The sequence below is a fragment of the Pristiophorus japonicus genome, chromosome 9 (assembly GCF_044704955.1).
Source record: "Pristiophorus japonicus isolate sPriJap1 chromosome 9, sPriJap1.hap1, whole genome shotgun sequence".
In the NCBI taxonomy this organism is placed as follows: domain Eukaryota; kingdom Metazoa; phylum Chordata; class Chondrichthyes; family Pristiophoridae; genus Pristiophorus; species Pristiophorus japonicus.
The window spans coordinates 162602602-162659428 of record NC_091985.1 but is presented as its reverse complement, the minus strand read 5'-3'; the positions used below and the strand labels follow the sequence as shown (position 1 = coordinate 162659428).

The 56827-nt window shown below is 45.4% G+C and overlaps 1 protein-coding gene and 1 long non-coding RNA gene across 2 annotated transcripts; both read right to left on the bottom strand.

Moving 5' to 3' along the window:
* Positions 1 to 20238: 20238 nt before the first annotated feature.
* LOC139272740 (uncharacterized) lies at positions 20239 to 31873 on the bottom strand. The gene is made up of 3 exons (XR_011594953.1): positions 31770 to 31873; positions 23626 to 23725; positions 20239 to 21169 (listed from the first exon to the last, which is right to left on the bottom strand). It is a non-coding gene; the product is annotated as an uncharacterized lncRNA (long non-coding RNA).
* An 8053-nt stretch (positions 31874 to 39926) lies between these two features.
* On the bottom strand, positions 39927 to 40310 carry LOC139273948 (histone H2A type 2-C-like). Its single transcript, XM_070891022.1, has one exon. It carries the CDS (start codon positions 40308 to 40310, stop codon positions 39927 to 39929), a length of 384 nt encoding a protein of 127 aa, XP_070747123.1.
* Between the last annotated feature and the right edge of the window lie 16517 nt (positions 40311 to 56827).

The window sequence follows — 56827 nt, the reverse complement described above, 5'->3', positions numbered from 1 at the left end:
GGGTCTGGCCAGGCTGCCGCAGAACGCTCCGAGCAGTTGGACCATGCCTCAGCACCTGTCCTTCGTGGAAAAGCTTTTCAAGAAAAACACTTTTGATCACAAGGCCATAAAGCAGTGGACGGCACGCAAGGTCCTCGACGGCCTACAAAAGAAGGCGATGATGGATCCTGTTGAACGGTTCCCCGAGCAGACTGTCAAAGTCATTTGGCAGAATGTCTCATTACCAGAACTTTCACACAAGCACCATGATGTAGCTTGGTTGGCGGTGAGGAGGGCCCTACCCGTCAGATCCTTCATGGACAGTCGGGGTTTCAGAGACACGGCACTCTGCCCCCGAGTTGGCTGTGGTGCGGACGAGACTGTCATCCATCTCCTTTGGGACTGCCCCTTTGCAAGGCAGGTCTGGAAGGAGATGCAGTGGTTGCTGTCGAGGTTCATCCCAAGCAGCTCCGTAACACAGGACTCTGTGCTCTACGGGCTGTTTCCAGGGACACACACCAAGACAGACATCATCTGCTGCTGGAGGGCCATCAACTCGGTGAAAGACACACTTTGGTCTTGTCAAAATTTGCTGGTCTTCCAGAGCAAGGAGATATCCACGTCTGCGTTTTGCAGACTGGCGCAATCCAAGATCCAGGAGTACGTGCTGAGGGACGCACTAAAAATTGGTGCAGTCGCCGCAAAGGCACGGTGGGGAAGAGCCACAGTTTAAGGCCCTTTCGCCACGGTAAACCCAGGGGCTGGAATCAGTATAAAACTCCCCTCGGGCATTACTTGTAAACCTTTTGTATACATAGAGCACTGTGATCTGAAAACACCTATATAGTGCCATGTATAATGCAAGTTCAGCAACTGTTTAGTAATGTATATTGTAAAGAAATGTAACTGTATCCTCACACGTTCTGTGTATTGTATAGTGCCACATGTAACATAATTTGATGCCTGTATTACAATGTATCCTGGATTGTACTGAATTGTACCCTGAAATGTAAAGCAAGCAAATGTATTGAACGGAACTGCCGTCAGCATCCAAATGTATTGTATGGAATTGCTGACCGCATCCAAATGTACTGAACTGCCTTCCAATGTATCGTGCAAATTTTTAGATGAATAAAGTATATATTTTGAAATTTAAAAAAGACAAAAAACCAACTGCCAAGAAAGGGGCCAAGAAAAGCATTAAGAAAACACCACCGAAGGGCACCAAGACGCGCAGAAAGTCGAGGAAGGAGAATTACTCCATCTACATCTTCAAACATTAACGATTTGGATGCAGGAATAGAGTGTAATATCTCCAAGTTTGCAGTTGATACTAAACTGGGTGGCGGTGTGAGCTGTGAGGAGGACACGAAGAGGTTGCAGGGTGACTTGGACAGGTTAGGTGAGTGGGCAAATGCATGGCAGATGCAGTATAATGTGGATAAATGTGAAGTTATTCATTTTGGGGGCAAAAACACGAAGGCAGATTATCTGAATGGCGGTAGACTAGGAAAAGGGGAGGTGCAACGAGATCTGGGTGTCATGGTTCATCAGTCATTGAAAGTTGGCATGTAGGTACAACAGGCAGTAAAGAAGGCAATGGTATGTTGGCCTTCATAGCTAGGGAATTTGAATATAGAAGCAGGGAGGTCTTACTGCAGTTGTACAGGGCCTTAGTGAGGCCTCGCCTGGAATATTATGTTCAGTTTTGGTCTCCTAGTCTGAGGAAGGATGTTCTTGCTATTGAGGGAGTGCAGCGAAGGTTCACCAAACTGATTCCAGGGCTGGCTGGGCTGTCATATGAGGAGTGACTGGATCAACTGGGCCTTTATTCACTGGATTTTAGAGGGATGAGAGGGGATCTCATAGAAACATATAAAATTCTGAATAGGTTAGATACAGGAATAATGTTCCCGATGTTGGGGAAGTCCAGAACCAGGGGACACAGTCTAAGGATAAGGGGTAAGCCATTTAGGACTGAGATGAGGAGAAACTTCTTCACTCAGGGAGTTGTTAACCTGTGGAATTCTCTACCGCAGAGAGTTGTTGATGCCAGTTCGTTGGATGTATTCAAGAGGGAGTTAGATAAGGCCCTTATGGCTAAAGGGATCAAGGGGTATGGAGAGAAAGCAGGAAAGGGGTACTGAGGTGAATGATCAGCCATGATCTTATTGAATGGTGGTAGAGGCTCGAAGGGCCGAATGGCCTACACCTATTTTCTATGTTTCTGTTTCTTGTAAAATTCTCTTTTGAAAGCCACGATTGAATCTGCCTCCATCACCCTTTCTGGCAGTGCAGTCCAGATCCTAACCATTCGCTGTGTTACCAAGTGTTTCCTCATGTTGCCTTTGGTTCTTTTACCAATCACCTGAAATCTGTGTCCTCTGGTTCTCGACCCTTCTGCCAATTGGAACAGTTTGGAGAAAAAGCAGGAAAGGGGTACTGAAGTGCATGATCAGCCATGATCATATTAAATGGTGCTGCAGGCTCGAAGGGCTGAATGGCCTACTCCTGCAGCTATTTTCTATGTTTCTATGTTTCGCTCTACTTTGTATAGACCCCTCATGATTTTGAATACCACTCTCAAATCTCCCCTCAACCCTCTGACCTCTAAGGAGAAAGGAGAACAACACCAGCTTCACATGTCTATCCACCTAACTGAACTCCCTCATCCCTGCTATCATAGGAATAGAAGATGGCAATTCTGTCCCTCGAGCCTGTTACATAGGTACAGGAGGAGGGCATTATCCTCTACGGGCTTGTTACACATGGATAGGAGGAAATCCCTCAGCCCCTTATGCATGTTAAATTAGGAAAACGAAGAGGCCATTGAGGGCCTCGGGAAATTTACATAGAAACAGGAGAAGGCCATTCAGCCCCTCGACCCTGTGTTGTAAGAACAGAAGCTGCCCATTCATCCACTCGAGCTTGTTACAAATGTTACATCACTTTGTAACACAGCGAGTGATTAGGATCTGGCTTGCATCCTATGGTCTTAAGGGAAGTAGTGGCAAGGATTGTGGATGCATTGGTTGTAATTTACCAAAATTCCCTGGGTTCCGGGGAGGTCCCAGCAGATTGGAAAACTGCAAATGTAATGTACCTACTTAAAAAAGGAGGCAGACAAAAAGCAGAAAACTATGGACCAGTTAGCCTAACATCTGTGGTTGGGAAAATGTCCATTATTAAACAAACAGTAGCAGGACATTTGGAAAAGCAAAATTCAGTCAGGCACAGTCAACGTGGATTTATGAAGGGGAAGTCATGTTTGTCAAATTTGCTGGAATTCTCTGAGGATGTAATGAACAGGGTGGATAAAGGGGGACCAGTAGATGTGGTGTATTTGGACTTCCAGAAGGCATTTGACAAGTTGCCACATAAAAGGTTACTGCACAAGATAAAAGTTCACGGGGTTGGGGTTAATATATTAGCATGGCTAGAGGATTGGCTAACTAACAGAAAACAGAGAGTCGGGATAAATGGTTCATTCTCTGGTTGGTAATCAGTAAGTAGTGGGGTGCCACAGGGATCAGTGCTGGGATCTCAACTATTTACAATCTATATTAATGACTTGGAAGAAGGGACCAAGTGTAACGTAGCCAAGTTTGCTGATGATACAAAGATGGGAGGAAAAGCATTGTGTGAGGAGGACACAAAAAAATCTGCAAAAGGACATAGACAGGCTAAGTGAGTGGGCAAAAATTTGGCAGATGGAGTATAATGTTGGAAAGCGTGAGGTCATGCACTTTGGCAGAAGATAAATCGAAGAGCAAGTTATTATTTAAATGGAGAAAAATTGCATAGTGAAAAATTGCATAGTGCTGCAGTACAGCATGACCTGGGGGTCCTGGTGCATGAAACACAAAAGATTAGTATGCAGGTACAGCAAGTGATCAGGATGTCCAATGGAATCTTGACCTTTATTGCAAAGGGGATGGAGTATAAAAGTGAGGAAGTCTTGCTACAGTTATACAGGGTATTGATGAGGCCACACCTGGAGTACTGGCGTACAGTTTTGGTTTCCAAATTTATGAAATGATATACTTGCTTTGGAGGCAGTTCAGAGAAGGTTCACTAGATTGATTCCAGCAATGAGGGGCTTGATTTATGAGGAAAGGTTGAGAAGGTTGGGCCTCTACTCATTGGAATTCAAAAGAATGAGAGGTGATCTTATCGAAATGTATGAGGTTATGAGGAGGCTTGACAAGGTGGATGCAAAGAGGATGTTTCCACTTATGGGGAAAACAGAACAAGGGGGCATGATTTTAGAATAAGGGGCCGCCTATTTAAAACTGACATGAGGAGAAATTTCTTCTCTCAGAGGGTTGAAAATCTGTGGAATTCGCTGCCGCAGGGAGTTGCGGAAGCTGGGACATTGAATAAATTTAAAACTGAAATAGACAGTTTTTTACACGATAAGGGGATAAGGGGTTATGGGGAGCGGGCAGGAAATTGGACCCGAGTCCATGATCGGATCAGCCATGATCGTATTAAATGGCGGAGCAGGCTCGAGCAGCCGTATGGCCTACTCCTGCTCCTAAGTCTTATGTTCTTATGAACATGATCAGGTCATTCTGCCTCTGGAGCCTGTTACACTAGAACAGGAGGAAGCCTTTCAGCCCATCGAGTCTTTATCATTAGGGACCACAGGAGGCCATCCAACCATGTTGAACTTGTTTCATAGGAAAAGGTTGTGGCCATTGTGCCCAACGCATCTATTACACAACAACAGGAGGAGGCCAATCAGCTCCTCCATCCGGGCACAGAGAAAGAGGAGGAGCTCATTCAGCCTCTTGTGACTGTTACATTAGGACCGGAAGAAGGGCAGTCAGCCCATACAGCATCTTGCCTAAGAACAAGAGGAGAACATTCAGTCCCGTGAGGTTGTTATATAGGAACTGGAGAAGACCATTCACCCCCTGGAGCCTGTTACATGGGAACAGGAGAAGGCCATTCATCCCCTGGAGCCTGTTACATGGGAACAGGAGAAGGCCATTCATCCCCTGGAGCCTGTTACATGGTGACAGGAGAAGGCCATTCATCCCCTGGAGCCTGTTACATGGTGACAGGAGAAGGCCATTCATCCCCTGGAGCTTGTTACATGCGAACAGGAGAAGGCCATTCATCCCCTGGAGCTTGTTACATGCGAACAGGAGAAGACCTTCATCCCCTGTAGCCTGTTACATGGGAACAGAAGGCCATTCATCCCCTGGAGCATGTTCTTTTCGAGGCTAAGAGAGTGGGCAAGAATTTGGCAGATGGAGTATAATGTTGGAAAGTGTGAGGTCATGCACTTTGGCAGAAAAAAATCAAAGAGCAAGTTAGTATTTAAATGGAGAAAGACTGCAAAGTGCCGCAGTAGTGGGACCCGGGGGTACATGTGCATGAAACACAAAAGGATAGTATGCAGGTACAGCAAATGATCAGGAAGGTCATTGGTATCTTGGCCTTTATAGCAAAGGGGATGGAATATAAAAGCAGGGAAGTCTTGCTACAGCTATACAAGTTCTAGGTGAGGCTACACCTGGAATACTGCGTGCAGTCTTTGGTTTCCATATTTACGAAAGGATATAACTGCTTTGGAGGCAGAACAAAGGTGGTTCACTTGGTTGGTTCCAGGGATGAGGGGGTTGACTTATGAGGAAAGGTTAAGTAGGTTGGGCCTCTACTTATTGGAATTCAGAAGAATGAGAGGTGATCTTATCAAAACATATAAGATTATGCGGGGACTTGACAAGGTGGATGCAGATCGGATGTTTCCACTGATGGGGGAGACTAGAACTAGAGGGAATGATCTCAGAATAAGGGGCCGCCCATTTAAAACCGAGATGAGGAGAAATTTCTTCTCTGAGGATTGTAAATCTGTGGATTTCGCTGCCTCAGAAAGCTGTGGAAGCCAGGACATTGAATAAATTTAAGACAGAGACAGTTTCTTAAACAATATGGGAATAAGGGGTTATGGTGAGCGGGCAGAGAAGTGGAGCTGGGTCCATGATCAATTGAATGGCAGAGCAGGCACGAGGGGCTGTATGGCCTACTCCTGTTCTTATCTAGAAGGCCATTCATCCCCTGGAGCATGTTGTCTAGGAACAGAATGTGGCTATTTTTCCCATTGAGCTTGTTACATTTGAACAGAAGGCATTCAGCCCCAGAGCCTTTACCATTAGGAACATGTGGTGTCCATTCAGCCCCTCGAGCTAGTTACACAGGAACAGTCCGAAGCCATTCAGCCCCTCGAGCCTGTTGCATTATCAACTGGTGGGTGCTGTTCAGCCACTGCAGCCTGTTACAAAGGAACAGAAGGCCATGCACACCCTTGAGTCCTCCATTAGGAACAGGATGAGGCCATTCACACCCTCAAGCCTGTTACAAAAGGAACAGGAGGTCATTGCAGGAGCAGGAGGAGGCAATTCATCCCCTCGAGCTACTTATATTATCAGGGGTCAGAGTCCCATTAACTGGGGTCATGGTCTGATTAACGGGGATCATGATCCCATGATCCAGGATGGCTGTTCCATTAACCGGGATCAGGGTCCCATTGACACAGGTCAGGGTCCCTTTAACCGGGTTCACAGTCCCATTAACCAGGCTCACGGTCGCATTAATTGCGATCATGGCCCCATTAACCAGAGTCAAGGCCCGTTTAACTATGTTCACTGTCCCATTAACCGGGGCAAGGGTGCCATTAACTGGGGTCAGGGTGCCATTAACCAGTGTCAGGTGTGCCACTAACCAGGGCAAGGATACCATTAACCGGGGTCAGGGACCCATTAACAAGAGTCAGGGTTCAATTAACCGGCACCGGGGGAGGAGCGTCCGCTTAGGCCGCCCTCAGTGGCCCAGTCCCCGGCCCGTAATCCAGGCTGCTCCCGGGGCCGGCCCTCTCCCGGCCATCATCTGCCCGTCGCAAAAGGCAACGCGTCCTGCTCCCCACAACACGCATGCGCTGCTCCCTGCGCCCTCACCGTCGCTCTATGACGTCAACGCGCACAAGCCGAGCGACGTCGCCGCGCATCACGTGACGGTGTGAACAGCCCTGGGAGGGAAGGAGGGAGCTGTCAATCAAAGGAGCAACAGCCGGCCAGCAGCACGCACAGGGTGGTTGCTTAAAAAAATACAAATTCTGCACAAATCTAATTAACAATTTTCTAAGCATAAAGGGGATACAAACTGCAAATGCCTGTGTGCAGAGGCAGGTAGGATTAACCTTTCAGGTCGAAAGAAGGTTCAATGTCCCTGAACCGTTAATCCGAGCTTTCCTTCTCCACAAAACCTGCTCAGTCCTTTCCAGCATTTTATTCTATTCTTTCTGTATCATAGAAAGTTACAGCACTGAAGGAGGCCATTTCGGCCCATCGTGTCCTCGCCGGCCGACCAAGAGCTATCCAGCCTAATCACACTTTCCAGCTCGTGATCCATAACCCTGTAGGTTGCAGCACTTCAAGTGCACTTCCATGTATTTTTAAAATGTGGTGAGCATTTCTGCCTCTACCACCCTTTCATGCAGTGAGTTCCAGACCCTCACCACCCTCTGGGTGAAGAAATTTCCTCTCATATCTCTACTAAACCTCCCCCCAATGACTTTAAATCTATGCCCCGGTTGTTGACCCCCTCTGGCAAGAGAAGCAGGTCCTTCCTTATCAACTCTATCCAGGCCCCTCATAATCTTATACATCTCAATCATGTCTCCCATCCGCCTCCTCTGTTCCAAAGAAAATGTCCCCCTTTCTCTTTTGATTTTTTCCTGTGAAACTTTATATTTATTTGCAGAATCATAGAAACTTACAGCACAGAAGGAGGCCATTCGGCCCTTTGTGTCTGTGCTGGCTCTTTGCCAGAGCTGTCGTGCTAAATCCCACATCGCCCGGTCTTCTGTCCCTAACCCTGTAGGTTGCTCATCCTCAAGTAACTGTCCAACGCCCTTTTAAAATGACTGATGGAATCAGCTTCCACCACCTTTTTGGGTAGTGTGTTCCAGATCCCGATAACTCTCAGTCTGCCCTTGAGATCTTTTTATGATAATATTCAAACCATGAATCTGGTTTCTAGTACGTGAGTGTGCTGCTTATTCTGTACCTGTCATTCTCCCATATGGGAGTGTGTATTTTATTCTGTATCTGTCAGTATCTAGTATATGAGTGTGCTTTTAATCTGTACCTGTCAGTTTCTGGTCTATGTGTGTGTATTTCATTCTGTACCTGTCAATCTCTGATATATGAGTGTGGGTTTAATCTGTACCCGTCAGTTACTGGTATATGAGTGTAGGTTTTATTCTGTCTGTTATGTATGCAATAAAGGTTCAAACTGAGTACTGTTTAACTAAGCAAGGTACAACCTTGGCTCTGCTTTTTTTAGGCCAAAAATGTCTGACTCACAAAATGGTTGGTCTTTTGTAACAGAGCAGCACCATGTGCATGCTGCTCAGTCGCCTCCAACAATGGCACCATTTGGTGGCTATAAACAGCATGTACATACATGACAATACCCTCCACTGAGGTCTTATCACAATCTTTCACAGGTTGAGATGGTCCAGTGCTTTATGCTCCTGGGTTGACCGTATCAGTTCGATTCCGGCCTTGGGTGAATGTGCGGAGTCTGTTGTGGCTGGATGACTGACTTGTCAGGGGTGGCAGTGGCCATGTCAGGGATTGCAAGTCCATTTTTATTGAACAAGTCTGTGATGGCAATTCCAGGTTCACTGATGACCCTCGAGTCCACTGAAGGCTGCTGGTAGGTTGGTTGGTCATCAACAGTTTCTTCGTCCGACTGCTCTGGCTCATCTGTATGCCTCAGCTTTGTTTGATCCATGTGTTTCCTGAAAGTTTGCCCATTCTTGAGCTTAATAACAAATACTCTGTTGCCCTCCTTGGCCATGACTGTACCAGTGATCCATTTGGGACCCTGACCCTAATTCAACACATATACAGGATCATTAACAGAAATCTTGTGTGACACAGTTGTGTGATCGTGGTATCCTTGTTGACTCTGTCTTCTGTATTCAACATGATTAAATCCAGCTGTACAAGAGATAACTTGGACTTAAGACTTCTTTTCATCATGAGTTCGGCAGGCGAGACCCCTGTGAGTGTGGGGTCTTGTCCTGTAACTCAGCAGTATGCAAGACAAGCGGGTCTGCAGTGACCATTGGGTACTCTCCTCATGCTTTTCTTGATAATTTGTACTGCACATTCTGCTTGCCCATTGGACGCAGGCTTGAACAGTGCTGACCTTACATGTTTTATGCCGTTAAATTTTATAAACTCCTGAAACTCCTGACTGGTGAAGCACGGCCCATTGTTGCTTACCACTACATCAGGCAGATCATGTGTCGCGAACATGACATTGAGATTCTCTATGGTTGCCGTGGACATACTGGATGACATGATTATGCATTCTATCCACTTCAAATAAGCATCCACCACCACTAAAAACATCTTGCCCAGGAAGGGACCTGCACAATCTACATGGATCCTGGACCAAGGTTTGGATGGCCATGACCACAGACTCAGCGACGATTCCGCTGGTGCTTTGCTGAGCTGCATGCAGGTGTTGCAGTGATGCATGCATGCTTCCAGCTCAGAAACAATCCCTGGCCACCATACGTGGGACCTGTTGACGGCATTTATCAACACTATACCAGGATGTGTGCTATGTAATTCACGCACAAACTTCTTTCTCCCTTTCTTAGGCATTACAACTCGATTGCCCCACAATATGCAATCTACTTGAATAGACAATTCGTCCTTGCGACGAATATATGGTTTGGCCTCCTCGCAGATTTGCTTAGGTATGGCAGACCAATCCCCTTTGAGGATGCAATCCTTTACCACCGATAATATCGGATCCTGGCTGGTCCAGGTCTTAACTTGTTGAGCCGTGACAGGGGTACCTTCACTCTCAAAAGCATGCATGATAAACATTAAATCTGCCGGTTGTGGCATTTCCGGTGTGGGCAACGGCAACCTGCTCAAAGCATCGGCACAATTCTCTGTGCCAGGTCTGTGGCGAATGACATAATCATAGGCAGATAATGTCAGCGCCCACCTTTGGATGCAGGATGAAGCATTTGTATTGATACCTTTGGTCTCGGAAAACAACAAAATGAACGGCTTGTGATCGGTCTCTAATTCGAACCTCAGACCGAATAGGAATTGATGCATCTTTTTAATACCGTACACACACGCTAAAGCTGCTTTTTCTACCATACTATAGGCTGTTCTGCTTTAGACAAACTTTTAGATGCATACGCGATAGGTTGAAGTTTCCCCGACTCATTGGCTTGTTGTAACACGCAACAATTCCATTTGACAATGCGTCTCAGGCCAAAACTAAACGTTTACATGGGTCATGATGTATCAGCAGCTTGTTCGAGCAAAGCAGATTGGTGGCTTTCTCGAAAGCTCTGTCTTGCAATGCATCCCACACCCAGTTGTTGCCTTTTCTCAATAGCATGTGCAGTGGTTCAAGTTAATGTGCTCAATTTAGGTAGGAAGTTACCAAAGTAGTTGAGTAGACCCAGGAACGAGCGCAACTTTATCACGTTCTGAGGCTTGGGTGCATTCTTGATGGCTTTAGTTTTCACGTCAGTAGGTCTGATGCCATCAGCGGCGATTTTCCTCCCGAGGAATTCGATCTCCGGTGCCATGAAGATGAACTTCAGTGTTTAAATCTGAGTCCAACTCTGTCCAAATGCAATAGAACCATTTCCAGGTTGTTCAGATGTTTCTTGGAGTCACGACTGGTGATCATGATGTCATCTTGGAACACAACAGTTCTGGGAATGGACTTCAGTAGACTTTCTATATTCCTCTGGAATATTGCTGCAGCCGAGTGAATTCCAAACGGGTACCTGTGGTAAATAAACTGTCCTTTGTGCGTATTAATGCACGTAAGTCTCTTTGATGTCTCGACCAAATCCTGCGTCATATAGGCCAATGTCAAGTCCAGTTTTGTGAATGACTTCCCTCCGGTTAGCGTCGCAAACAAGTCATCAGCCTTCGGTAACAGGTACTGATCTTGTTTCCCTGTTGATCGTAGCCTTGTAGTCTCCACAGATTCTGACTGTGCCATCACTTTCCAGCACAGGAACAATGGGGCTGGCCCATTCATTAAATTTGACTGGTGATATGATCCCTTCACGCTGGAGTCTGTCCAGTTCAATTTTGACCTTCTCCCTCATCATATACGGCACTGCCCAAGCTTTATGATGAACAGGTCTTGCATCTTAGTCCACGTGGATCTGCACCTTGGCTCCCGTGAAGTTGCCGATACCAGGTTCGAACAGCGAGGGGAACTTGCTCAATACTTGGGTACATGTATCTTCCTCCAACGACAATGCCTTTATGTCGTTCCAGTCACATCTGATTTTCTCCAACCAGCTCCTGCAGAGCAGCGTTGGGCCATTGCCTGGAACAATCCACAGACGTAACTCATGAACCGCACCGTTATGTGACACGTTAATTTGTGCACTGCCAATCACCTTTATCAGTTCTTTGATGTACGTGCGCAGCTTGACATTAACAGGGCTCAGCCTGGGCCTCACAGTATCCCACAGCTTGTTAAATGCCCTCTCGTTCATGATTGATTGACTCGCCCCTGTGTCCATCGATACCGGTATCCCATTAAACTTCACATCAATCAAAATTGGTTTACACTTGGTTATGAAAGAGTACAATCCATACACTTCCTCCTCTGGCATCTTGGATTGCGTATCCAGATCCGCGCTAGTCTGACTCTCATCCTCCACGTGGTGTGTCACAGCTCACTTGCGGACATTTGCACTGGAGATGTCCCACTCTCAGCCAGCCTTTGCAACTATATTGCTTAAATCGGCACTGCTGGTGCCGATGATTTCCCCACAACGCCAATACAGAGAAGTTGGATACATTCCCGCTGGCGGACTTTGGGCAGCTACAGGTTTCGCGAACGCAGCCGGATAGGCCCTGCCATGTGCCATTCTGCCGAATCATTCGCAAACACAGCCAGATAGGCCCTGCCATGTGCCATTCTGCCGAATCATTCGCAAACACAGCCAGATAGGCCCTGCCATGTGCTGCTCTGCCGAACACCGAATCAATCGCATTTACAATACTTGCCGAGGTTCGGTTCTTCACCGATATTTGCTTTAGACTCCTGTCCGTCGTCATACATGATTGAGTGATCTGGATGGCCCTTTTTAAATCCAACTCCTCCACCGCCAGAAGTTTGCGCAGGATCACCTCGTGGTTGATACCGATAACAAAGAAGTCCCGCAGCATGTCTGACAACACCATCCCGAACTTGCACAGTCCCGCTAGACGTCTCAGGTCAGCAACGAATTCCGCTGCGCTCTGGCCCTCCGATCGAACGTGTGTATAAAACCTGTATCTTGAGCTGATGATGCCGTTTTCTGGCTTGAGGTGCTCCCGTACCAATGTACACAACTCCTCGTATGTTTTCTCTGTTGGATCACTAGACATGAGTAGATTCTTTCATAGAAACATAGAAACATAGAAACATAGAAAATAGGTGCAGGAGTAGGCCATTCGGCCCTTCTAGCCTGCACCGCCATTCAATGAGTTCATGGCTGAACATTCAACTTCAGTACCCCATTCCTGCTTTCTCGCCATACCCCTTGATCCCCCTAGCAGTAAGGACCTCATCTAACTCCTTTTTGAATATATTTAGTGAATTGGCCTCAACAACTTTCTGTGGTAGAGAATTCCACAGGTTCACCACTCTCTGGGTGAAGAAGTTCCTCCGCATCTCGGTCCTAAATGGCTTACCCCTTATCCTTAGACTGTGACCCCTGGTTCTGGACTTCCCCAACATTGGGAACATTCTTCCTGCATCTAACCTGTCTAACCCCGTCAGAATTTTATATGTTTCTATGAGGTCCCCTCTCATTCTTCTGAACTCCAGTGAATACAAGCCCAGTTGATCCAGTCTTTCTTGATAGGTCAGTCCCGCCATCCCGGGAATCAGTCTGGTGAACCTTCGCTGCACTCCCTCAATAGCAAGAATGTCCTTCCTCAGGTTAGGAGACCAAAACTGTACACAATACTCCAGGTGTGGCCTCACCAATGCCCTGTACAACTGTAGCAACACCTCCCTGCCCCTGTACTCAAATCCCCTTGCTATGAAGGCCAACATGCCATTTGCTTTCTTAACCGCCTGCCGCACCTGCATGCCAACCTTCAATGACTGATGTACCATGACACCCAGGTCTCTTTGCACCTCCCCTTTTCCTAATCTGTCACCATTCAGATAATAGTCTGTCTCTCTGTTTTTACCACCAAAGTGGATAACCTCACATTTATCCACATTATACTTCATCTGCCATGCATTTGCCCACTCACCTAACCTATCCAAGTCGCTCTGCAGCCTCACAGCATCCTCCTCGCAGCTCACACTGCCACCCAACTTAGTGTCATCCGCAAATTTGGAGATACTACATTTAATCCCCTCATCTAAATCATTAATGTACAGTGTAAACAGCTGGGGCCCCAGCACAGAACCTTGCGGTACCCCACTAGTCACTGCCTGCCATTCTGAAAAGTACCCATTTACTCCTACTCTTTGCTTCCTGTCTGACAACCAGTTCTCAATCCATGTCAGTACACTACCCCCAATCCCATGTGCTCTAACTTTGCACATCAATCTCTTGTGTGGGACCTTGTCGAACGCCTTCTGAAAGTCCAAATATACCACATCAACTGGTTCTCCCTTATCCACTCTACTGGAAACATCCTCAAAAAATTTTATATGAACACGGCCCGGCGCCGATCTGCATCGCTGACCCCCTTCATTTTGTTGGCCACGAAGTCCTGGTTCAAACGGCTCACAAAGTCTGCCAATCTTCTCCCTCCACGAATCGCTCTAAAAATCCAATCATGCTCATTTTGCAAAGAAAGGTTCTTGTATTCTCGTTGCCAAATGTTATGTATGCAGTAAAGGTTCAAACTGAGTATTGTTTAACTAAGCAAGGTACAACCATGACTCTGCTTTATTTAGGCCCAGAGTCTGACTCACAAAATGGCTGGCCTTTTATACCAGAGCAGCACCATGTGTGTGCTGCTGAGTGGCCTCCAACAATTACACCATCTGGTGGCTACAAACAGCATGTACATACATGACACTGTCAATCTCTGGTATATAAATGTTGGTTTCATCTGTACCTATCAGTTTCTGGTACATGAGTGTGTATTTTACTCTGTACCTGTAAATCTCTGATTTGTAAGTGTGGGCTTTATTCTGGTATATGAGTGTGGGGTTTAATCTGTACCTGCAGTTTCTGGTATGAGAGTGTGGTTTTTATTCTGTGCCTGTCAGTTTCTGGTGCATGAATTTGGGTTTAATCGGTACCTCTCAGTTTCTGGTATGTGTTTGTGGTGTTTATTCTGTACCCGTCAGTTACAGGTATGTGAGTGTGGGGTTTAATCTGTACTAATCAGTTTCTGGTATATGTGTGGTTTTAATCTGTACCTGTCTGTTTCCAGTATAAGAGTGTGTATTTTATTCTCTACCTGTCAATCTCTGGTATATGAGTGTGTGTTTAATCTGTACCTGTAAGCTACTGATATATGAGTTTATTCTGTACCTGTCAATCTCTGGGTTACGTGTGCAGGATTAATCTGTACCTGTCAATTTCTGGTAAGTGAGTGTGGGCTTTATTCCGTACCCGTTAATTTCTGGTATATCATTGTGTATTTAATCTGTACCTGTCAGTTTCTCATGTGTGAGTGTAGGTTTTATTCTGTACCTCAACATTTCTGCTATGTGATTGTGTATTTTATTCATTACATGCCAGTTTCTGGTCTGAGAGTGTGGGTTTAATCTGGACCTCTGAGTTTCTGGCATATGAGTGAATATTTTATTCTGTACCTCTCCGTTTCTGATCTGTGAGTGTGGTTTAATGTGCACCTGTCAGCTTTTGGCATGTGAATGTGCATTTCATTCCGTACCTGGCAGTTTTTGGTATGTGAGTCTGGGGTTTAATCTATACCTGTCAGTTTCTGTTATGTGTGTGAGGGTTTTATTCTGTGATACGTCCTTACTACACAGTATAAATGCACACGAGGCCCATGCTTGAGAGGTCAGTCTGTGACCTGTCCTTTATTCCTTAGCACTCAAGTGATGAAGGTGGGTGGAGCTTCCCCTTTTATACCTGAAGGTCCAGGTTAGGAGTGTCTCCCACCTAGTGGTCAGTGTTCTCACGGTGTACAAATTAGGTCAGTTTATACATGGGTTACAATGCTGGTTGAATACATGACATCACCTCCCCCCCCAAAGTCTTAGTGGGATCACAGGTTGAGTCTCTCTGGTGGTTTACGCTCCCTTGTAGAGCGCCTGAGTTGGGGCTCCGGTTGTTAGGCGCTGGCCTGAGTGTCTGCTGTTTGCAGTGCCTCAGGCCTGTCCGGACTGCCCACAGTGACTGGGCTCTCCTCCCTTTGGTTCCGGTGTTCGGTGACCTGTGGTGGAGTGAACTCTATATCGTGTTCTTCCTCTGCTTCGTCTATGGGGTTGCTGAACCTCCTTTTTGTTTGATCCACATGTTTGCGGCAGATTTGTCCATTGGTAAGTTTAACTACCAGAATCCTATTTCCCTCTTTGGCAACCACAGTGCCTGTGAGCCATTTGGGCCCTGCAGCGTAGTTGAGGGCAAAAACAGGATCATTTACAACAATACATCGCGCCCTCGCATTCCTGTCATGGTAGTGATATTGTGATTGGCGCCTGCTCTCGACAATTTCTTTCATGGTGGGATGTATAAGGGATAATCGGGTTTTGGGCGTCCTTTTCATTAGTAGCTCTGCAGGTGGAACCCCTGTGAGCGAGTGTAGTCGGGATCTATAGGCCAACAGGAGGCGTGATAAGCGGGTTTATAGGGAACCCCCTTGGAATCTGAGCATCCCCTGTTTGATTATCTGCACTGCTCGTTCTGCCTGGCCGTTTGAGGCCGGCTTGAACGGTGCCGTTCGAACATGGTTAATTCCATTGCCTGCCATGAAGTCCTGGAATTCAGTGCTTGTGAAGCACGGGCCATTGTCGCTGACCAAGATGTCCGGTAGACCGTGGGCGGCGAACATTGCCCGTAGACTTTCTACCGTGGCAGAAGATGTGCTTAAATTTAAAATGTCACACTCGATCCATTTGGAGTAGGCGTCTACTACAACCAAAAACATTTTCCCCATGAAAGGACCTGCGTAGTCCACATGGATGCGTGACCAAGGCTTGGCGGGCCATGGCCAGGGGCTAAGGGGGGCTTCCCTGGGCGCATGGCCCAGCTGGGCACACGTGTTGCACCTGCGAACACAAAGTTCCAGATCTGCGTCTATCCCTGGCCACCAAACGTGTGACCTGGCAATTGCCTTCATCGTGACAATGCCCGGGTGCCCATTGTGGAGTTCTCTGATGAACACCTCTCTGCCCATCTGGGGCATGACTACGCGGTTTCCCCACAGTAGGCAATCGGCCTGAATCGAGAGTTCATCCTTGCGCCTGTGAAATGGTTTAAATTTCTCAGGGCATGCCCTGTACGTGGCTGCCCAGTCCCCATTCAGGACACATTTCTTGACTAGAGACAATAGCGGGTCTCTATTTGTCCAGACTTTAATCTGGCGGGCTGTCACGGGTGAGCCTTCGCTTCCGAAAGCTTCAACAGCCATGACCATCTCAGCAGCATGCTCGGTAGCCCCCTCCGTGGTGGCTAGTGGGAGCCTGCTGAGTGCATCGGAGCAGTTTTCGGTGCCCGGTCTGTGCCGAATTGTATAGTCATAGGCAGCTAACGTGAGTGCCCACCTCTGTATGCGGGCCGATGCGTTTGCATTTATGGCCTTGTTGTCGGCCAAAAGGGACGTTAGGGGTTTGTGATCTGTCTCCAGCTCAAATTTCCTGCCAAACAGGTATTGGTGCATTTTCTTTACCGCATATACACATGCGAGCGCCTCCTTTTCTACCATCCCGTAGCCCCTTTCTGCCTGGGACAGACTCCTGGAGGCATAAGCTACCGGCTGTAACTGACCCTTGGCATTGACATGCTGCAACACACACCCGACACCATAGGACGACGCATCGCACGTTAACACAAGTTTCTTACATGGGTCATATAGCGTTAACAGATTGTTGGAACATAACAAATTGCGTGCTCTATTAAAAGCCCTTTCCTGGCTGTCCCCCCAGACCCATTCGCGACCTTTGCGTAGGAGCATGTGTAGCGGCTCTAGCAGCATGCTCAATTTGGGAAGAAAGTTACCAAAATAGTTCAGGAGCCCCTGAAACGAACGCAGCTCCGTCGTATTACGGGGTCTGGGTGATCTCTGGATCGCTTCCGTCTTGGATGCAGTAGGGCTGATCCCGTCTGCTGCTACCCTCATCCCCAGGAATTCTACCTCTGGAGCTAGGAAGACGCACTTCGTCTTTTTCAGTCGCAGACCTACCCGGTCCAGTCTGCGTAGCACCTCCTCCAGGTTGTGGAGGTGCTCTTCAGTATCGTAACCCGTAATGAGGATGTCGTCCTGAAAAACCACCGTCCTTGAAATCGACTTGAGGAGGCTTTCCATATTTCGTTGGAAGATCGCGGCGGCCGAGCAAATCCTGAACGGACATCTGTTGTACTCAAACAACCCCTTCTGTGTCGTGATGGTGGTCAGCTTCTTCGACTCACTCGCCAGCTCCTGGGTCATGTAAGCTGAGGTCAGGTCCAATTTTGAAAAATGTTTGCCACCGGATAGCGTCGCAAAGAGGTCCTCCGCTCTCGGTAGCGGGTACTGGTCTTGGAGTGACACCTGATTGATGGTGGCCTTGTAATCGCCACATATCCTGACCGACCCATCCGCCTTGAGCACCGGCACAATCGGGCTCACCCAGTCACTGAATTCGACTGGCGAGATGATGCCTTCCCTCAACAGGCGGTCCAATTCGTCTTCTATCTTTTCCCGCATCACGTATGGCACCACTTTGGCCTTGTGGTGTACTGGCCTGGAGTCCGGGTTTATGTGAATTACTACCTTGGCCCCCATGAAAGTGCCAATGCCGGGTTGAAATAATGAGTCAAATTTGTCCAGGACCTGTGAGCATGATACTCGCTCCACAGAGGAAATTGCATTGACATCGCCCCATTTCCAGTTCTCTGCCTGGAGAACTGTGTGCTGCTTTAACAATGTTGAATCTCTGTCCCAACCATTCCTTAACACAGTACCTCTCGTCTGTTCTGCTAGTAGCCATGCTCGCGTGGTTTAAATCCCATATTCTTGTCGCCATTGATACGTCCTTACTACACAGTATAAATGCACACGAGGCCCATGCTTGAGAGGTCAGTCTGTGACCTGTCCTTTATTCCTTAGCACTCAAGTGATGAAGGTGGGTGGAGCTTCCCCTTTTATACCTGAAGGTCCAGGTTAGGAGTGTCTCCCACCTAGTGGTCAGTGTTCTCACGGTGTACAACTTAGGTCAGTTTATACATGGGTTACAATGCTGGTTGAATACATGACATTCTGTACCTGTCAATTTCTGGTATGTGAGTGTGGGGTTTATTCAGTACCTGTCAGTTTCTGTTATGTGAGTATGGGGATTAATCTATACCTGTCAGTTTCATAGAAACAAAGAAACATAGAAAATAGGTGCAGCAGCAAGCCATTCAGCCCTTCTAGCCTGCACCGCCATTCAATGAGTTCATGGCTGAACATGAAACTTCAGTACCCCCTTCCTGCTTTCACGCCATACCCCTTGATCCCCCGAGTAGTAAGGACTTCATCTAACTCCCTTTTGAATATATTTAGTGAATTGGCCTCAACTACTTTCTGTGGTAGAGAATTCCACAGGTTCACCACTCTCTGGGTGAAGAAGCTATCAGAGATCTTCCTGCCAGGGACAGCGCAGGTCTGGTCCGGGTGGATCACCAGCTCAAGAGCAGACTTGACTCTGTTGGCGATGACCTTTGACAGGATCTTGTAGTCCACGTTGAGCAGCGAAATGGGCCGCCAGTTTTTGATTTCCTCCCTCTCCCCCTTCTGCTTGTAGATGAGGGTGATGATGCCTTTCCTCATTGATTCTGACATACTGCCAGCCAGAAGCATACTCTCGTACACTTCCAGCAGGTCTGGGCCCATCCAGTCCCACAGAGCCGAATACAACTCGACCGGTAAGCCGTCGCTTCCGGGAGTTTTACTCATCGCGAGGGACCAGACGGCCTTTGTCATCTCGTCCAGAGTTAACGGGTGATCCAGACTCTCCCGCTCGCTGTTGTTTAGGACCTCCGTGATAGACGACAGGAACGACTGGGAGGCCGCGCGGTCTATGGGCTTGATGTCATACAGCCCGGCATAAAAGGATTTGCTGATCCTCAGCATGTCAGGCTGCGAAAACGTCACAGAACCATCTTCTTCCTTTAGGCTGGTGATCACAGAACTCCCCCTGTGTACCTTTTGGAAGAAGAAACGCGAACACATCTCATCCTGCTCAACGGAGCGGACTCTGGAGCGGAAAATGATTTTGGAGGACTCTGAGGCAAAGTGCGAGTCTTGCTGGCCCTTCACCTCTTCGAGTTCCTCCGCGACATCGACCCCCATCGACTGGCAACTGGTTTCTTGTCTTTTTTTTTAAATTTCAAAATATACTTTATTCATAAAAAAATCTGTACAGTACATTCAAAGGCATTTCAATACATTCGTCAACCATCGTCTCGTTCAGTCTGGCACAGATTGAAGTAAACCCTGCTCCGAGCTCACATTATATAGATAGCCCCACAGTCCACCCACAGCCCTATGCTAATGAGGGATGGGTGAAGGCAATGATTGTGATTGGTTCATTGGCCATCTTGTCATCTTCCATTGTTCTATGTCTCTCTGATTGGATGTTTGAACAGACCAATCAGATTTATTGCTCATCACAATCTCAAATTCTTGAATTAGCTCATGATTTACAACCCCTCCAGATTTATTCTCTGTTCTTTGTGTTTCTATTCCGCTCTCAGGCAAAAATAGTTAATGACAGCCGATGTTACGAGGAATGTTCATTCATTTTTATCCGATAAATATATATACATGTTCAATAATCAGAACAGCAAACTCGCTGCTATGTTTATCGACCTTGATTTCTACATGTTCAACCCGCCGTTAAACAGCAACAGAAGGAGGACATTCAGCCCCTCGAGCCTGTTATATTAGGAACAGGAGGAAGCCATTCAGCCCCTCGAGTCTCTTACATCGGAACTGGAAATGCCCATTCAGCCCATTCGTGGTTGCAGAGCACTTCGAGCCTGTTACACAGAAATAGCAGAAGGCTATTCAGCACCTGATACATAGGAACAGGAGGAGGCTGTTCAGCCCAGTAGCTTGCTTTACAGGAACAGGATGAGTCCACTATGACACACGAGCATGTTACGTGGGAACAAGAGGATGGCAATCAGCCCCGAGGTTGTTGCCTTTGGTTCTTTTGCCAATCACCTTAAATCTGTGTCCTCTGGTTCTCGACCCTTCCACCAATTGAAACAGTTTCTCTCTACTCTGTGTAGACCCTTCATGATTTTGAATATCTCCCTCAAATCTCCTCTCAACCTTCTGAGCTCTAAGGAGAATAACATCACCTTCACCAAGCAACTGAAGTCCCTCATCCCTACTATCATAGGAATAGATGGCAATTCATCCCCTGAAACTTACATAGGTACAGGAGGAGGCCATTCAGCCTCTACGGGCTTGTTACACATGAATAGGAGGAAGCCCGTCAGCCCCTTAAGTATGTTAAATTAGGAATTCGAAGAAGGCCGTTGAGGTTCTTGGGAAACATATAGAAACAGGAGAAGGCCATTCAGCCCCTCGATCCTGTGTTGTAAAAACAGGAGCTGCCCATTCATCCACTCGAGTTTGTTGCACAGGAACATGATCAGGTCAGTCTGCCTCTCGAGCCTGTTGCACTGGAACAGTAGGCAGCCTTTCAGCCCATCGAGTCTTTATTATTAGGAATAATTGTTATATAGGAACTGGAGAAGGCCATTCATCTCTTGGAGCTTGTTACATGGGAACAAAGAGAAGGCCATTCATCCCCTGGAGCCTGTTACATGGGAACAGAAGAAGGCCATTCATCCCCTGGAGCGTGTTCTATAGGAACAGGATGTGGCCATTTTGCCCATCGAGCTTGTTACATTGGAAGAGAAGGCACTCAGCCCCAAAGCCTGTACCATTAGGAACAGGAGGAGTCCATTCAGCCCACGATCCTGTTGGAGAGGAAAAGAATGAGGCCATTAGAAACATAGAAATTTACAGCGCAGAAGGAGGCCATTTGGCCCATCATGTCCACGCTGGCCGACAAAGAGCCACACGGCCCTTGGTCAGCAGCTCTAAGGGTTACATATAAACCGATGAACAATGAGGGAATGACAAAGAGCACCCAGCCCAAACGGTTCGCCTCACACAACTGTGACACCCCTTATACTGAAAACATTCTACATTCCACCCTAACCAGTGCCATGTGATCTCCTGGGAGAGGCAAAAACTAGATAAAAACCCAGAGGCCAATTTAGGGACAAAAAATCTGGGAAAATTCCTCTCCAACCCATCCAGGCGATCAAAACTAGTCCAGGATTTCACCCTGGTCATAATATAAGAACATAAGAATTAGGAACAGGAGTAGGCCATCTAGCCCCTAGAGCCTGCTCCGCCATTCAATAAGATCATGGCTAATCTGGCCGTGGACTCAGCTCCACTTACCCGCCCTCTCCCCGTAACCCTTAATTCCCTTATTGATTAAAAATCTATCTCTCTGTGACTTGAATACATTCAATGAGCTAGCCTCAACTGCTTCCTTGGGCAGAGAATTCCACAGATTCACAACCCTCTGGGAGAAGAAATTCCTTCTCAACATTATTTTAAATGTTTCTATAAGATCACCCCTCATCCTTCTGAACTCCAACGTGTAAAGACCCAGTCTACTCAATCGATCATCATAAGGTAACCCCCTCATCTCCGGAATCATCCTAGTGAATCGTCTCTGTACCCCCTCCAAAGCCAGTATATCCTTCCTTAAGTAAGGTGACCAAAACTGCACGCAGTACTCCAGGTGCGGCCTTACCAATACCCCAGACAGTTGCAGCAGGACCTCCCTGCTTTTGTACTCCATCCCTCTTGCAATGAAGGCCAACATTCCATTCGCCTTCCTGATTACCTGCTGCACCTGATAACTAACTTTTTGGGATTCATGCACAAGGACCCCCAGGTCCTTCTGCACCTCAGCATGTTGTAATTTCTCCCCATTCAAATAATATTCCCTTTTACTGTTTTTTTTCCCCAAGGTGGATGACCTCACACTTTCCGACATTGTATTCCATCTGCCAAACCTTAGCCCATTCGCTTAACCTATCCAAATCTCTTTGCAGCCTCTCTGTGTCCTCTACACAACCCGCTTTCCCACTAATCTTAGTGTCATCTGCAAATTTTATTACACTACACTCTGTCCCGTCTTCCAGGTCATCTATGTATATCGTAAACAGTTGTGGTCCCAACACTGATCCCTGTGGCACACCATTAACCACCGATTTCCAACCCGAAAAGGACCCATTTATCCCGACTCTCTGCTTTCTGTTCGCCAGCCAATTCTCTATCCATGCTAATACATTTCCTCTGACTCCGCGTACCTCTAGCTTCTGCAGTAACCTTTTGTGTGGCACCTTATCGAATGCCTTTTGGAAATTTAAATACACCACATCCATCGGTACACCTCTATCCACCATGCTCGTTATATCCTCAAAGAATTCCAGTAAATTAGTTAAACATGATTTCCCCTTCATGAATCCATGCTGCGTCTGCTTGATTGCACTATTCCTATCTAGATGCCCCGCTATTTCTTCCTTAATGATAGTTTCAAGCATTTTCCCCACTACAGGTGTTAAACTAACCGGCCTATAGTTACCTGCCTTTAGTCTGCCCCCTTTTTTAAACAGAGACGTTACATTAGCAGCTTTCCAATCTGCTGGTACCTCCCCAGAATCCAGAGAATTTTGGTAGATTATAACGAATGCATCTGCTATAACTTCCACCATCTCTTTTAATACCCTGGGATGCATTTCATCAGGACCAGGGGACTTGTCTACCTTAAGTCCCATTAGCCTGTCCAGCACTACCCCCCTAGTGATAGTGGTTGTCTGAAGGTCCTCCCTTCCCACATTCCTGTGACCAGCAATTTTTGGCATGGTTTTTGTGTCTTCCACTGTGAAGACGAAAGCAAAATAATTGTTTAAGGTCTCAGCCATTTCCACATTTCCCATTATTAAATCCCCCTTCTAATTTTCTAAGGGACCAACATTTACTTTAGTCACTCTTTTCCGTTTTATATATCGGTAAAAGCTTTTACTATCTGTTTTTATGTTTTGCACAAGTTTACCTTCGTAATCTATCTTTCCTTTCTTTATTGCTTTTTTAGACATTCTTTGCTGTTGCTTAAAATTTTCCCAATCCTCTAGTTTCCCACTAACCTTGGCCACCTTATATGCATTGGTCTTTGATTTGATACTCTCCTTTATTTCCTTGGTTATCCACGGCTGGTTATCCCTTCTCTTCCCGCTCTTCTTTTTCACTGCAATATATTTTTGTTGCGCACTATGAAAGAGCTCCTTAAAAGTCCTCCACTGTTCCTCAATTGTGCCACCGTTTATATTCTATTCCCTGCAGTATTTACCATTATATCTGCGCCATCCAACAAAAGGTCATCCAGTCTAATCCCAATTCTGCCCCTCGACCTGGTTATATAGAGCAGGAGATCATTCAGCCCCTCGAGCCTGTTACACAGAAACAGAAGGAGATCATTCAACCCCTCGAGCCTATTACATAGAAGGAGCGCATTCAGCACCTCAAGCCTGTGACTTAAGAACAGTAGCTGGAAATTCACCCCTCAAGCTGGTTACACTGGAAAAGGGTGAAGCCATTCAGCCCCTCGAGCCTGTTGCATTATTAACTGATGGGTACTGTTCAGCCCCTCCAGCCACTCACAAAGTAACAGAAGGCCACTCACACCCTTGAGTCTGAGGAACAGGAGGTCATTGTAGGAGCAGGAGGAGGTGATTGATCCCCTCGAGCTACTTATATTATTAGGGGTCAGGGTCCCGTGGCGGCTGCTCCATTAACCAGGGTCATGGTCCCATTAAAATGGGTGCTGGTCTCATTAACAGGCATGATGGTCCCATTGAAAAGGGCACTGGTCCCATTAACAGGTGTCAGGGTCCCATTAACCAGGGTCAGGGTCCCATTAACCAGGGTCAGGATCCCATTAACCAGGGTTAGGATCCCATTAACCAGCATCGCGCTCCCATTAACCAGAGACTCGCTCCCATTAACCAGGGTCAGGGTCCCATTAACCGGTGTCACAGTACCATTAATCAGGGTCATGTTCCCATTAACCGACATCATGCTCACATTAGCCGGGGTCAATGTCTCATTAACCGGGTTCAGGGTCCCATTAACAATGGTCAGGATCCCATTAACTGGAGACACGATCCCATTAACCAGGGTCAGGGTCCCATTAACCAGGGTCTTGGTCGCATTAACCGGGACCGAGGGAGGAGTGTCCACTCGGGCTGCCCTCACTGCCCCTGTCCCCGGCCCGTGACCCAGGACACTCCCGGGGACGGCCCTCCCTCTGCCCATCCCAGCACAGCACCGCCCCGTCCAGCCATCATCCACCCATTGCCTAGGGCAATGCATACCGCTCCCCGAATGGTGCATGCACTGCTTCCTCCAGCCTCATCACCGCAACAACTCCATGATGTCAGTGCGCACAAGCCCAGTGCCACCACCACGCATCACGTGAAGGTGTCAACAGCCCCGGGCTTGAGTGAGAGACTGAGGTGTAGGAAAGCATGGGCCTTACGCTAAACATCTGTAGAAACAAAGGTCCTCCACCAGCCTGTCCTCGCCGAAAACACTGTCCCCGAGTTATCAAGAACCCACAGCACGGCCCTGGACAACGTGGACCATTTCCCATACCTCGGGAGCCTCCTATCAACAAGAGCAGACATTGATAACGAAATTCAACACCGCCTCCAGTGCGCCAGTGCAGCCTTCGGCCGCCTGATGAAAAGTATGTTCGAAGACCAGGCCCTCAAATCTGCCACCAAGCACATGGTCTACAGGGCTGTAGTAATACCCACCCTCCTGTATGGCTCAGAGACATGGACCATGTACAGTAGACACCTCAAGTTGCTGGAGAAATACCACCAATGATGTCACCGCAAGATCCTACAAATCCCCTGGGAGGACAGATGCACCAACATTAGCATCCTCGACCAGGCCAACATCCCCAGCATTGAAGCATTGACCACACTTGATCAGCTCCGCTGGGCAGGCCACATTGTCCACATGCCAGACACAAGACTCCCAAAGCAAGCGCTCTACTTGGAACTCCTTCACGGCAAACGAGCCAAAGATGGGCAGAAGAAACGTTACAAGGACACCCTCAAAGCCTCCCTGATAAAGTGCAACATCCCCACCGACACCTGGGAGTGCCTGGCCAAAGACTGCCCTAAGCGGAGGAAGTGCCTCTGGATTGCTGCTGACCACCTCGAGTCTCATCACCGAGAGTATGTAGAAATCAAGCGCAGGCAGCGGAAAGAGTGTGCAGCAAACCAGTCCCACCCACCCTTAACATCAACGACTATCTGTCCCACCTGTGACAGGGACTGTGGCTCTCGTATTGGACTGTTCAGCCAACTAAGGACTCATTTTGAGAGTGGAAGCAAGTCTTGCTCGATTCCAAGGGACTGCCTATGATGATGATGATGAGTGAGAGAGAGAGAGAGAGAGGGAGGGAGGGAGCTGTCAATCAAAGGAGCCGCAGCCGGTCAGCACCGCCCACAGGGTGGTTACAAATACAAATGCACATTCTGCAACTATGCACAAATCAAATTAGCAATTTCCTAAACAGAAAGGGGTTACAAACTGCAAATACTTGTGTGCAGAGGCAGGTAGGATTAACCATTCAGGTCTACAGAAGATTCAGTTAACTGAACCGTTAATCCGAGCTGCCCTTCTCCACAAAAACGATAGGAACTGCTCAGTCCTTTCCAGCATTTTATTCTATCCTGTCTGTGTCATAGAAATTTACAGCACGGAAGGAGGCCATTATGGCTATCCAGCCAATTGCCACTTTCCAGCTCTTGGTCCATAGCCCTGTAGGTTATGGCACTTTAAGTGCACATCCAAGTCTTTTAAAAATGTGGTGAGGGTCTCTGCTCTACCACCCTTTCAGGCAGTGAGTTCCAGACTCCCACCACACTTTGGCAAGAGAAGCAGATCCTTCCTATCCACTCTATCCAGGCCCCTCATAATCTTACACACCTCAAGCAGGTCTCCCATCATGCTCCTCTGTTCCAAAGAAAATGTCCCCCTTTCCCTTTTGATTGTTTCCTGTGAAACTTTCAGCCTTGCACTCAGTTTATATTTGCAGAATCATAGAAACTTACAGCACAGAAGGAGGCCATTCGGCCCTTTGTGTCTGTGCTGGCTCTTTGACAGAGCTGTCATGCTAAATCCCACACTGCCTGCTCTTCTGTCCATAACCCTGTAGGTTGCTCATCCTCAAGTAACAGTCCAACTCCCTTTTACAATGATTGACAGAATCAGCTTCCATCACCTTTTTGGGCAGTGCGTTCCAGATCCCGATAACACTCAGTCTGATTTTCACCCCGCATCAGCCACCTGGAACTCTTTCTAATCATTTTCAAACTATGAATCTGGTTTCTACTATTTCATTCTGCTGTTTATTCTGTACCTGTCAATATCTCATATGTGATTGTGTGTTTCATTCTGTACCTGTCAGTTTCTGGTATATGAGAGTGGGGTTTTATCTGTTCCTGTCAGTTTCTGGTATATGTGTGTGTATTTCATTATGTATCTGTCAATCTCTGGTATACGAGTGTGGTTTTAATCTCTGCCTGTCAGTTTCTGCTAGAGGATTCTGGGTTTAATCTGTACCTGTCACTTTCTGGTATGTGAGTGTGGGGTTCACACCGAACCTGTCACTTTCTGGTACCTTAGTGTAGTTTTAATCAGGTAGATCAATGTGGTGATTAATCTGTACCTAACATTTTCTGCTACATGATTGTGGGGATTAACCTGCACCTGTCAGTTTCTGGTATGAGAGTGTGGATTTTATTCTTTGCCTGTCAGTTACTGGTACATGAGTTTGGGTTTAATCTGTACCTCAAAGTTTCTGGTATGTGTGTGGTGTTTATTCTGTATCTGTCAGCAACTGGTATGTGAGTGTGGGGTTTAACATGTACCTATCCATTTCTGGTATATGAATTTGTATTTTGTGCTGTACCTGTCTGTTTCTGGTATAAGAGTGTGCATTTTATTCTGTACCTGTCAATCTCTGGTATACGAGTGCAGGATTAATCTGTACCTGTCAGTTACTAGTAAGTGAGCGTGGGCTTTATTCTGAACCTGATAATTTCTGGTATATCATTGTGCATTTAATCTGTACCTGTCAGTTTCCGGTACGTGTGTGTGGAGTTTAATCTGTACCTGTCAGTTACTGGTATATGAGTGTAGGTTTTATTCTGTACCTGTCAATCTCTGGTATGCGTGTGGCGTTTAATCTGTACCGGTCAGTTTCCGGTACGTGTGTGTGGAGTTGAATCTGTACCTGTCAGTTTCTGGTATATCAATCTCAGGTTATTCTGTACTTCAATATTTCTGCTATGTGAATTTGTATTTTATTCTTTACATGTCAGTTTCTGGTATATGAGTGTGGGTTTTTATCTTTTCCAGTCAGTTTCTGGTACGTGAGTGTAGTGTTAATCTGTACCTGCCAGTTTGTGGTTAATGAATACGGTGTTTAATCTGTATCTATCATTTTCTGGTATATGAGTGTGGGGTTTAATCTGTACCTGTCACTTTCTGGTACAATAGTGTAGTTTTAATCTGGTAGATCAATGTAGTGTTTAATCTGTACCTAGCATTTTCTTGGATATGTTTCTGGGTTTAATTTGTACCAGTCAATTTCTGATATGTGAGTGTGGGGTTTAATCTGTACCTGTCAGTTTCTGATATGTGAATATGTATTTTATTCTGTATGTGTCAATCTCTGGTATACGAGCATGGGTTTAATCTGTACCTTTCAGTTTCTAATATCGGACTATGGGTTTGATTGTGTATCTGTCAGTTTCTGGTATCTGAGTGTGCATTTTATTCTGTAGCTCGCAGTTTCTGCTATATGAGTGTGGTATTAATCTGTACCTATCATCATCTGTGTGAGAGTGTGAAGTTTAAGCTGTACCTATCAGTTTCTGGTATGTGGATGAGGTTTAATATGTACCTGTCAGTTTCTGGCATATGAGTGCTAGTTTTAACTTGTACATGTCAGTTTCTGCTTTATGAGTGTGGCTTCAATCTGTACATGTCACTTTCTGGCAGCTGAGTGTGCATTTTATTCTGTAGCTGTCAGTTTCTGGTATATGAGTGTAGTTTAATATGTACCTATCATTTTCTGGTATGTGAGTGTGAGGTTTAATCTGTACCTGTCAGTTTCTGGTATGTGTGTGAGGGTTTTATTATGTATTTCTCAGTTCTGGTTTGTGAGTGGGCTTTTAAGATGTACACGTCAGTTTCTGGTCATCGAGTGTAGGTTTTATTCTGTACCTTTAGTTTCTGGTATATGAGTATTGGTTTTAAGCTGTACATATCCGTTTCTGGTATATGTGTGGACTTTATTCTGTACCTGCTAGTTTCTGGTATGGAAGATTGCATTTTATCTTGTAACATTCAGTTTCTGGTATATGAGTGTCGATTTAATCTGTACCCGTCAATTTCCTGTAAATAAGTGTGGGCTTTTTTCTGTACCTGTCAGTTTCCGTTATTTGAAGATGTATTTTATTCTGAATTTGTCAATCTCTGTAATATATCTGTGGGTTTAACCCGTACCTGTCAGGTTCTGATATGTGAGTAAGGTTTAGTCTGTAGCTGTCAGTTTCTGGTATATGAGTGTGGTTTTAACCTGTACATGTCAGTTTCAGGTATACGAGTGTGTATTTTATTCTGTACCTGTCAATCTCTGGTATGTGAATGTGGTGTTTAATCTGTACATATCAATTTGTTGTATGTGAGTTTGAGTTTTCATCTGTACCTGTCAATTTCTGGTATGAAAGTGTGGGTTTTATGCTGTACATGTCAATTTCTACTTTGTGAATGTCTGTGCCTGTCGGTTTCTGATATGTGATTGTGAGGTTTAATTTGTACCTGTCAGTTTAAGAACATAAGAAATAGTAGGCATTTTGGCCCCTTGAGCCTGCTCCGCCATTTAATCAGATCATGGCTGATCTGATCATGAACTCAGCTCCACTTCCCCGCCTGCTCTGGTATATGAGTGTGGGATTTACTCTGTCAATCACTGGCTTGTGAAACTAGAGTTGATGTTGATGCTCAACCATGATATTATTGAATGGTGGAGCAGGCTTGAGAGATCATATGGGCTACTCCTGCTCATCTTTCTCATAACCTTATGTAAGTGTGCATTTCACTCTGTACATGTCAGTGTCTGAGATAAGTGGATTTTACTCTGTATGTTTCAGTTTCTGCTATGTGATAATGCATTTCACTCTGACTCTGTCCATGATATATGAATGTGGGTTTATACTGTATCTCTCAGTCTCTGATATGAGAGTGTGTCTTTTACTGTTACTGTCAGATTGCAGTATGTGTGCGAGGATTTAATCTGTGCCTCTCAGTTTCTGGTATGTTAGTCTGGGTTTAATCTGCACCTCTTAAGTTCCCGCTATTTGCTTGTGTGTTTCAGACTGTACCTGTCAGTTTCTGCTATGTGAGCGTGGGATTTACGCTGTATCTGCAAAAATCTAATATCCGAACATGAGAATCGATTTTATTTTCTACCTGTATTTGTCTGATGTGTGAGTGAAGATTTTACCTTTCTGATATGTGTGTGTGGGTTTCACTCTGCATCTGACAGTTTATGATCTGGAAATATGTCTTTTGCTCCAAGCTGTCAGTTTCTGCGATGCAAGTATCAGTTTTACTTTTTACCTCTCAGTTTTCTGACATGTGGGTCTGGGATTTACAATTTACCTCGCAGTCTCTGGTGTGGATTTTACTCTGTACCTGTCACTTTCATATGTGTGGGTGTGTGTTGTATATTGTATCTGTCAGTCTATGGTACAGGAGTGTGGATTTCCTTCTGCACCTGACACTTATAGTAAGCTTGAGGGGGCTTAATACTGAAATCTCTGTGTTTGATACGTGAATATTGCTTTAGCTCTGTACGCATCAGCTTCTGATATGCGAGTACAGTTTTTACTTTCTACCTTATCTTTTAAGTGATTGTGCATTTTATTCTCTCCATGACAGTTTCTGGTGAGTGTGGGTGTTTAATCTACCTGTCAGTGTGATATGTTCCAATGGTGAAACAGCATCTGATTCTACTGCTCCATGTGGCTGTAAGGTTCACAATGTAACTCTGGCACATCGGATCACTGTGGGACTGACAGCTTCTGCTGCCTATGACAATTGGATTGAGACCAGTTCTGTGTCTCTGTGCTCTGTGAGTGAGAATGTACTTCCTGTGTGTGAGAGAAGCTGCCTGCACTGGTTGACAGTCCGTGTAAGCCGGCAGTGTGGACTGACACCGTGTCAGTGTCTACCTGTTCTTGTGTTTGTGAGTAAGTGAGTGACAATGCATCTGCCTCTCAGTGCGATATGTTTGGACTTTGAAACAACAACTTACTGTACTGCTCCAAGTGACTGTAGGATTCACAATGTAACTCTGGAAATTCGGATCACTGTGGGACTGTCAGCTTCTGCTGCCTGTGACAATATGATTCTGTGTCTCTGCGCTCTTTGAGTGATAATGTACTTATTGTGTGTGAGAAGGAGCTGCCTGCACTGTTCTTGTGTTCCGGGTGGAGGAAAGATCACGTTTATTCTGGCTTGGTGAAGTGTTTTGCTCTGAGAGTAATAATACGAGAACAATATTAGTTATGATACGGATATGTGATGGGAAGAATATAAACAGTTATAATGACTGTATTTGTTTCTAATAAAATAAAGTATCTGGAGAGGGAAACCGCGATACAAAGAGAGTCATTGTCTGACCTCACTGTAGTACAGCGGCACTCAGATTCTCCACACCAGGTATGTACGACGGTTCTGTAGTAAGTTATCAGCATCCAGACACAACCCAAACCCAGCACTGGTCCATGAATGGGGCCACCCGATTGGCACAATCCAGGATTATATCTCCCACTCCCATGGAACTACCTGTAAGATTCTGAATCGCTTCCTGGAATATAACCACATGTTCCTGGACTCCACAACAATTGTTGGCAGTCTATTGAAACCGAGTTGAGGGCCTGTACAGTCAACAGAATGTCACAGAGCCCGGATCCTGATGTATCTGAGTGAGCGACAATGTATCTCTCGATCACCAGCAACACGGTCTGGATAACTCAACGCACCGAAACAAAATATCCGATTATTAGAATGTCTTCTATCACACTGCTCTCCTGGTGCCTGCAATAGATGCAATTTATGAAATTCCTCACATCCTCACTATCAGGCTGTGCTTCTACTGTTCACTGTCCAAGAACAACAGACACGGAGAGATTGGAACTGAATCAGGAACATTCACTACTGACTTGGGGAAAGAAAGCAGCAATGATTTGAAAGAGCGAGGTGATTTACTTTCTCTGTTACCTTACACAGTACACACACAGCCCGAGAATGGTCTCTCCCTTCCCCCACTCACTCCGTGCTCCGGAATTAGTCCCTGCTCCACACTGTCTCTGACAAACAGCCCCCGACTGCCGCTGAACTTACTCCGACACAAGCCCAATGCGATGTGCTGCTGTCAGAAGGCTGCTATTTGCTCCCTTACTCGGGCCTGGGATATCTCCGCTCCCTGATGATGATCACCGATCATTGGTCGAGCACAGAGGAAACAGCAGCCGCTGACAGAGCTGGGGAAGGGGAGCTCACATGGGCCCTTCCCATTGGTTTAAACATTGGGCGGGGAGAGGAGGAGGAGCAGGGAAGTATTTCAGTGCTGACGTGTGATGCTGGGAGGCGGGGCAGCAAACTCAGATGCCGCGGAGTGGGATTTAATCTGTCCCTGTCAGTTTCTGCTGGATGAGTATGCATTATACTTGCTGCAGTTTATTGTTCTGATAAGTGTGTGTGGATTTTATACTGTACCTGTCAGTTTCAGCTGTGAATGTGCGATTTATTCTTCATCTCTCAGGCTCTGGTATGTAAGTGGATGCGTTATTCTTTAACTCTCTTTCTGGTATCAAAGTGTGTGATTTATTCTGCACCTTTCAGTTTCAGGTATGTGAGCGTGGGGTTTCACCTGTACCTGTCAGTTTCAGGTATGTGAATGTGAGCTTTAATCTGTACCTGTCAGTTTCAGGTATGTGAGTGTGGGGTTTAATCTGTCCCTGACAATCTCTGATATATGCTTGTGGGTTTATTCTGATTTCTGTACCTGTCAGTTTCTGGTATCTGAGTGTTTTGTTTTAATGTACTTGTCAATTTCTGCTATGTGAATGTAGGATTTATTCTGTATCTCTCAGATTCTGATATGTGACTGGAATTAATCTGTACCTGTCAGTTTCTGATATGTGAGTGTGGTATTTACTTCCTGTGTATTATTGCTCTGTGGGTTTTCTACTACACCTGTCCGTTTCAGCTGTGTGAATGTGGGATTTATTCTGTATCTCTGTCTCTGGTGTGTTCATGCGTGTTTTATTCTATAACTCTGTTTCTGATGTGTGTGTGTGGGCTTTATTCTGTACCTGTCAGTTTCTAATATGTGAGTGCTGGGTTCAATCTGTAGCTATCAATTTCTGGTATATTATTGTGGTGCTAATCGTTATCTGTCAGTTTCTGATATGTGAGTGTGGGCTTTATTCTGTACCTGTCAGTTTCTGGTATAGGAGTATTTTTTTTTACTGTACCTTTCACTTTCTGCTTTGGGAATGTAGGATTTATTCTGTATCTCTCAGGATCTGGTATGTCTATGTGTGTTTTATTCTGTATTTGTCAGTTTCTGATATCTCAGTGTGGGTTTCAATCTATCCCCGTCAGTTCTGGTATGCGAGTGTGGTGTTTACATTGTACATGTCAATTTCTGGTATATGAGTGTGTGTTTTTTTCTGTATCTGTCAGTTTCTGGGTTGTAATTGTGTGTTTTATTCTGTAGGTGTCAGTTTCTGGTACATGGGTGGGGTGGCAATGAGTGTAACTGTCATTTAATGCTATGTAAGTATCGAATTCCATTGCTAGCTTCTATTTTTCTGATACAAATGTGTGTCTTCTGTTCCTCTCAGTTTCTGGAATGCAAGTCTGCATTTTACTGTAACTGTGAGTATGGGTTTTACTTTTCTCGTGTCATTTTTCTGCTTTGTGAGTGTGGGTTTTGCTCTGTAAAAGTCAGTTTCAGATAAGTGTCAGTAGATTTGATGCTGTGTCTGTCAGTTTCTGGTATCTGAATGCAGGTTTTATTCTGTATCTGTCAGTTTCTGTTATATGAGTGTGAGTTTTATATTGAATCGGTAAGTTATTACAAGTGGTATGGAGTATAAAAGTAGCGAAGTCCTGCTACAACTGTACAGAGCATTGGTGAGACCACACCTGGAATACTGCATACAGTTTTGGACTCACTATTTAAGGAGGGATATACTTGCATTGGAGGCAGTTCAGAGAAGGTTCATGAGGTTGATTCCTGAGATGAAGATAGGTTGAGCAGGTTGGTCATATTCTCATTGGAGTTCAGAAGAATGAGAGGTGAACTTATTGAAATATATAATATTATGAGGGGGCTGGACAAGTAGATGCAGAGAGGATGTTTCCTCTCGTGTGGGGATCTAGAACTAGGGGGCATAGCTCAGAATAAGGGGTCCCCCATTTAAAAAGGTGATGAGGAGGAATTTATTCTCCAAGAGGATCGAGAATCAGTGGAATTCTCTACCCCTGAGATTTGTGGAGGCTGGGTCATTGAATATATTTAAGGTGGAGATAGACAAATTGTTGAACGATAAGGGAGTCAAGGGCTATGGGGAGCAGGCAGGGAAGTGGAGCTGAGTCCATGATCAGATCGGCCATGATCTTATTGAATAGCGGAGCAGGCTTGAGGGGCCAAATGGCCTAATCCTGTTCATATTTCCGATGTGCTTATGCTCTATGGTAATCAGGTGTGGATTTTACTCTGTACCTGTCCGTCTCTGGCTTGTGATTATTCGGAATAAGATGGATGAATTAACTGCGCAGTTAGCAGTTAACGGATACGATGTGATTGGCATCACGGAGACATGGCTCCAGGCGGACCAAGGCTGGGAACTCAGCATCCGAGGGTATTCAGCATTTAGGGAGGATAGACAGAAAGGAAAAGGAGGCTTTGCTGGTTAAAGCAGAAATCAATGCAATTGTAAGGAAGGACATTAACCAGGATGATGTGGAATCGGTATGGGTGGAGCTGCGGAATTCCAAAGGACAGAAAATGCTAGTAGGTGTTGTGCATAGACCACCAAATAGTCGTAGTGAGGTTGGGGACAACATCAAACAAGAAATAAGGGATGTGTGCAATAAAGGTACAACAGTAATCATGGCCGACTTTAATCTACATATTGATTGGGCTAACCTAACTGGTAGCAATGTGGTGGAGGAGGATTTCCTGGAGTGTATTAGCGAAGGTTTTCTGGACCAATATGTCGAGGAACCAACTAGAGAGCTAGCCATCCTAGACTGGGTATTGTGTAATGAGAAGGGACTAATTAGCAATCTTGTTGTGCGAGGCCCCTTGGGGAAACTTGACCATAATATGGTAGAATTCCTTATTAAGATGGAGAGTGACAAAGTTAATTCAGAGACTAGGGTCCTGAACTTAAGGAAAGGTAACTTCGACGGTATGAGGCGTGAATTGGCTAGAATAGACTGGCAAATGATATTAAAAGGGTTGACGGTGGATAAGCAATGGCAAACATTTAAAAATCACATGGATGAACTTCAGCAAATGTACACCCCTGTCTGGAGTAAAAATAAAACTGGCAAGGTGGCTCAAACATGGCTAACAAAGGAAATTAAGGATAGTGTTAAAGCCAAGGAAGAGGCATATAAATTGGCTAGAAAAAGCAACAAACCTGGGAGAAATTTAGAATTCAACAGAGGAGGACTAAGGGTTTAATGAAGAGGGGGAAAATAGAGTACGAGAGGAAGCTTGCAGAGAATATAAAAACTGACTGCAAAAGCTTCTATAAAAATGTGAAGAGAAAAAGATTAGTAAAGACAAACGTAGGTCCCTTGCAGTCAGATTCAGGTGAATTTATAATGGGGAACAAAGAATTGGAAGACCAATTGAACCAATACTTCAGTTCTGTCTTCACGAAGGAAGATACAAATAACCTTCCAAATGAACTAGGGGACAGTGGGTCTGGTGAGAAGGAGGAACTGAAGGATATCCTTATTAGGCATGAAATTGTGTTAGGGAAATTGACAGGATTGAAGGCCGATAAATCCCCGGGGCCTGATAGTCTGCATCCCAGAGTGCTCAAGGAAGTGGCCCTAGAAATACTGGATGCATTGGTGATCATTTTCCAACAGTCTATCAACTCTGGATCAGTTCCTATGGTCTGAAGGGTAGCTAATGTAACACCACTTTTGAAAAAAGGAGGGAGAGAGAAAACGGGTAATTAGAGACCAGTTAGCTTGACATCAGTCGGGAAAATGTTGGAATCGATCATGAAGGACGAAATAGCAGCGCATTTGGAAAGCAGGGACAGGATCGGACCAAGTCAGCATGGATTTATGAAAAGGAAATCATGCTTGACGAATCTTCTGAAATTTTTTGAGGATATAACTAGCAGAGTGGACAAGGGAGAACCAATGGATGTGGTGTATTTGGACTTTCAGAAGGCCTTTGACAAGGTCCCGCACAAGAGATTGTGGTGCAAAATCAAAGCACATGGTATTGGGGGCAATATACTGATGTGGATAGGGAACTGGTTGGCAGACAGGAAGCAGAGAGTCGGGATAAACGGGTCCTTCTCAGAATGGCAGGCAGTGACTAGTGGAGTGCCGCAGGGCTCAGTGCTGGGACCCCAGCTCTTTACAATATACATTAACAATTTGGATGAAGGAATAGAGTGTAATATCTCCAAGTTTGCAGATGACACTAAACCGGGTGATGGTGTGAGCTGTGAGGAGGATGCTAAGAGGCTGCAGGGTGACTTGGACAGGTTAGGTGAGTGGGCAAATGCATGGCAGATGCAGTATAATGTGGATAAATGTGAGGTTATCCATTTTAGGGGCAAAAACACGAAGGCAGAATATTATCTGAATGGCAGCATAATAGGAAAAGGGGAGGTACAATGAGACCTGGGTGTCATGGTTCATCAGTCACTGAAAATGGGCACGCAGGTACAGCAGGCGGTCAAGAAGGCAAATGGTATGTTGGCCTTCATAGCTAGGGGATTTGAATATAGAAGCAGGGAGGTCTTACTGCAGTTGTACTGGGCCTTAGTGAAGCCTCACCTGGAATATTGTGTTCAGCTTTGGTCTCCTAGTCTGAGGAAGGACGTTCTTTCTATTGAGGGAGTGCAGTGAAGGTTCACCAGACTGATTCCAGGGATGGCTGGGCTGTCATATGAGGAGAGACTGGATCAATTGGGCCTTTATTCACTCGAGTTTAGAAGGATGAGAGGGGATCTCATGGAAACATATAAGATTCTGACGGGACTGGACAGGGTAGATGCAGGAAGAATGTTCCCGATGTTGGGGAAGTCCAGAACATAGTCTTAGCATAAGGGGAAAGCCATTTAGGACTGAGATGAGGAGAAACTTCTTCACTCAGAGAGTTGTTAACCTGTGGAATTCCCTGCCGCAGATCAGTTCACTGGATATATTCAAGAGGGAGTTAGATATGGCTCTTATGGTTAAGGGGATCAAGGGGTATGGAGAGAAAGCAGGAAAGGGGTACTGAAGGAATGATCAGCCATGATCTTATTGAATGGCTCGAAGGGCCGAATGGCATACTCCTGCACCTATTTTTCTATGTTTTCTACTCGCCATAACTGTGTGGCTAGATTTATAAAGGATGATAGGGCGCTAATAGTGTTAAAGGATGAGGACAGGATGCACATATAGTATAGAAGGAGGGTGGACTAATTGGTGTGATAATGATGATTAAAGATGGTAGATAAGAGAAACAATTTCCTCGGATTGTGGAGTCCAGAACAAGAAGGCATAACCTGAAGAGCCAGTTGATGCTGTGAGGCGGCCCGAGAATTCTGTGGGAGGATGGGTTAGACGGGCAGAGTGGCCTCTCTTCTCTTTACATTGTACAAAGTATTCATTTTACATGTTAATATTTTAGTCAAATCGGTTGGTCCTGCAGTGAAATTGGCGGACTTTTTGAAAATGATGCTAAATCCCAGGTCAACCAATCGGAGGCCAGTACTTTCCACTGCTTCGTTTCCTCCTCAGTGATTGGATTAAAGCTGGATGGTCATCTGGCGCCAGCCAATCACTGCTTGGGGCGGTCCCTCACACCGTTTAAAATGACAGACCTGCTACAGATTCCACATTCAAAGTTCGTGTGTTGCAGATTTTCTTGAGATTCGCTCAGAAAATGGCCAGGACCAAGCAGACAGCGCGCAAATCGACCGGAGGGAAAGCTCCCCGCAAACAGCTGGCGACCAAAGCGGCCCGGAAGAGCGCTCCGGCCACGGGCGGAGTGAAGAAGCCTCATCGCTACAGACCCGGCACCGTGGCTCTGAGGGAGATCCGCCGCTACCAGAAATCCACCGAGCTGCTGATCCGCAAATTGCCCTTCCAGCGCCTGGTGCGGGAGATCGCTCAGGACTTCAAGACCGACCTGCGCTTCCAGAGCTCGGCCGTCATGGCCCTGCAGGAGGCCAGCGAGGCTTACCTGGTGGGGCTCTTTGAGGACACCAACCTGTGCGCCATCCACGCCAAGCGAGTCACCATCATGCCCAAAGACATCCAGCTGGCCCGCCGCATCCGCGGGGAGCGCGCCTAGACTCCCCCCACCCGGGCTCCAAGCTTTAGCACCAAGTGCAACAATGGCTCTTTTCAGAGCCACCAAATCAGCAAAGGAAAGAGCCGCGACCGGCGCCAGGCAAACTGGCCTGTGTACGCACCGTGCCGGTATTGTAGTGTTACAGTAACTGGCGGGTTATACAGTGCAGGCGGTGCATATGTGATTGTGCGTGTTTGATCGAGGTTTAAATGTGAGTGAGATGTCCAGTATACCGACTGTACCCGCCCAATGTGGGTCGGAATCGTAAGTGGGAGATCGGGTGGTGAATTGAGCCCACTGCATATCCAGGGATAGATTCTGTAAATCCAGCTTTTAATGCGGTGCCAGGTGGGATACTATCTGGAATATTTTAAATGATCCACGTCTGTAATTTTGGCTCCACTCTATATGCAAATTAAAAGGGAAATAATTGCACGGATCAGTATTGAATTCCTGCCCCAATAAGAGGGTGGGCCCATCAACCGCTCATTCTCTTGACAGCCAGTTCTTAACATTAGGCTTTTGACAAGGTCCCGCACAAGAGATTGTTGTGCAAAATCAAAGCGCATGGTATTGTGGGTAATGTATTGACCTGGATAGAGAACTGGTTGTAGAGAGTCAGGATAAACGGGCCCTTTTCAGAATGGCAGGCAGTGGAGTGCCGCAGGGCTCAGTGCTGGGACCCCAGCTCTCTACAATATACATTAATGATGTAGATCAAGGAATTGAGTATAATATCTCCAAGTTTGCAGACGACACTAAACTGAGTGGCGGTGTGAGCTGTGAGGAGGACGCAAGAGGCTGCAGGGTGACTTGGACAGGTTAGGTGAGTGGGCACATGCATGGCAGATGCAGCATAATCTGGATATTGGGAGCAAAAACACAAAGGCAGAATATTATCTGAATGGCGGCAGATTAGGAAAAGGGGAGGTGCAACGAGACCTGGGTGTCATGGTTCATCAGTCATTGAAAGTTGGCTTGCCGTTACAGCAGGCGGTGAAGAAGGTTAAATGGTATGTTGTCCTTCATAGCGAGGGGATTTGAGTCTCGGAGCAGGGAGGTCTTACTGCAGCAGTACAGGGCCTTGGTGAGGCCTCACCTGGAATATTGTTATACAGTTTTGGTCTCCTAATCTGAGGAAGGACGTTCTTGCTATTGAGGGAGTGTAGCGAAGGTTCACCAGACTGATGGCTGGACTGTCATATGAGGAGAGACTAGATCAACTGGGCCTTTACTCACTGGAGTTTAGAAGGATGAGAGGGGATCTCATAAGATTCGTATAAGATTCTGACTGGATTGGACAGGTTAGATGCGGGAAGAATGTTCCCGATGTTGGGGAAGTCCAGAACCAGGGGACATAGTCTTATGATAAGCAGTAGGCCATTTAGGACTGAGATGAGGAGAAACTTCTTCACTCAGAGTTGTTAACCTGAGAAATTCTCTACCGCAGAGAGCTGTTGATGCAAGTTCATTGGATATATTCAAGAGGGAGTTAGATATGGCCCTTACAGGTAATGGGATCAAGGGGTATGGAGAGAAAGCAGGAAAGGGGTACTGAGGGATTGATCAGCCATGATCTTATTGAATGGCGGTGCAGGCTCGAAGGGCCGAATGGCCTACTCCTGCACCTATTTTCTATGTTTCTATTTGGCTTTTCGCAATGTGATCAATGATGGCTGGTGTCACGATCAGGTTCCATCTCTTATTTTTCTCTCTATATTGTATCATTGATCTGAATATCCTGTGCAGTGTTTATCCATCTAAATGTTCATCAAGTTTATAACTGATAATGTCTGCGGCTCATTCCTGATCAGGAAACTCCGAGCTTAATTGCAGAGATTTAAAGTTAAATTAAATCTGGGACAATTGAGATGAATAGAACAGTAGCCAGCCCTTTCACAGATACTGTGGGTGGCTCTGAAAAGAGCCTTTGTGTTATTAGATTAAATCTTGTCCGCTTTACTTGGTCTTGGACAAACTGGTAGGGTTTTCTTGGGCAGCAGCACACCACCCTGAGCGATGGTCACCTTTCCCAGCAGCTTGTTCAGTTCCTCGTCGTTGCGGATGGCCAGCTGTAGATGTCTAGGGATGATGCGGGTCTTCTTGTTGTCGCGGGCCGCGTTTCCGGCCAGCTCCAGGATTTCAGCGGTCAGATACTCGCGCACAGCAGCCATGTCGACCGGGGCTCCGGCACCCACACGCTGAGCGTAGTTCCCCTTTCGCAGGAGCCTGTGAACACGGCCCACAGGGAACTGCAGTCCGGCCCAGGAGGAGCGAGACTTGGCCTTAGCCCGAGCTTTACTGCCGGTTTTTCCTCTTCCAGACATTTCCACAATCCACACGTTCAGAGAAAGAATGAGAAACTCTTCCCATTTCTACCCTACTTATACCTTCTGGAGGGATGCAGGGAGCGAACTTGTGATTGGTCGCTCTGTGGTGGATTTGATTGGTCATTTGAGATGACCAATCACAGTCTGTTTAACGCGCCAATGAAAGGAGGCCGGAAATTACTGTTTTCAACAGTCTGAACCTAACGATTTTTTATTTCCAAAATGCCGCCAATAATTTTTAAAGGAGCGGAGTATGCTCATTAATTCTGCGTTAGCCGCAGATTTCTAAACACGCTTTATGTCCTTTTGTTTTATGTCATATTTGCCTGGCAGATTCCAGGTTGTGAAAACCAGGATTAAATTTGGGTTCTATTTCAAACTGACTGTAACAGGCGGGAATCAATTCCCGCTGATTCTGTAATGGCACACATTCCAGCTCAATCTGTAAAACTGGGGATTTACAGATTATCCATCGATCTCCCGCACAGGCGGGAGTGAGACCAGAACTGATGCTGCCTTCCTCCCACCATTTTATTCACCGTCTTTCTTATCGGTCACCGCTGTAACTACATTAGTTGTTCCATTATTACTTTCAGCTGGACTGTCCGTTGCATTGTTTCTCACTTTGTACAATTTGTGTTTTTGGCGCCCTCAAAAAAAAATAAATAAGGGGACACTTGAAACGTTTTTGGAGTGTGCCCCCCCTCCCCCGTTTAATCAGGGGGCACTTGTTTAATGTTCACAACTAAAATCGTTGTCACCTGAACTCACCGGTAAGCTCTCAGCCTTTGGTGAGAAGTGGGCACCGGAAGGACTGGAGTGCAACATCACCCCCGGCAACCACATTTAAATTTGATTCATTTAATGTTTAAAGTTTAATTTGTTGGTTTTAGTGCCCACTTTAATCAAGGGTAACTTGATTATTGGTTCAACAAAATAGTTGTCACCTGCACTCTGCTCTTCTGACTTTTGTGTACCTTAACTACCATTTGCACGATTGTTTCTGACCCAGAACTCATTTATTAGTTTAAAGTCCATCTTTTATTTAATAGGCGATGCACATGGATATTGTCAGTTTTAATTTAGAAATTGCATTGATATTGTACAATCCCGCTGCAATGTGTCATAAATCAGTTCTGACCCGCGAGCAGTATTAAAAGTATCTAGTATGCGATAGCCGTGATTTGAACCCGGATCTACTGCTTGAAAGGCTGCTTTGCTCAATGCTATACCACCATCGCTCACGTATTAATATATCTGTAGTTCTATTTGCGGACTAACTACTTCTTTCGGCTCTTAAGCGGGACAAATAAGGTACTTGGCGATACACCGAAACTCACTATTATGCTCGGTTCTAAACTGTATTAAAATCTAACGGATGCGATGGCCATGAATCTAACCCCGTTAAACTGCTTGAAAGGCGGGTTTGCTCAGCACTTTCCCACCACGTTTAAACTGTGAGCCTATGTATTGACAGACCACTCACCTTGTCTCAGGAACATAGTCAGGACACAAAGTAAATAATTTTAAACTGAAATTATACAAGGTGATCACATAATTTGTCTCCAATATACAATGGTTATCCTGTTGAAACTCTCCTTCAACCAGAAGGTGGCACCAAGCTCCATTACTACAATCATGATGGGACGAATGGCCTTCTCTGCCGTTAATGTCTGATTCTACAAACAAAAGGATATTCGGTCCATCGTGCATAAGCTGATTTATAACACCTCCAACAATACGACATAGAACAAAATGTGAATCAACTATCTCTCGCCCGTTTCCAGGCAATTGCTCTCTCTCTTTGTGAAGCGGTGGATGGCTCTGAAAAGAGCGTTCATGTTGTGATTGGGGGAAAGAATCCAGTTGTTCAGCCGCCGAATCCATAGAGAGTGCGGTCCTGCCGTTTCAGAGCATACACCACATCCATGGCAGTGACCATCTTACGGTTGGCGTGCTCAGTGTAGGTGACCACATCTCTGATCACATTCTCCAGGAAAACCTTCAGCACCCCGCAAGTCTCTTCATAGATAGTACGCAGGTACAGCAAGTGATCAGGAAGGCCAATGATAGCTTGGCTGTTATTACCAAGGGGATGAAATATAAAAGTAGGAAAGTCTTGCTGCAGCTATACAAGGATTTGGTGAAGCCACACCTGGAATACTGCCTGCAGTTTTGCTATCCATATTTACGAAAGGATATACTTGCTTTGGAGGCAGTTCAGAGAAGGTTCACAAGGTTGATTCTGGGGATGAGGGGGTTGATTTATGAGGAAAAGTTGAGTAGGTTAGACCTCTGCTCATTGGAGTTCATAAGAATGAGAGGCAATCTTATCGAAACGTATATGATTATGAGGGGGCTTGACAAGGTGGATGCAGAGAGGATGTTTCCATTGATGGGGGAGACTAGAACTAGAGGGCATAATCTTAGAATAAGCAGCCACCCATTTAAAACAGAGATGAGGAGAAATTTCTTCTCTGAGGGTTGTAAATCTGTGGAATTCACTGCTTTAGAGAGCTGTAGAACCTGAGACATTGAATGAATTTCAGACAGAAATAGACAGTTTCTTAAACGATAAGGGAATAAGGGTTTATGGAGAGCGGGCAGGGGAAGTGGACCCGAGTCCATGATCAGATCAGCCATGATCAGATTAAATGGCAGAGCAGGTTCGAGGCGTCATATGGCCTACTCCTGTTCCTATTTCTTATGTTCTTATAATGTAGGAAAATGTGAGGGTATCCACTTTGGCAGAAAAAATAGAAAAGCAGATTATAATTTAAATGGAGAATAATTGCAAAGTGCTTCAGTACTGAGGGACTTGAGGAGTCCTTATGCATGAAACACAAAAAGTTAGTATGGAGGTACAGCAAGTAATCAGGAAGGCAAATGGAATGTTGGCCTTTATTGCAAAGGGGATAGAGTATAAAAGCAGAGAAGTCCTACTACAACTGTACAGGGCATTGGTGAGGCCACACCTGGAGTACTGTGTGCAGTTTTGGTCTCTATATTTAAGAAAGAATATACTTGCACTCACCCTCAGTCCCCGGCTCTTGCTCTCCCCCGGGACGCTCTCCCCCGGGACACCCACCCTCAAGTCCCTGCTCCCTGTCTCCTAGGACACACACCCTCAGCCCCCGACACCCTCTCCCCCGGGGACACTCACCCTCAGCCTCCGGGCTGTCTCTCCCCAGGGACACTCACCCTCAGCCTCCGGGCTGTCTCTCCCCAGGGACACTCAACCTCAACCTCTGGCTCTCTCTACCCCATGCCCCCGGATCACTAACCCTCTGCCCTCAGCCCCTGGTTCTCTCTTCCCCCGGGTCGCTCACTCTCAGCCTCCGGCTGTCTGTCACGCCCCCAAGATACTCACCCTCAGCCCCCTGCTCCCTCCCCAATTTAAGTTAATCTAGGGGTTAAGTCATGGCAGGAGAGCTCGGACACTTGTTATGCTCCTCCTGTACTATGTGGGAAGTCAGGGACGCCTCCGGTGTCCCTAACGACTACGAGTGCAGAAAGTGTATCCACCTCCAGCTCCTGACGGACCGCATTGCGGCACTGGAGCTGCGGGTGGATGAACTCTGGAGCATCCACGATGCTGAGAATCACGTGAACAGCACGTTTAGTGAGTTGGTCTCACCGCAGGTAAAGGGTACACAGCCAGATAGGGAATGGAAGACTAACAGGAAGATCAGTGCAAGGAAGGTAGTGCAGGGGTCCGCTGCGGTCATCCCCCTGCAAAACAGATACACCGCTTTGGGTACTATTGAAATGGCAGTTCAATTGAACGAGTACTTTGGTTCTGTCTTCACAAAGGAAGACACAAATAACCTTCTGGATGTACTCGGGGACCGAAGGTCTAGTGAGGAGGAACTGAAGGATATCCTTATTAAGCGGGAAATTGTGTTCGGGAAATTGACAGGATTGAAGACCGATAAATCCCCAGGGCCTGATAGTCTACATCCCCGAGTACTTAAGGAAGTGGCCCTAGAAATAGTGGATGCATTGATAATTTTCCAACAGTTTATCGACTCTGGATCAGTTCCTATGGACTGGAGGGTTGCGAATGTAACCCCACTTTTTTTAAAAAGGAGGGGGAGAGAAAACGGGTAATTATAGACCAGTTAGCCTGACATCAGTGCTGGGGAAAATGTTGGAATCAATCATTAAGGATGAAATCGCAGCGCATTTGGAAAGCAGTGATAGGATTGGTACAAGTCAGCATGGATTTATGAAGGGGAAATCATGCTTGACAAATCTTCTGGAATTTTTTGAGGATATAACCAGTAGAGTGGACAGGGGAGAAATAATAAGTTATTATTTAAATGGAGAAAGATTGCAAAGTGCCGCAGTACAGCGGGACCTGGGGGCACTTGTGCATGAAACACAACAGGATTGTATGCAGGTACAGCAAGTGATCAGGAAGACCAATGGTATCTTGGCCTTTATTGCAAAGGGGATGGAGTATAAAAGCAGGGGCGCCTTGCTACAGCTACGCAAGGTATTGGTGAGGCCACACCTGGAATACTGCACGCAGTTTTGGTTTCCATATTTACAAAAGGATATACTTGCTTTGGAGGCACTTCAGAGAATGGTCACTCGGTCGATTCCGGGGATGAGGGGTTTCACTTATGAGGGAAGGTTTAGTAGGTTTGGGCCTCTACTCTTTGGGATTTAGAAGAATGAGAGGTGATCTTATTGAAATGTACAAGATTATGAGGGGGCTTGACAGGGTGGATGCAGAGAGGATGTTTCCACTGATAGGGGAGACTAGAACTAGAGGGCATGATCTTAGAATAAGGGGCTGTCCATTTACAACAGAGAAAAGGAGAAATTTCTTCTCTCAGGGTTGTAAATCTGCAGAATACGCTGCCTCAAAGAGATGTGGAAGCTAGGTTGAATAAATTTAAGACAAAATTGACAGTTCCTTGAGCGATAAGGGGTTATGAGAGCGGGTGGGGAAGTGGAGCTGAGTCCATGATCAGATCAGCCATGATCTTATTCAATGGCGGAGCAGGTTCGAAGGGGCCATATGGCCTACTCCTGTTCCTATTTCTTATGTTCTTAAACTGACATGTACAGATTTAGCCCACACTCATGTACTCAAAACTGAAAGTTGCAGAATAAAAGCCCACATAAATTCCACACTCACATACCAGAAACTGAAAGTTACAGAATAAAACCCCACAGTCACATACCAGCAACTGACAGGAACAAATTAAACACACTCACATACCAGAGATTGACATGTGCATGTTAAACATCGCAATCACACACCAGAAACTGAAAGGTACACAATAAAACCCACACTCACACACCAGAAACAGACAGGTACTGAAGAAACCCCACACGGTATGTTTGGCCAGCTCCCCGGGCAGCACCATGCTCACAGCGGTCTGGGTGTGTGTACACATTCCCCAAAAGCCAAACTATTGGAGTTTGGTGCATCTCCCGGCTGCCAGCCAGTAGTGCAACAAGATAACCATTCATCAGTAACTGTTTTAAACTGGAGACAATTAACCTGAACAGCTTGTTTACGTTCAGATTACAATGATTGCAATTAGTCCTGACTAGAGCTCCAAAGGTCCATGGTGAGTGCTCTGTCAATACAGAGGTTTATAGTTTAACCGTAATGAGATGGTGATATAGTAGTGAGCATAGCTGTCTTCCCAGGGGTTGACTCAGGTTCGATTCCCAGCCAGCGCAAGTCGGCTCCTTTTAATAGAGTTTAGGTCACCATGTCGCAGTTTAGAACCGAACATAATAGTGCCTTCCATCAAATCCCATTTCTCTACAATTTACAAAGCACATTCATCCATTTACTTCTCCCATAAAATTGACATTTCAGTTATGTTTGTTGTTAACTATTATTTTAACTATAGAGGACTGAAAAATTTAATTGGAGTCAGGGCTCAGTCAGGACTTTAATAAAAGGGGTGAGGGCTCAGTCCAAGAATGATAACTATGCACAGTGACCATTTTTACTTGGAGGGAAAGTGCCTCAGCTCCGTGCTTATGGTCTCACTAAAATGATTGTTCAGCATTTTATTATGCAGCTTAAGAGCTGAAAGAAGTAATTTATCCACGAATATAAAAAGAGTGATGCCTTAACAATGGTGGTATAGTGGTGAGCATAGCTGCCTTCCAAGCAGTTAACTCGAGTTCGATTCCCGGCCAGCGCAACTGAAGTACTTTTAATACCCCTCACAAATCAGAACTGATTTATGGGACTTTGCAGTAGGATTTTTTAACTAAAAAGAAAATTGTCAATCCAATTTCGAAATTAAAACTGAAGAAATACTTTCATCATAAGAATATAAGAAATAGGAGCAGGAGTAGGACATATGGCCCCTCGAGCCTGCTCTGCCATTTAATACAATCATGGCTGATCCGATCATGGACTCAGGTCCACCTCCCTACCTGCTCCCCATGGGTCCTTATTCCATTATTGGTTAGGAAATTGTCTATCTCTGTCTTAAATTTATTCAGTGACCTAGCTTCCACAGCTGTCTGAGGCAGCAAATTTACAACACTCAAAAGAAATTCCTCCTCTTGTCAGTTTTAAATGGGCGGTCCCTTATTCTAAGATTATGCCCCCGAGTTCTTGTCTCCCCTATCAGTGGAAACATCCTCTCTGCATCCACCTTGTCAATCCTCATAATCTTATACATTTCGATAAGATCACCTCTCATTCTTCTGAATTCCAATGAGTAGAGGCCTAACCTACTCAACCTTTCCTCATAAGTCAACCCCCTCATCTCTGGAATCAACCTAGTGAATCTTCTCTGAACTGCCTCCAAATCAAGTATATCCTTTCTTAAATATGGAGACCAAAACTGCACGCAGTATTCCAGGTGTGGCCTCACCAATAGCTTTAGCAAGATGTCCCTGCTTTTATACACCATCCCCTTTGCAATAAAGGCCAAGATTCCATTTGCCTTCCTGATCACTTGCTGTACCTGTGTACTGTCCTTTTGTGTTTCATAAACAAGTACCACCAGGTCCCACTGTACTGCAGCACTTTGCAATCTTTCTCCATTTCAATAATAACTTGCTCTTTGATTTTTTTTCTGCCAAAAGGGCATAACCTCACACTTTCCAACATTATACTCCATCTGCCAAATTTTTGCCCACTCACTTACCTGTCTATGTCCTTTTGCAGATTGTTTGTGTCCTCCTCACACATTGCTTTTCCTCCCATCTTTGTATCGTCAGCAAACTTGGATATGTTACACTCACTCCCCTCTTCCAAGTTGTTAATATAGATTGTAAATAGTTGGGGTCCCAGCACTGATCCCTGCGGCATCCCACTAGTTACTGATTGCCAACCAAAGAATGAACAATTTATCCCCACTCTCTCTTTTCTGTTAGTAAGCCAATTGCTCCATCCATTCCCCCAAACCCGTGAACTTTTATCTTGTGCAGTAACCTTTTATGTGGCACCTTGTCAAATGCCTTCTGGAATTCCAAATACACCACATTCACTGGTTCCCCTTTATACACCCTGTCCGTTACATCCTCAAAGAACTCCAGCAAATTTGTCAAACATGACTTCCCCTTCATAAATCCAAGCTGACGGAATTATGTTTTTCCAAATGTCCTGCTACTGCTTCTTTAATAATGGACTCCAACATTTTCCCAACCATAGATGTTAGGCTAACTGGTCTATAGTTTCCTGCTTTTTGTCTGCCTCCTTTTTTAAATAGCAATTCCTGAGCGATCTTCCGCACGAGGTGCTGGAAAGGCAGCTTGCAGATCAGCAGCTTGGTGGATTTCTGGTAGCGGCAGATCACCCTCAGAGCCACAATGCCAAGTCTGTAGCATTGAAATACTTCCCTGTTCCTCCTCCTCTCCCCGCCCAGTGTTTAAACCAATGGGAAGGGCCCATGTGAGCTCCTCTCCCCCAGCTCTGTCAGCGGCTGCCGTTTCCTATGTGCTCGGCTGATGATTGGTGATATCCCCGGCCTGAGTAAGGGAGCAAACAGCAGCCTCCTTACAGAAGCACATTGCATTGGGTCTGTGTCTACAGATGGGCTTTGTGTCGGGGTAAGTTCAGCGACAGTCGGGGGCTGTTTGTCAGAGGCAGAGTGGAGCAAGGACTAGTTCCGGGACATGGAGTGAGTGGGGGAAGAGAGAGGCCATTCTTGGTCTGTGTGTGCACAGTGGGGGTCGTTCAGCCGACTGCCGGCCTCTCTTCCATGGTTAGTTTGAGCCAGGGTGTCCCTGGAGCTGGAGCACGCGGTATCCATCGATACGCTCACGGCCTTCCACGAGAGTTGGGCGCCGGAAGGACTGAAGTGCATCGTTACCCCTGGGAACAGAATTTTAATTAAATTTGGCAAAGTTCACAGTTGATTTGAAAATTTGAGAGTTCTAGTGCCCTTTACAAAAAGGGTGTATTTGATTTTAAAGTTCTATCTAAAATAGTTGTAGAGTGTAGGGAATAGCGAAAGTAAATCAGCTCACTCTTTCAAATCATTGCTGCTTTCTTTCCCCAAGTCAGTAGTGAATGTTCCTGATTCAGTTCCAATCTCGCCGTGTCTGTTGTTCTTCGACAGTGAACACTGGAAACACAGCCTGACAGTGAGGATGTGAGGAGTTTCACAAAGTGCATCTATTGCAGGCACCAGGAGAGCAGTGTGATGGAAGACATTCCAATAATCGGTTATTTTGTTTCGATGCATTGAGTTCTCCAGAACCGTGTTGCTGGTGAACGAGAGATACATTGTCGCTCACTCAGATACATCAGGATCTGGGCTCTGTGACATTCTGTTGACTGTACAGGCCCTCAACTCGGTTTCAATAGACTGCCAGCAATTATTGTACAGCCCAGGTACCTGTGGTTATATTCCAGGAAGCGATTCAGAATTTTACAGGTCGTCCCATTGGAGTGGGAGATATAAACCTGGAATGTGCCAATCGGGTGGTCCCATTCATGAACCAGTGCAGGGTTTGGGTTGTGTCTGGATGCTGATAACTTACTACAGAACCATCGTACATACCTGGTGTGGAGAATCTGAGTGCTGCTGCACTGCAGTGAGGTCAGACAATGACTCTCTTTGTATCGCGGTTTCTACTCTCCAGATACTTTACTTTATTACAAACAAATACATTAATTATAACTGTTTATATTCTCCCCATCCCATATCCGTATCATAACTAATATTGTTCTCGTATTATTATTCTCAGGGCAAAATATTTTGCCGAGACAGAATAAATGTGATCGTTCCTCCAACCGGAACATAAAAAGTTAAAGAAAGTGAATTTGAAGGAGAGAAAAAACAAGAAGGAAAAAATGGTAAAAATATAACACATTTAAAGGCACTTTGTCTAAGTGCACGTAGCATTTGAATTCAGATAAATGGGTATCATCTGATAGGCATTACAAAGACGCAGTTGCAAAGTGACTAGGACTGGGAATTAAATATTATGGGGTATTTGACAATCCGGAAAGACAGACAGAAAGGAAAAAGACGTTGCGGTAGCTCTGTTGATAAGGATGGAATCATTGCAATAGTGAGGAACGATATTGGCTCAAATGATCAGGATGTTGAAACAGTTTGGGTGGAGATAACAAATAATAAAGGGAAAGTCACTGGTGGCTGTAGTCTATAGACCCCCCAACTGCAGCAACTCTGTTGGTCGGAGCATAAACCAGGAAATAGTGGAGGCTTGTAAAAAGGGAACAGCAATAATCATGGGTGATTTTAACCTCCATATTGATTGGACAAATCAAATTGGTCAGGGTAGCCTTGAGAAAGAGTTCATTGAGTGCGTAAAGGACAGGTTCCTTGAGCAGTATGTAACGGAACCAATCAGGGGGCAGGCTATCTTCGACCTGCTCCTGCGTAATGAGACAGGATTAATAAACAATCTCCGAGCAAAAATTCCCCTTGGAATGAGTGATCATAGCATGAATGAATTTCAAATTCAGATGGAGGGTGAGAAAGTTGGATCTCTAACCAGTGTACTAAGCTTAAATAAAAGGAGATTATGAAGATATGAGGGCTGAGTTGGCTAAAGTGGACAGGGAAAATAGATTAAAGTGTAGGACGGTTGATGAACAGTGGTGTACATTTAAGGAGATATTTCACAACTGTCAAGAAAAATATATTCCAGTGAGGAAGAAAGGGCCTAAGAGAAAAGAAAGCAATCCATGTCTAACTAAAGAAATAAAGGATGGTATCCAATTAAAAACAAGGGCATACAATGTGTCCAAAACTAGTGGGAGGACAGAAGATTGGGAAGTGTTTAAAAGCCAACAAAGAATGACTAAAAAAATGATTAAGAAAGGGAAGTTAGACAATGAAAGTAACAAGCACGAAATATAAAAACAGATAGCAAGAGTTTCTACAGGTATTGTCGAGGAAACTTAGCTTAAATTAACTCAGGCGGAGACTTTCAGAATTTGCTTCGAGAGAAATTTATTACTAAAACTAACAAGATATCTTGGAGAGCCCGCTTAGTCCGTACCAAGGCAGAACTCTGAATTCAGAACTCCGAACAGGCAACCCCGCTCTATTCTTATACTATTGAAACAGGAATTTTATCTGTAACTTACCACTTAAGTACATTATTCATCCATTCTTTGTAAATGCCATCAAAGCAAGAACTTTATCTAAAACTCCACACATAAACATTATTCATATATTCCGTGAGTACAAAGGTCATCTATTATACATGAGCATTATTCATATATTACAAAGGTCATCCCGGTAGGCACATTTTATCTCTTTCTTGCACAGTTTCTCCCTGTCCTTCTGTTGATAACCAGCTATCTGGATACTCATGTAAACACCAGATAGTCATGTATATAGAATTTTCTGTTCTTTGAGGTTGATAAGGTTTGGTAATTCTCTCCAGCTTCGTGAATTGTACAGAGTCAGCAAAAGCAAACTTAACCCTTCCTTTAACCTAGGACAAGGATTGGGTTTTTTTCTTCTACAACTCCCTCCTTGTTGATCCTTTTCAGATCAACATGGTCTCATATGTTGGAAAAAGGGGGCTCATATCCATCCGGGTAGGGTCGCATTTCCAGGCATTTCTCCTCATCGTAATCATCTATATTTTCTTCTATGCGATTTAACCTTTCTTTTATGAACACACCCTTTCTTTCTACACGGGATACTAGGCTCATTACTTGACCAATCAATTTTTTCACTTAACCATATTGCACAAATGATTATCAATAGCGCAAGCATAACTGCACCCATGATTACTATGGGGTGTATAGCTAGTTTCAATACGGCTGAGGCCCTTGGGGACCATCCGTAAAACACATCCCACCAGTGGTGTACTATTAAGGCGGTGACCTCATCAGCGATTCTTACTAGTTGTCCCTTCCTGTAAGCCATTTCAATTCTAAACTGGTGGATGTCTCTGCCTCGTTTAGACAGAGCTTCCTCAATTTGCTTGTCATTACGTATCAAATTGTGCAGTCTGGTCAGATTAATTATAGGGGGTAGGGGGTCAATCCTGTGCACAGACAGGTATTTTTCTACATTTTGCCATTGCCCAAAGGTATAGGTTCTTTTTTCTTCAGGGTCAAAAAAGGTGTATACTCCTCTTACACAAGTATTAATGGGGGGCCTATATAGAATTCCATCCAGATAGACCGATTTATTTCCCGTCATACAGACTTCATTCAGACCAATTTCTGCAATCTCAGTGTCATTTGTCGGCCTCATACTCCTGTGGGGTGTTTCAATGTACATGGTTCGTAAATGGCAGTCTGATAGGGACACACCATCCCGAATGGCCATCTATCACATCCCCTATGGTGATAAGTCAAATTCTTTTCATCGACCCAATCTCCTTTAAACTCCGGGTACCAGAAATTCTGTCCAAACAACTGGGGCATTACTTGAAACTGACACCAAATTTCTTGCTTCGTCCTATTTACTATTTCCATAGTTATATTACATCCATTTGAATCACAACTGGTATATCTTTCTTGGGGCTTAATAGTTAAATTAAGAAGCTTATCCTTCTGATTGATTCCCAACAACCTTTCCCACATGTCAGCATGGAAGGACAATATTTTCCTCTCCAGCTCGGCTCTCAATAGCTGCTTGATCAGTTCTTTAAACATGCACTGGGTGTACTTATTTATTTCCTGCTGCTCCTTCATCAGGTTCTCTATCTCCTTTTCTATCCTTTCATTCTGCTTCCAGGTCATTTTGTCCGTTACGTAACCTGATACTTGTGGTTGTTGTAACCTTTCATCCCAGGCGTTCCTTATTCTTATGCCTTCTCCTACCAGTCCTCCGACGACCTGGATCTTATTTTGTAGGGCCTCAATGTCCATAGTGTTTAATGCTCCTATCCCGGCTCCTACCCTACCTAACACATCCCGTTTCTTTCTCGGAGGCTTCTCTTTTCTAAAGGACACTTCAACATTAGTGGTGTTGCAGCCGCCTTTTTCTTTTGGAGGATATTTGATTTGAACTGTTAAATTTAATACTCCTGGGGACCTTACCACGGGGATGCAGATGGTCAGCATCCGTTTCAAGTGTCCCGGATCTTTTGGGGAATGCTTATTTTGGTTGTGGGTCCACTGTTTAATATAAGTTATTCCGTTTATTATTTTTGTGAGATTCATACACTTTACCCATTCCCATCTTCCTATTTCAAAGTGACAATTCTCCTCTGGTCCACATAATGTGCCATTGGTTTCCTGACTCTCACCTTGGTCCGTGTTGGTCAGGCAAGTCATGTCCACCTCCCAGTTTAGAGATATATTAAATCCTTCCTCACTGGTCACTTTCGCCTCTCCTGATCGCTGATCTATTCCTACTCCGCAAGCTTTACACCTCACTGTGAAATTCCCTATCTTGCAGTTTTTTTGTTCTGGGCATATAAAGTTGCCTTGCTGCGTCGTCTTATCAATTTTCTCCCACTTCACATCTCCCTTCCATACCTTCCCTTCTTCAAGTAATTCTTCCTCCTGTCTGACTCTCCTTACTGCTAAAAGGATTAGAACGCCCAGTGTCCATTTATAGTTCTTCCAACAACCCCACCTCATCTTCTCTTTTCTGTTTATTCCTATAACACTCTTGAACTAGTTCGTTACAATAACCACACGCAAGCACGATAGTAACAGTAACCAGAACAATGAAGGCCCAAGTTGGCGCACAAATGAGTTCGGACATTCGGCCCTGGATATACGGGCAGGTACAGTTCTTTTAGCGAGAAGATGGCTGTTTTCTTAGTCGGGCAACTGTAGCTCGTCCTGGTTCAATTCTTTTCTTTCGGCTGTGATTCGTCGGGGAAATTATATTTACAGCGGGTTGCATGCACCCAGTTCGGGTGCTTTTCCAACTTCAAAGCGGTTCGTGTTGTGAGGATGATCTGATATGGTCCTTTCCACCTAGGAGAAAAGGATTCTTTGTTTAAAGTTTTTACTAACACTTGATCTCCAGGCCTAAAAGGGTGCATATTTCCTTCCGACGGGGGCACCTGTGTCTGCTTTATTTGTTCATGCAGACTCCTTGCTATTTCACACATGGCTTGAGCATACTTTAGTGATTTTTCATCATTCCAAATTAATGCTATTTTTTCAGCCACCAATGGTGGTTTTACGCCGGTAGGCATTGGTCTTCCCAACAAGGCTTCATGTGGTGTCAAACCGGTATTTCGGTTTCTTTGGTTTCTTATCGTATACAGCACCAAAGGTAAGGCGTCTGGCCACTTTAGTCCTGTCTCCTGACATACCTTGGTAAGGGTAGATTTTATTATCCCATTTACTCGCTCTACAATTCCTGAGGACTGTGGTTGATATGGTATATGTAACTTCCACTGGAATCCTAATGCTTCTGCAAGATTTTTCACTATTTTTCCTGTGAAGTGTGTTCCCCTGTCACTGTTAATTCCCATAGGTATCCCATATCTTGGTACTATTTCTTTAAATAGAATTTTTACTACTGTTCGGGCATCGTCTTTCCTGGTGGCGTACGCTTCTACCCACCTTGTGAACATATCTACTATGACTAATAGATACTTGAGACCGGATACTGGAGGCATGTGAACAAAATCAATTTGTAAATTTTCAAAGGGCATACTTGGTTGGGGTAGATGATCATATTCAGCAGGTGTTTTACCTCTGTTATTTTGTTGACAAATTTGGCATCTTCTAGCAACTTTTTCAATTATCACTGTTATTCCTGGTGCATACCACTGTGCATTAATAGCATGTATCATCCCTCCCTTGCCCATGTGAGCCTGACCGTGTGCTAGGCGAGACAGGGGCAGAAATAGAGATCTAGGGCAAACAGTTCGCCCACCAGGGTGATACCAGATGTCGTTTTTCAGAAAACAACCCTGGTTTTCCCAAGTCCTTCTTTCTTGCATGGTAACTTGTTGTTGGGCTGTTTTAAATAGTTGGGTGTCAAGTGTCTGTGGAAGGGAGACTGAGACTGCTTGAAGGCAGTTTGTCTGTGCCAAAGCGGCCTGTTTGGCTGCCTCGTCAGCCCTCCTATTTCCTACCGACACTTCATCCTCACCGGTTGTGTGAGCTGCGCATTTGATAACGGCCACCCTACTTGGCAACTGAATGGCATCTAATAAATTAAGCACCAATTGAGAGTGCTTAATTTGCTTTCCTCCAGAGGTGATAAAGCCTCTGTTTTTCCATAGTTGTCCAAAATCATGGACCACACCAAATGCATATCTGGAATCAGTATAGATATTGGCAGTTTGATCTTTTGCTATTATACAAGCTCTGGTGAGGGCAAACAATTCAGCAGCCTGAGCCGAGGTTCCGGGAGGCAGGGCAAATGCTTCAACAGTTTCATGGGGGTTTACAATTGCATAGCCTGCCAAAAGTAAATCATCTGACGGCCTGTACGATGATCCATCTGTGTAGAGAATGAGATCAGGATTGTCCATAGGCTCTGTGAGCAAATCTGGTCTTGGCAAGGTGGCTATTTCCACTGTTAATAGACAATCATGCTGGTCTGGATCTTCTACTTCAGTAGTAGGAAGGAAAGTGGCTGGGTTTACTACTGGTGCGCGCCGAAAGGTGTAATTAGGGTGTGACAGCAGTAATACCTCATAACCGGTTCTTCTAGATGCTGTAAAATGTTGTGTGGCAGCGGAATTCAACAGTAATAACACAGCGTGAGCTGTCACGACAGTGCATGGATAGTCCAAAACAATAGGTACCGACTTCTCTACCACGACCGCGGTGGCTGCTATGGCACGCAGACATGCTGGCATTCCCCTTACCACTGGAGGCAGCAAAACCGAATAATAAGCCACTGGTCTATTTCCCCCACCGTGTTCCTGGGTTAGTACGGCTGTTGCGAATCCTTCTTTTTCATTTACATATAGTTGAAAAGGTTTTCCATAATTTGGAAGTCCCAACGCCAGGGCATTAGTGATCGCTTTCTTTAACTGTTTGAATGCTTCCTCTCTCTCTGGGGTCCATTCCACCTTGGGTGGGGCATCATTCAGAGCAGCTGATCTTAGGACTGCATCCCATTCTCGATAATCGGGGATCCATTGTCTACAGTACCCAACCATCCCCAAAAATGACAAGATATCCTTCTTTGTCTTAGGTATGGTGGCTTTCTGAATTATCTGAATTCTTTCTGGTCCTAACTGCCTTTGCTCATGAGATATGTTAAAACCCAGGTACTGGACTTGAGTCTGACAAAACTGCAATTTTTGTAACGATGCTCGGTGCCCTCTTTCACATAGGTGTTGTAATAGTTTCAGGGAGTCCTGCATACAACTATATCTGTAGCTGGAAGCCACAAGCAAATCATCCGCATACTGCAGCAGTATGGACTGGTCTGATAAGGTACAATCTTCAAGGTCTCTCTTTACTGCAGCGGCATATACTGCGGGGCTTTCTGTATACCCTTGTGGCAACCTGGTCCAGGTGTACTGCTGTTTTTTGTAGGTGAAGGCAAACAGATACTGACTCTCTTGACTTAATGGGATGGAGAAAAAGGCTGAACACAGATCTACCACCGTAAAGACAGTTGCTGTTGGTGGGATAGCAGATAGTATGATGTTGGTGTCCGGTACCACAGGGGTGATAGGGACCACTATCTTGTTAATAGCTCTCAGATCTTCACAAATCTCCACTCATTTGGCCTATTAACCTTTGGTATGGGCAGTATCGGAGTGTTACACGGGCTCTGTGTCTTTTCTAGAACTCCTTGATCCAACAATGCAGAAATGACTGGCTTTATCCCATCTTCTGCCTCTGGAGGCAGTCTGTACTGCCTAATGCTTGGTAACACGGCGTTCTTTATCAATTGTACCCGATGGGGTACTGCAGAGTGTACTTTCCCAACATGATTCTTATGTTTTGCCCAAAGTTCCGAAGATACTTGATTCAATGCCATTGGCAGCTTAGGGCTTGGTTGCTCAGGGGGCTGCTCTTTTTTAAAAATGGAGGCATGACCTTTACCCTTCCACCAGAGAATCCCCCTGGTGCGGGTGATAAATTCTATCTGAACATTCTGTAATCCTATTACTGCCCAAGGTTGATAACCTGGTTGCTGTTT

Coding starts and splice junctions, on each gene's coding strand:
- LOC139273948 (XM_070891022.1), bottom strand. CDS start 40,310: ATGTCTGGAAGAGGAAAAACCGGCAGTAAAGCTCGGGCTAAGGCCAAG.